The 70,698-nt window shown below is 41.3% G+C and overlaps 5 protein-coding genes across 5 annotated transcripts; 1 reads left to right on the forward strand and 4 right to left on the reverse strand.

Moving 5' to 3' along the window:
• Positions 1–8,397: 8,397 nt before the first annotated feature.
• On the reverse strand, positions 8,398–9,233 carry WFDC6 (WAP four-disulfide core domain 6). The gene is made up of 2 exons (XM_045574601.1): positions 8,832–9,233; positions 8,398–8,556 (listed from the first exon to the last, which is right to left on the reverse strand). Exons 1-2 carry the CDS (start codon positions 9,042–9,044, stop codon positions 8,398–8,400), a joined length of 372 nt encoding a protein of 123 aa, XP_045430557.1. The 5' UTR covers positions 9,045–9,233.
• Positions 9,234–11,842: 2,609 nt separating this feature from the next.
• LOC118707876 (eppin-like) lies at positions 11,843–17,606 on the reverse strand. The gene is made up of 3 exons (XM_036418719.2): positions 17,419–17,606; positions 15,910–16,041; positions 11,843–12,210 (listed from the first exon to the last, which is right to left on the reverse strand). The coding sequence occupies exons 1-3, from the start codon at positions 17,507–17,509 to the stop codon at positions 12,023–12,025; spliced, it is 411 nt and encodes a 136-aa protein (XP_036274612.1). The 5' UTR covers positions 17,510–17,606; the 3' UTR covers positions 11,843–12,022.
• Positions 17,607–23,560: 5,954 nt separating this feature from the next.
• WFDC8 (WAP four-disulfide core domain 8) lies at positions 23,561–39,134 on the reverse strand. Its single transcript, XM_045574602.1, has 6 exons — positions 39,043–39,134; positions 29,485–29,587; positions 26,522–26,774; positions 25,177–25,344; positions 24,240–24,380; positions 23,561–23,697 (listed from the first exon to the last, which is right to left on the reverse strand). The coding sequence occupies exons 1-6, from the start codon at positions 39,132–39,134 to the stop codon at positions 23,561–23,563; spliced, it is 894 nt and encodes a 297-aa protein (XP_045430558.1).
• Positions 39,135–49,798: 10,664 nt separating this feature from the next.
• Positions 49,799–51,908, reverse strand: WFDC9 (WAP four-disulfide core domain 9). The gene is made up of 3 exons (XM_036418721.1): positions 51,824–51,908; positions 50,395–50,536; positions 49,799–49,850 (listed from the first exon to the last, which is right to left on the reverse strand). Exons 1-3 carry the CDS (start codon positions 51,906–51,908, stop codon positions 49,799–49,801), a joined length of 279 nt encoding a protein of 92 aa, XP_036274614.1.
• Positions 51,909–54,994: 3,086 nt separating this feature from the next.
• On the forward strand, positions 54,995–55,625 carry LOC118707483 (protein lin-7 homolog C-like). The gene is made up of 2 exons (XM_045574307.1): positions 54,995–55,160; positions 55,237–55,625. The coding sequence occupies exons 1-2, from the start codon at positions 55,005–55,007 to the stop codon at positions 55,600–55,602; spliced, it is 522 nt and encodes a 173-aa protein (XP_045430263.1). The 5' UTR covers positions 54,995–55,004; the 3' UTR covers positions 55,603–55,625.
• The last annotated feature ends 15,073 nt before the right edge of the window (positions 55,626–70,698 follow it).

Genomic DNA, 70,698 nt, shown 5'->3' on the forward strand with positions numbered 1-70,698 from the left:
CGCATGGTGCCACCCAGCCAGTGGCCCAGCCTGGGGCTGGCATTTTAGGGAGAAAGGGGACCAATGGGGAGAATTCTGGCTGCATATTCAGCTCATTTACCCCTAACTCTTGTTAATCATGAGTTTGGGCTACCTCTGGAACAGAGTGTCCAGCCAAAGCACATCTCTGACTCTGTTCTTTGACCTTATCTGATCTGTGGCCTTTATCCAAGGCCACTTTATCACACTTCAGGGTGGAAGAAGCTGTAACAATAATAAAACAATAGGTACCATTTAATGAGTAAATTTACCTTCCCAAGCACCGTATAAACTACTATTCACATATCACCTCCCTTGAACCCACACAGGATTCCTACAAGACTTAACCACCTCCCCCTCCCCACATTTTGCACATGAAGAGACATTGAAGTACATTAGCCATTGTCACATGTATAATGAGATTCAAAGCCAGGATTGGGGTTCTTGTCTGTCTAGCTCCAGTGCCCTTGTATTATCCATTCATCCATCAAACACTTATTGAGTTCCCACTGTATGCTTCCTCCCTCCCATCTGAAGTCTCCCAGGGAATTAGGAGAGCAACACTGTTGTGTAGAAGGGACCAACTTTGTCTGGTTTAGAGAATCATTTGTCTACAGACACACCTCAATTGCCAGGAACCAGCACATTCCCACCCACTTCCTTTCCCAGATCCTCTACAGATCTGATTTTTTAAAAAAAGGCAAAGCTGGCATGGTGGGATATAGTGAGTCTGGGATATTAAGTCTAAGGTGCTCTTGACCTTGGGAAAGTCATGTGATCTCTCTGAGCCTCAGTTTATCATCTATGCATTGAGATCAATGATGCTGATTTAGCATACTTCCCAGAACTGCACAAGTGTTCAATGAATATACAAATGCTTCATACATTATAAGTGCACACACAGACACATGCTATTTGCTGATGTGTATGATGAACTTCTTGGAAATGGGAGTGCAAGCTAGATTAGAACCATACTTGTTATATATACAATAGAAATGTATTGCCCATCTTTGCACATTAGTGGTAACTCTTCCTTCTTTCTCTTTAAATCCCCTGCAGCCATGATGGTACTCATTCCTTGGACATTGCTTCTCCAAACTATAGTTCATACAATAATTGGTCAATCCTCTCATGGCCTGCTCACCTTCACTGCTTTCTCTGCCTTTATTTTCTTAAAGACTCCTCTAAAGTCTGCATTTCAACATCTTGGTAATACATCTTTTTTTGCACTTCAGTGGGTCTACTAGGATTATTCCTGTCTCTTTCTTTAGCTCTCTTAGATTATCAAATCTGTTAGTCAGAAACCAAAATAATGGCAGCAGGAGGTCCCCAGGGAGCGAACAGACTGGCATTTGCCATTCGAATAGAGTGAGGGCAGGACTGCGCGTAGGTGCTCATGGATGAGAGCTCCCACAGTGCTCCTCTTCCAGAGCAGCCGACCAGGAAGAGAAAACTGACCTTTTAAAACACAATTCAGGAGAGCCATTTTCATCTGGGGAGGAGGCAGTTCTACCCCCAGGGACACGTAGCCATGTTTAGAGGCATTTTTGGTTGTCACAACTTGAGGAATGGGGTGCCTACTGGCAGAGGCCAGTGATGCTGCTAACTAACCATCCTACAATGCACAGGATCGCCCCACCACAAAGAATGATCTGCCCCCAAACGTCAATGGTGCCAAGGTTAGAAAACCTTGTAGAGGAGTTATGGGTCTAAATATTTTTAAATTATAAAAACATTTCCAATATGAGCAGTGTGATAAGGACTCCTTGCAGTGAGGGCAGTGCTTGATGAGATGTGCCTGTACTTATTTGATGTATTTTTTGTACTTACTTGGCTTAACAGACCTTGTGGGTTGTGTGGGAGGTACTGACCTTTGAAAACCACTCTGTACCTGGGTGGCCCTGGGGGATCTTTGGCTTCAACTCAGTGACTTGGCTCTTCCTCTGGTGACTTGGGTGGTAAGGTTCCTAACGTTCCAGAATATGGAGAACAGGTGTAAGGTTTATTAAAAGCACATTTGAGAAAATAGCAAGAAGCTCTTGTTAGTTGTCTTGCAGTTGTACTCATCATAGGAGTCTTACCCTATATCAACCATCTATGTGTGAAAAGAATGAAATTACTTTTGATTGAGACCCATTGATTTGGGTGGTGTAGATCCATTGATGTGGGTGGTGTAGAGATGGGGGAGTAAATGTGGGTGGGATTAGGAAAGAACAAAGTTTCTTCAGTCAGATTCTAAACTCCACAAAACCTTTATCTTTTCTAGAAGGAAACGGACATCACTTCAACACCAACAATCTGTCAGAGGAGTTTCTGCCTTGTCTCATTACACTCGTCTAAAAAAGTCCTTGGAATAGATATTATTATCATCTTCATCTCACAGGATAGGGGAACAGGGATTTAGAGAGAAGACTTGCTTAAACATGTAACAAATATATTTATTATAAGCATACATATGCCAAGAAAGTTTATTTCTCTATTCTTACCTTATTTATATTCAAAAATAAACGTGTAGGGGACAAAATAAGGTTGATTACTTTAAGAGTAGAGTTAATTTATATCTTTAGAAATCCAAGTAGAACTTTTAGCAGAAGGTAATTATTAGCACTCTATCCCCAATAGCTTGGATATAAATAGAGGAGGGAGAAAGGGTTTATGAGCCCAGGAGCCTAGAGCTTTATTCATTGGACATAAACACTGTTCACTGTAGGAAGCTCCAGGAAACTGGAGTTTCCCTCAGTGAACCGTTTATTTTAAAACTATGTATGTTCTAATAATAATAATCTTTATTGTTTATGGAACATTAACATCCAAGACATTATGGTATGCACGCTTTACATAACTCATCTTGTGTGCTTATCAAAAACCTTGACACTGGTTTTATAGTTTTGCATATTTCACAGAGAGCTCCTGATTATTAAAAAAAAAGAGAGACCTGCTGAACATGAAAACAACAAAGTGACAAGTAGCCATTTTATCCACCCTGATTTCCAATGAGGCTGAGGGATCTGGCAGCACCTGTTACACTCAAACCTGGATTTTAGCTCCAGTTTTGCTATTGATTTGCTGTGTGATCTTGGATGTCTATTTCCTGCTAGAAGCTTCCATTTGTACATGTGTTTAAAAAAATAAGGAGGATTAGCCTATGAAACTAGAAACACGAATCACAAAGGATGTATGCACCCATATGTTCATAGCAGCACAATTTACTGTAGCTAAGATTTGGAATCAGCCTAAGTGCCCATCAGCAGATGAGTGAATTAAAAAACTGGTACATCTATACAATGAAATACTATGCTGCTGTTAAAAAAAGGAGTTCTTACCATTTGCAACAGCATGGATGGAACTGGAGAGAATTATGCTAAGTGAAATAAGCCAGTCAGAGAAAGACAAATACCACATGATCTCATTCATTTGTGGAACACAATAAACAACATAAACTGATGGACAGGGACAGATCCAGAGGCAGAGAAGCATCGATCAGACTGCCAGACCTCAGAGGGAAGTTAGGGAAGGGTGGGTGAAAGGAGGAGAGATCATCCAAAGGACTTGCATGCATGAATATAAGCCTAACCAATGGACATGAACACCAGGGGGGTGAGGGCATGAGTGGTTGGGGGTTAATGGAGGGATGAGGATACATATGTAATACTTTAATCAATAAAGAAATTTAACAAACATAAGAAGGGTTATTTGGGCTGGTGGAGCTCTCTAATATCCTCAGCTTGGACATTTCCTGAATTCTCAAACCATCCACAGCTTCCTGTGGGCATTTCTGGCTCTGTAGGAAGCTTTGAGGTGAGAATAAAAAGGAGAGGAAGATGAAGGGGATCTCGGGTCTGCATGGCACCATGAACAACACCAAAAGATTCCACTCGAGCTGTTCCCTAGGTTCTAATGGGCAGAGAAGTGAACAAACAGTTGACAACAGAGAGAAGCAGCATCTCACTGAGGTTTCTTTAAGGCACGGGGCTCCCTTTGCTCATCACAAGGGCTCTGGGCTCATTCTGAGCAAATGAGCAGATGCCCTCAGCTCCAGGGCACACTCTGGCTATTCCCAAGGACCTCTCTGGTTCATGAGCCCCTAGGATGGATGATTCTGTTGCAGCCACTCATGTACTTCAACCCCAAGCAAGCATTGAGAAGCACCAATAGATTGGAAAAGCCCCAGGTGCTTATCAGATTGGGCAGGGCCTTATCTTCTCAAATTTAGAAGTACTCTTTGACACTAGGCCACCACCTTCAACTCATGGTTGGAAAACTGAGGTCCTGAGGGGAGCATTCCTGTACCCTTCCCGGTCCCAACTAGGTTTTCTTTTTCTTTTTCTTTTTTTAAAATATATTTTATTGATTTTTTTACAGAGAGGAAGAGAGAGAGATGGAGAGTTAGAAACATCAATGAGAGAGAATCATCCATCAGCTGCTTTCCGCACCCCCCACTGGGGATGTGCCCGCAACCAAGGTACATGCCCTTAACTGGAATCGAACCTGGGACCTTTTAGTTTGCAGGCCGACGCTCTATCCACTGAGCCAAACTGGTTTCAGCCCAACTAGGTTTTCTTGATAGAATCGTGTAAAAGAGAATTTATTTAAATTCCTGTGTTTTTAGCACACAAATATCAAGTATGGCTGTGCATTCATGCTTCTATTGTATGCATCCCAACCACAACCAAAATGAAAATATAATAATTTTTGTTCAACCATGTTCAACAAAAGACTGAATTATCTTTCCACAGAAATTGAGTTTTGTAGAATTGCTGCCATATATGTAAACACTTAATAATTAATCTATATGAATCTTTTGCAACATGTGGTATTAGTTAGCTTTTAAATTTTGCAACTGGTTGATATTTTCTTTCTCATTTGAAGAATATTCACTTTTTAATTTAACATATTTGTTTATGAAATGAACCCCCTAACTTTATAAGCTTTAGACTAGGGGTGTCGAACTCAATCAGAGAAGGGGCCAAAATCTAAAATCCAGCCTAAATCGCGGGCCGAATGGTTTACTGAACAGTCATAAACTGTCATTGTGATGGAAACGCAGCGGAGTGCAGTGATGACAGCGCGGTGCGGGCCACATTGCAAGGCCTGGCGGGACGGATTTGGCCCGCGGGCCTTGTGTTTGACACATGTGCTTTAGACCATACAAAACATGGATTGTCTCTGGTTCCATTCTTAAGCATCTTATGACAATTTTACTAGGCAACGGTGTCACTAGAGTTCTCGATTTGCAGGATTCTCTCACTCCTCTCTCCCTCTTTTGATGTCACTAGGACCAAAGACTTCTTTTCCAAAAACTGCACTCAAGGTGCATATGTGAATTATTTAGCCTCAGAGATAGCAGACCTCACAAAGCACTTTATTAGGGAAAACTGGAGGCTTCCAAGGGATAAATGGGGACCCAAGAGTTGAAAATACAGTGTCAAAGGGCGATGGGCATTATATTTGAAGAAAAGCTGAGCCAGAGAAATAAACGAATCCTGGGGATTGGTGTTTGGAACAGCCAAGGTCTTAGCAGTGGAGATTTTGCCAGCAAAAACCAATATGGGACATCAGTCAAGCACACATGGAGAGAGCCTATATTATGAGCCAAATCCTGGAGGTTGTTTCAGCTTTGGTTATCCTACCCAAGACCATGACCCTGTGAGGTAGCAGAAAAGAAAGGGGTGAGATACTTGGACTTTAATTCCTATAGGAACTAAGCCTTGCAGTTAATGGAAAAAGGGAGATAAAGTGTGTGTGTGATTTTTAGAGTATGTTTATTAATTCTGGGGACAATGAAACAAAGGAAGGGCTTAGGGTAGAAGAAGCAACAGGAGAGAGGCTAAGTGGTGTCCTGCTTTGGCTCTATAGTAACATTATAGGAAAGAAGTGAGCCATGCAGGGCAGTGTGGACTCACTGAGAAGTAAAAGTCTGACAGAAGTGAGCCAAGGTGCAGCAGCTGTTAGCTCACTATAAAGTCAGAGAAAAGGGAGCCTTGAAGACAGGTTCAGAGGGTTAGCCTTGGATGAGCTGCCACTGCCACCTGCTCCCCTGGTTGTAAGTCTCACCAGGATCCTTAGCATTTATGAGAAATAGAGAAAAGACATACACCTGAGAAAGAGAGAAGAAAGGTGTGGGAGTGTTTGCGATAAAGATCATTTTGCATCTTTTCACAGGAAGAGAACACTGAAGTAGAGTGACTTCAGTGGCTCAGAGAGTGATCACATGTTCTGGTTTTCCATTAAAGTCCCAGTTTATGTCTGTTTTCCCAATAACATAATGGTATTTCCTTTTGCTCTCAAAAGTATCTTCATGTCATCAATGTAGCATGTGGTTGTCCTAGCTATAATCACCTTAAGAAGGAAAGGGAGGAGAATTGCTGATGAGGTTTGGTGGAAATCAATGGCCTGGAGTGACTGTCTGATTCATGGTGCCAAGCACTGGGCTTATGTTCTGGGCCTTCTTCTGACTTGGTCTCAGACACTTCACCACTTCAGCTTTCTATGTACCCTCTAGTCATCTCATTCCTGCCAACTTTGACTACTGCTTCCCTTCCCTCCCTCTTTTTCTGCTACTTACCCCTTCAAAGGTGCATTCTTACTTTCTGATTGAATTGATTATATCAGCCCCAAACCTGCCAAGTTCCTAGAACAGACCAGCCAGCACCCGACCTCCCAGGGTAGCCCAGGTGATTGTGGGAAATGGGACCCGTGAAACTTACTTTTTTTTTTTTTTTTTTTTTTTTTTTTTTTTTCCAGATGGTCTTGCAGATAGATTCAGATTGGAAGTTGTATTGTTCCCTAGGCAACCACCATAGATGAATTTGGAGCATACCTGAGCTTCCTTATCATACCACCAGAGTGGAAAGAGGCCAGGCAGGGGTCAACTACCTTTGGCAAACTGCATATATCTGCAAGGAGACTGCAGAGTAGAGCAGTTTGGGTGCCTGCCTCCTTAGAGAACATTTCAGACATGTGCAAAGTCGTGGAGGAGTGGCCGCTCACACCCCTCCATGCCTTTGCACCTGCCTGGAATGCCCACCTCTCTCTTGCTCACTAGATACAATCCTTTTCATTATTCAAACACTCCTCAGATATCAAACACTTCTATGCTTCCTTTTCTGGCTCCATGCTTCACTCCTTGCTTTTCTATATTGCTTCTCAATCTTACACACACATTTATCGCTTCTATATGATTATTTGTTTGTATTTTCTGACTCCTCCATGAGAATGTAAGATTTGAGCCTTATGTCATCTTGGTACACCAGTTCCTTGCAGATAATTTGGCACTGAGTGGATGCGTCAGGAATATTCACAGTAAAACACACAGACACACACACACACTCTCTCTCTAAACAAACAAACAAACAAACAAATAAAATCACTGATGTGGTTGGGCATTGTCCTGTGCACTGAAAGGTCACTGGTTCAATTCCTGGTCAGGACACATTCTGGGATGCAAGCTAATTCCCAATAGGGGGCATACAGGGCACAGCCAATCCATGTTTCACTCTCATATCAATATGTTGTTGTTTTTTCTCTCTCTCTCCCTTCCTCTTTCTAAAAAATAAAAAATATTTTTTAAAATTGAATGTATCCTGAATCTCAAAAAGCATTTTTAGAGCAAATATCTTGTACATACTACTAAGAGGAATAAAGAGAGGTTTTGTTGTTGTTTTGTTTTTCAGAATCATATAGTTTAAGATTTCGCAGGTCTTAAATTGTGGATCTTTTTACCCTGAAAAACTTTACTGAGTTCCCTGGCTACACTGAGCAAATGGAGCCTATCATTGATGTCAGAGAAACCAGTAAGTATTTGTAAAATGAATGAATGAATAAATACTCCTCAATGGTCTTCTTTAGAGCTCAATTATATGAGCAGAGAGGAAAGAGTGAAGGAGGTCAACAGTGGTTAGAGAAAACATTTTAAATTTATATAGACAAAGAGGCCTAGAAAAAGCACAACCAGGAAATAAAAATTGTATATCTGTGCCTTATAGCTATTCTACCCCCTAGCTCTCTGTTGGCATTTGAAGGGACTTCACTGGCTATTTGGCATCTCAGAGGATCCCAGAAAAGCAGCCAAGAGACAAAGTGATCTAATGCCCACTCCCCCGCTCCCATCTTTCTTACAGGTGGGAAACTAAGACCCATAAAGGAAAGAAATCCGTTACCCACATCACATCCCTAACTATGAACAGAAAAGAAATAAAACCATGACTCTCAACACCCCCTCCTTCCAAGTCCAGGATTTGTATTAATTAAAAGATGCACCCGGACTGTTGATTAGACGCCAGCCATCAGTGAACCCCGGATGTGGTCTAATAATGTCAGTGTAGGTGACAATGTCAGTGGTCTAGTAATGTCAGAGCAGAAAGTGGGGCATTGGATAGTTCAGGGGATTTCTGAGTTACATTGTTGGAGGTTTAAACATTTCCTTGCACAGTTAAAGTCGCAACACTTCATCTTCTCTGGGCACTGCCTGTTCTTTAGACATTCATTTGTTTCTTTCTTATCACAATGTACTTTGATTTTGGGACACATGTCTTTGTGCTTTGAAGCCGGAGAGAATGTTAGGTCTAACAGGGAGGGAAGAAAGGACTTTGAAGGGGCCAGAACACCATCCCCAGGTATAGGGCACCACTGCAGACTTAGGGAAGTTTGTTTTCACTTCATTGTCCACAGAAAGCAGTGATCTTCAGAGGGCTTGTGATTGGCACATTGCTGCCCCCATCTCCACCCCATAACAATTGCCACAGACAGTTTCCTGCATTCCCGAAGGCATCTTATCTGAAAAGAAGAATCCAAAAATCTCCCCTCTTTCCCACCCAGGATCCCAGGCTGAGGTGGGGGTGAGGGGTGGGGGAAGCATTTCTCAGGGTTAGAATCATTTGTTCTTTCCTCCCATCTGAGTTCCTTTCTCTACTGAGAGGACTGAGTCCCCAATACTTACATAAGAACCCCTCAACCAGCCCATGTTCCTGGACACCACTCAGGAGGATGAACAGTACCAGTATTGACAGAAGTCCTGAGAGCCCCATTTTAGGAGGGGCTTGTCTGGCTGGTGGCACCCAGACTAAGAACGAGTGCTATAGCAGCAGCGTCAGAGCTTTTGGCTGCCCTGGCACAGCTTACCACTCCGAGAGGCATAAGTCACTGGAGACCAGCCTGTTACTCTCCCTCCTCCAAGGAACACCAAGTCCCCAAGGCCATCGGTGCTGCTAGCTGACACCCACAGCACTAATCCTGAGGGAAGGGGCTCTTGATAGACAGCACTTAGTCCTCAAGTGAGCTGAGGCTCTCTGGCTGTCTGGTCAACCAGAGAGAGAGAAGGGACAACGTTTATCTGGGGCTTCTAAACTCCTTTAGCAGAGGGAATGTTCGATTCCAAGGTCTTTCATTTTTCAGGGAGAGTTTGGAGGTCAAGAGTATCTTAGGTCTTCTCTTTTTTTTCAACCTTACTCTTCTCCTGGCATGTTTAGTTTTCTGTCTGCTTGTTTTTCCTCACACTGTTTATTTTCTTCTCTCTGTGCCTCCTTTTACTCTGTCCCTGCCTTTCTCCCTCCCTCTCTCTCTCTCTCTCTCTCTCTCTCTCTCTCTCTCTCTCTCTCTCTCTCTCTCTCTCTCTTTTTTTCTGTGAGTCTCTCACAGGCTGGGTCTCTTTCTCCCTGCCCTTCTATTTCCCTCGGGTCCTTTTCCTCTTTCTTCTCTTTGTGCCACCCCTTTTCTTTAGCCATTGTCAGACAGTAAAGCTATTGCCATGAATAGCATGGAAGGGAGGAGACAGTTGATTCCAGATTGAACCAAATCTTCAGAGTGCCTATCAAGATCATGGTGCTTTGAAAGCCGGAGAGAATGCTAGGTCTAACGGAGAGCTTCTATAATATCATCGGGTTCAGTTTGGAATAGGTAATGCAGGAGGGAAATAGTAAATAAATGACAGTTATGACCCCAGAACCAGCTGAATCAATGGGAGGGGCCAGAAAATTATTCCATTGAACTTTCAAATTTAAGACTTGAAGCATCAGTAAGACATACTCCCAGCTCACCTGCAGCTGCAATTCTAATGTCTTTTTATTTCTAATCCATTTTTTATAATTGAGATGGAATTCACAATTTTATATTTAATATTTTTATTAAATATTATATATTTAATATATTTTAAATATATATTTTATTGATTTTTTTTACAGAGAGGAAGAGAGAGGGATAGAGAGTTAGAAACATCGATGAGAGAGAAACATCCATCAGCTGCCTCTTGCACACCCCCTACCGGACATGTGCCCGCAACCAAGGTACATGCCCTTTACCAGAATCGAACGCGGGACCTTTCAGTTCATAGGCCGACTCTCTATCCACTGAGCCAAACCGGTTTCGGCAATTAATCATTTTAAGTGAACAGTTAAGTGGCTTTTTAGTACCTTCATGATGTTGTGTAACCATCACCTTTATTAGTTCCAAAACATTTTCATCACAAGAGAAAACTCCACATGCATTAGCAGTCACTCTCTATTTCCCCCCAGCCTTACTCCACTAATCTATTTTCTACCTCTATGAGCTTGCTTATTCTGGATATTTTATATGAATGGAATCATAGAGTGTATGGCCTTTTGTAACTAGCTTCTTTCACTTAGCGTAATATTTTTGAGGTTCACCCACAATGAAGCACGTATTCATGCTTCCTTCCTTCTTGTGGCTGAATAATATCAAATGCATATTAATAGCTTTCCATTTCAAGCACCAGAGTCTCTACTTCCCTGCTGAGAGCTTTCCCTGGCTCTTGGGAGCTTGCTCAGATTCCATACAGAACAGCCTGGAAGAATGAGGGCTTTCATGCCCCCCAGACACCCGGGAGAACATGGAACTCAGTGGACACACACCTCAGCTTCCCCATAACTGAAGATGGAGACATGTTTTACATGGTCTTGTGGAAAGTCTCCAGTAGAATTAAGCTACAGTTTGCACAGAGGTAGCCAGCTCATTATTTAACTCATTGCTTTCCTATATCACTTATCCACTCCTCAAATTTATCTCCCAAATAAACTACTTTTACCCATGCCCTTGTCCTAGGATCAATTACTGGAGTATCCAAGCTAAGGAGCCCTTGTTATAAAAGGGTCTTGCAATTTTTTTTTTTTAAGAAAAAGAGGATAATAACAATATCCCTGGGGTATCAGTTTTCAAGGTTCTGATTTTCTTCACTCCCTTTAATGGTGTCTTCAGAAGCCCCAGTAAGCTTTTACTCTCCACAAACCATAATGTGCCAACAGATGTGAGTCATTCAGTCTTAGAGGCACAGGATCAAATAGAGTACTTTATTGGGAAAAATTGGGAACTACACAGGTATAAAGAGGGGTTGCTAGAAGTTGGACAGTAGAAATGGGATCAAAACATGATATTTTATATGAAAAGAGGTTAAAATGGAAGAGGGGGGAAGCAGATTCAGGGGTTCCATCTTGGGAAGGCTAAGGCCTTGGAATGCGGGGAGTGGAACAGAGGAAGCCAACTTGGAGTGCCGATCAGGCACACAGACAGAGCCTTGAATCATGAGCCCAATCCTGGTGGTGTTTCGGTTAATTCGTATGCATTCAGGATTAGAAGCCTGTTGAGAATGCAGACCAAGACCAGCTGAGCATCTTGGGCTTGCCTTCAGAACTAGTCTTGAAGTTGTGTTTGAACATTTCCACAGGACATTAAACAGAAGTGAGTTTACTTTGGGATGCTATACATGTCCTTAAAGGAAAAATGGATGTAGATGGGAGTGGATTACTAGCAAGGCATTGTGGTTGGCCAACATGCACCCTCCTTCCACTCCTCACGCTTCCCAACTTCCATTCATGACCACGTTTTTCCCCAGTCTCGGTTCTCAGGAAGCCCCTGTCCAGCCCTCTGTGAGATTGATTCTTACCTCCTGATTGGAGCTTATTGTGTCAGCAGCTAGTCTGCCAAGGTTGCAGCCCTCCTAGAATGGACTAGCCAACACCCAGACCTCCCACGTGGCCCTGGTGAGGTTGGGATATCAAGGCCCCTGGAACTCACGTTTTTTGGAGCAAAAATTCTGACACAAGTCTTTGGTTTGGAAGTTGTTTCTGTTTCCTTGGCAGCCACCATAGATGAAGATGGAACAGGTATCATTTTCCTTATTATACCACCAGCGACGAAAATAGGCCAGGCAGATACCAGGATCTTGCGGCAGACTGCATATATCTGCAGGGAGATCCCAGAGTTGAGAACTTGGAGTGCCCACCCTGAAAAAATACCACTTGTTATTGTCCCTTTGACAACCCCCATAGGATGAACCTGAGCAGGCTCTTTTCACCTATCACACGGTGGGGCCAGCTCCATTGATGTATTGTGCACATTTGCAGGGAGACCCTAAAGTGGAGCTGTTTGGGCATCTGCCTCTCTGGAAAACATCGGTATCTCCCTCCCCTTCTGGTCACTGGCCTCATTGTCTCCCCTGAGAGTGAGGAGACTCCGGTTTCAAGATTTTTTTCCTAATTCAGTGTCTGCGCATCCATCTCCCACATTACCTATCTTGTTCTCGACTTCCATTTCTGTAAAACGGAAATGCACAGTCTCACCCTGCTTGTTGCACAGGGCTGTCCTGCGGACAAGTGAGACCACCCTCACGGCCCTCTAAGTTGCGAGCCCTTTGACTGTATCTGAATGTGCAGCTTTGAGCACAGTGCTTGGCCGAGAGTAGCTGATCAATAAACATGCCCTGAATAAATAAAAGATATGTAAATTAGAAATTATAAGCCATTCACTCTGCCTTCCAAAGCATGCCAAGAAGAGATTATGTGATCATGAGTCAAGTGCGAGTCCCTTGCAGGGAAGGTGAGAGTAGTTTTTCAGATGGTCAAGGCCCCTTTCTTCCTGTGGTTAGTTTCATTCCTGATATGGAATGAATTGCATGCTCCCCCTTCCCTACCCCCCAACTCATTTATATGCTAAAGTCCTAATCCTCAGTACCTCAGAATGTGACCCTATTTGGAAACTGGAATAGGGTGCATCTCTGATCCAGTATGACCAATGTTCTTAAAAAAAGGAGAAGTTTGTTCACAGGCACACACAGGGAGAACACCATGTGAAGTTGAAGACAGAAGTCTACAAGCCAGGGAATGCCAACCATTCCCAGCATACCCCCGGGAATTAAGCGAGAGGCACGCAGCAGATTCTCACACATAACGGAGAAAGAACCCACCCTGCTGGCACTTGACCTTGGACTTCCAGCCTGTAGAACAGTGAGACAATAGATTGCTGTTGCTAACGCTGCCCATTCTGTGGTACTTTGTTTCTGCAGCCCTAGCAAACCAAAACAGGTTTGAACTAAACTGCTAGTTCAGCTGAACAGTTAAGGCCTGTTGATTTTCACTTCCTCTCAGCTGACCTCTCTGCCACCCTTTTTCTTAAATTTTCATTTATTTATTTTTCAATTACAGTTGACATTCAATATTATATTAGTTTCAGCATAGTGGTTAGATATTTTTATAACTTATGAAGTGGTTTCCATAAGTCTAGTATCCATGTGACACCTTACAGAGTTAATACAATATTTAAAAAAATTTTTTCAATTACAGTTGACATTCAATATTATTTTGTCTTAGTTTCAGGTGTACAGCATAGGAGTTAGACAATCATGCTTTACCAAGTGTTTCCCCTAATATTCCCAGTATCCAACTAGCACTATACATAGTTATTACAATATTATTGGCTATATACATCCCTGGGATTCTTTTGTAACTGCCAATGTGTACTTCTTAGTGCCTTTATCTTTTTCACTCAATCCTGGATCCTCCTCCCATGTGGCAACCATTAATTTGTTCTCTGTTTCTGTTTTGTTTTTTAGTTTCCACATATAAGTATTGGTCTTTTTTGTCTGACTTATTTCATGAGGCTGTAGCATAATACCCTCTAGGTTGATCCACATTGTCGCAAATGGGAAGATTTCATTCTTATGGCCGAATAATATTCCATGCATGTATGCACCACATCTAACACTCTCTTTAAGTCTCAGTGTCTCAAGCCTGGGCTGTTGAAATGACCTCAAATTGATCTTCCTGCCTCCATTCCTGACCCCTCCAATCTACCCCTAATGCTGCTCACCAGAGAGAAGGTCCTGGTGGATCTGAAACACATCCTGATCATATCATTACACACTAAGACCTTGACTTGACTTTGTGACAAAGTCTCCTCATGACCCACAGGCCCTTCACGAACTGCCTCCTGTTTTTGACTCTGGCCCTTCCCCTATCACAGTACCCTTCTGAGCTACACACTCCTGCAACCATCAACACACCATGCTATCCCACACTTTCACACCTCTCACTCCATATTTTCTCTTCCCACCCCACTGTTGTTCATTAGTGACACTCCTATTCCCTCTTCAAAATCTTTCTCACATATCAACTCCTTTATGGTGTCTTTGAATCCATCCTGCATTTCACACCCCCAAGATGCTAAATTGGACCTGCATTTTTCTGTGGTGCTTCTGAGTTGTATGTGCATGTTTGTCATTTGTTTATGTCTTTGGTCTCACCTGTGAGGTTGTAAATTTCAAATGAGCAGGCTTGTGTTTGATTTCATCTTGGAACCCCATTCTTAGCAGGAAGTCTGAATTTGGCAGAATGTTGAGGGTAAAACAATGAATAAGTAAAGAATCCTTGCCCTAGCTGGTTGGCTCAGTAGATAGAGGGTCAGCCAATGAACTAGCAGGCGTCTTCAAACTACGGCCCGCGGGCCACATGTGGCCTGCAGAGGAGTCTGATCCGGCCCGCCAGGTTTTTTGGGCAGTGAGCACAGCCGAGGTGTTACAGTAGGAATTAGTAGTTCATATAGTCCGGCCCTCCAGCTCTCTGAGGGACCGTGATCTGGCCCCCACTTTAAAAAGTTTGAGGACCCCTGAACTAAAGGGACCAGGGTCCAATTCTGGTCAAGGGCATGGACCTCACCGCAGTCAGAGAGTGTGCAGGATGCAACCAATTGATGTGTCTTTCTCACATCGATGTTTCTCTCTCTGCCTCTTACCCTCCCTTCCATTATCTCTAAAAAATCAATGGGAAAAATACCCTTGAGTGGGGATTAACAATAAATAAATAAATAAATAAATAAATAATCTTTGACCTGGACTGAATAAGTTATTCATTGAGCACATATCATGTGCTAGATACTTTAAGAGACAAAGAAAAGGCATGGCCTCTGTTATTTATGAGCATTCTCTCTCTCTCTCTCTCTCTCTCTCTCTCTCTCTCTCTCTCTCTCTCTCTCTCGCTCTCCCTCGCTCTCGCTCTCTCTTCTCCTCCACCTTCCCTCTGTTACACTCTCTCAGAAAAGCAATGGAAAAATTATCCTCGGGTGAGGATTAATAAAATCACAGAGGAAACAAACAAACAAACAAAGAATCTTTGTTAGTCTTTCAGGAAACCAGGCAAATGGGGATGGAGTGAAGGCTGTAGCAGCAAAGGAAACACTCTCTGGTCTGAAGTGGTCAGGGGAGATTTCCTGGTGCTGATAGACTTACCAGGTTAGGCAAAGAGGCGGCACTCTGGAGCAAGAAGCTAGATGATACCGTTCGCAGCAACAAAGTTGGTATATGGTGGGCCAACAGTAGCCCCTGGGGACTCAAAGAGTAAGCATGGAAACTAGCCAAGAGACTATCTGATTCAATCACACCCTTGCACCCCTTTGCCAGGGAAAGCAAAGCCCAGACAAAATGAAGACATTGCCTGATGTCAGACATCATATTAGGGGCGGGGACGAATGTAGATCCCAGGTTTCCCAAGTCCAGCAGTGTTGCTCAGACACCTACCCTTAGCACACCAGGGACAAAGCCAGCTCAAGTGGGCAGAAGGAGAGGGTTTGGGTAGAAGGATTGGTTGGTTATTCAGGGGCTCTGAATAATACCTTGTTGGAGGTCTAAACATTTTTTCCCACAGCTGAAGACACAGCACTTCTTCTTGTCCGGACAGGTTTTGTTCTTCGAGCACTCATCCCTTTCTTTGAATTGGCATCCCTCTCGGATTCTGGGGCATCTCCCTGTGGAAGAGACAGTTTCACAACCATGAGTCATGGAGGGCACAGAACCCATCTTCTCCAGACCCGAGGCAGCTGTGGGCAGTCAGGGAAGTTTGCTTTTACTTTGCTCTTCCCAGGAGTCCTTTTCCTCAGGGTGTTTTTTCCCAGCACTTCCTGCACTACCCTCCTTCCTGTCCATCCCTCACTCTCTACCTTCTTATCCCATCCCTAGTCCCACCACCAGCCCAGCCAGTCTAAGGGAGGATTTCTCATCCTTGATACTAGTCACATTCAGTTGGATAATTATTTGTTGGGAGAGAAGATCTATCCTGCTCATCGTAGGATGTTTAGCAGCATCCCTCCTCTACCCACTAGATGCCAATAGCACACTCAGTTGTAACCAAAAAGACTTTGCAAATGTCCCCTGGAAGGCAAAATCACCCTATTAAAAGCCACTGGTCTAAGCAAATCTGTTCATTTGGCCCGGTCAGGGAGTCAGTGTTCAGGAATTTCCTTCTTGAGGGGGAGTACTGTATTGCACAGTGATTAATGCCACTCGCCCTGGCGTCAGACAGGTTTTTAAATTCTTAACTCTTGGTTTACCACTTACTCTCTCTGAGCCTTGGTTTCTTCATTTGTAAGATCGTTTTAGCCTCACAGAGTTATGAGGAAGAAATGAGACAACACGTATAAAGCTATAATTACAGTAACTGATGCACAGTTATGTTAACTCTCATTTAATCACCATAATAATATTAATATCCCCATTTGGCAGATAAGGAAACTGAAGAAGGTGGAGTTTAAGTAACTTGCCCAAGATTACATGGCCACTAAGTGGTGGAACCAGAATTTGGACCCACCAAGTCTGACTCCAGATCCCTTCCTTTAAATTCCTACTTTCTGAGTGTTCTGTAAATGGTAGCAATTAACATCATTACTATATAGTCATGGAATATTACTGTCTTAAGTTCAGAGGAACTTCTGGATACTGTCCTTTTTCCAAAAGCCAATGAACCTTTGGAGATGCAGAGCTACTTAATAGGGCTGTATTTGAAATAATCAGGAATCGATAGGGATGATGTCCCAAGAAAGGGAGCTATTTTTGTGTGGGGTAAGAGGAAGGTCCCTTAAGCCCCGAGGGTTCCTATAGACCATCCCACAAATGTTATATCCTATGACTCTTCCCAGGCCCTCCCCACCTCCCCCCAAGAAAGACCTCTACTTCAAAGGGGCAGTAAGGGTTGCCTTGGGTCTGGATTCTTGCATTCATAAAAGGGAATCTTCCACAGAGAGGGAAATAAGGAAGAAATATTCCAAATATCTCTCTCCTTTCCCAACCCAGGACCAAGGCTAAGAGAGTGAAAAGTAACTCTAGTTACTTGAGACCCCATTACTTACTTGGAGAGAGCAATTCAGCCAGACTAAACCCTTGGACATTCTCTAGAAGGATGGATATCACCAGGATCCTCAAAAGTCCAGAAGACACCATTGTGAAGAAGAGCTAGCCTGTCTGTCTGGTGGTTCAAGAACATAAAAATGTCTGGCTGCCTTTGTCCAGCCTATTTTTTTAGTAGTCAGTATCTTGGATATGAAATCTGGAGTCAAGCCAGCCACCCTCTTTTTTTCCCCTGGGAACACCATGTTTCTGAGATTATCAGTGTGGCTAGCTGGCAGCTGTAACCCACAGCCTGGGGAACGGTCTCTTATTGGATGGTTCCTGGTTCTAGTTCTTAGCCCCCTATGCTGGGCTGAGTCCTCTGGTCAACCATGGGGTGGTGGTGAGAGGGGTGGGCAAAGCTTATCTCACTTTCCAGGCTACCTTAGAAATGAATGGGGTCTTCTTGATAACTCTGAGAGTTGTGGAATGTCCTCGTTCTTTACTAATTTTCCATTTTATCTGCACACTAACTGGCATGCCCCTTTTGTTTCTGACAATGTGTCCTTTTGATCTCTTACTATCTCTTTGCTTCTCTGTGTCTCTGTAGGTTTTTGTCTGTCTTTTTCTTTTTCCCATAATCTCTGTGTCTCTTTCTCCCTTCCCCACACTCTCCTCCCATCTCTCTCCCTTTTCTCTTTAGGTCACTTATCTTGTTTTACAAAGGCCAATGAATAAAGTTGTTTCCCCAGAGCACAGTGTGGGGAAGGAGGCAGCTGATAGCAGCGTTTGCAAAGTTTGTCAAGGTTGTGTTGCTATGAGAACAGGAGAGAATGTCAGAGCTTATAGACAGCTTCTGGTGCAAACTCCCTGTTGTCTAAGAAAGAACTATCAAATGAAGAAATCTGCCTGAGAGACCACAATACAATAAAGGTCAATAAAGCAGCAGAGTTGTTGGATTCTAACTGGAATAGTTGGAGGGGCCATTGGAAAGATAGTGCTTGACTACTTGGAAGCTTTATCTTTTTTTCCTATTTTTTCTTAAATTAAATTAAGGTATTATATGTGTACATATCTTACCATTGCCCCCACCCCCACCCCAATCCCATACATGCCCTCACCCCCCAGTGTTTTGTGTCCATTGGTTATGCTTATATGCATGCATACAAGTCCTTCGGTTGATCTCTTATCTCCCCCAACCTTTCCACTGTAATTTGACAGTCTGTTTGATGCTTTACTGCCTCTGTATCTATCTTTTTGTTCATCAGTTTATAATGTTCTTTATTATCCACAAATGAATGAGATCATGTGGTATTTTTTTTTCCATCAACTGGCTTATTTCACTTAGCATAATGTTCTCCAGTTCCATCCAGGTTGCTGCAAATGGTAAGAATTCCCTTTTTAAATTTTTTTTTATGGCAGCATAGTATCCCATGTGTAGATGTACCATAGTTTTCTGATCCAGTCATTTACTGATGGGCACCTAGGCTGTTTCCAAATGTTAGCTATTGTAAATTGTGTTGCTATGAACATAGGGGTGCATATATCCTTTCTGATTGGTGTTTCTAGTTTCTTGGGATATATTCCTAGGAGTGAGATTATTGGGTCAAATGGGAGTTTCATTTTTAGTTTTTTGATGAAACTCCATACTATTCTCCATAGTGGCTGCACCAGTTTGCATTCCCATCAGCAGTGCACGAGGGTTCCTTTTTCTCCACATCTTCACCAGCACTTGTCATTTATTGATTTGTTGATGATAGCCATTCTGACAGGTGTGAGGTGGTACCGCATTGTCGTTTTTATTTGCATCTCCTGGATAATTAGTGACTTTAAGGATGTTTTCATGTGTCTCTTGGTCTTCCTTCTGTCTTCTTTCGAAAAGATTCTATTAATTGGATCATTTATCTTCCTTTTATTAAGTTGTATAAGTTGCCTATAGAGGTTGGAGAGATTAAACCTTTATCAGTGATAACATTTGCAAATATGTTCTCCCATACAGTGGGCTTTCTTGTTGTGGAAGCTTTTTTATAGCCACAGAATCCAAAACATGAGCCAGTCAACCAGTCTTCATAGAGGGAGGCACTCTTCAGAGAGTCAATGTCATCTCTAAGGTTCCTATTCCCTTTCCTAACTAGGTATTGCACCTTTGGGCCAAGCTTTGTTCTCTCATTGTCCTACCTGATGGACAGAAGCCATCAGTGAGTGACTCTCCAGTCACAAAATTTAGGATCATTCCTAGGCAAGGACATCACTATCTATAGGCTCTGTGGATAGTGATGTCTTTGCCTAGGAATGCCTGAGGTGCTCGGGCAGCTACATTCACTTATGTAGTGAGCCCCACAGATGCTCCCCCTGCCACCGCCAGGACCAATGTGGTGCTTGGACCAGCCCTGTGGTTCTTATGATTGCAGGACTCACCACTACAAAACCACCAGGGAACTTAGAAGAACAACATTTATTACTCGCAGGTCCCAAAGGGTACATGGCAGGCTGGAGGACCACACAGCAAAGCTGAGGGCAGGAAGCATGAACCTGGGCTCTGTCTTTATTAATACCCAAGTCTGGGGTTCCATAATTCATTCTCTTAGATAATTTAAAGCATAAAAGTGGAAATTAGAACATGGGAAGGTAGAAGCAGGACCACTCACGTGTCAGTTATCTAGGTTACTCATGGCTTTCTAAAAGGCAGCCTGGTTCTTGACCTAGTTATTTTGCTCATGGCTATGTCTTACAGCTGGCAATATGTTTCCTAGAGGTGGGTGTCTTTGATGTGAATATAATATTTTACTATGGAGTTAAAGGTAGAGAGGAATAGAGGGTTCAAAGAGAATGAAGGTTATATCCTTAGAGAGGGCAGTGTCTAAAGACCCACGGAGTCTTAAGTGTCCAACTACTTTCCAGGGCCCCCAATCATGGTGAAATTGTCTCTAAATTTTCTTGAAAGTAAATGAAAATTCAGAATTTTTTTTTTTCTTAGCAGAAATTTTTTTTTATTTCTATCAAATTAAAAAGTTTGAATAATCCTCAAGCAAGATAATCAAAGTAATCAGCAATGCCATGAACAGTTAGAAGAGCATTTACAGATTAGGTTTAGATACTTTGAATTAAGCACATACACCCAAGTCAAGAGGGCGATGGTTTTCACACTGACTAGGCACAAGCACGTGACTCCTGGGAAAGTGGAGCTGACATTTCCCAGGACAGTAAACCAGGAACAAGTTGTCATGGGGTTAGAGAACTGAGTTGAGCTTGAGAGGGATCACGGTGAAATGCCATTGGAACTCAACAGTTTCCCCCATAGATCTGTTCATCTCCAAACCAAAAGTCTATAAAAATAAGCAGTACAAATTCTCCTGAAACCAGAAAAGCCCTCAAGCCCTGGCACCCTGGAGCTTACATAACAACTGAGGTTTGTTTTTTTTCCCCCTTTACTCTTCTCCAAGTTAAATACAAACCAGTTCGTTCCTATTTAGTACATTTCTGTCTTTACAGCCAAAGTTTAAAACAAAGAAAAGAAAGATTTAATGAAATGGAGTTAGACACGTACTAACGCCGGGGAGAATCTCCTGGGTGCACTGCTCCTTTGAAAAGTTTTACACAGAGAACCTTTTATTTCAAGAATGATGCCTCCTGGAACAGCCTAATTATCACTAAGGAAGAAAGGACTATCTATGCCACACAAAAACTTTCTCCCTTTTGGAAATGCTTTATTATCTCTACCTCTTTCTCACTCTTTTCACACACACACACACACACACACACACACACACACACACACACACTAACTACGTTGGGGAATTTGCAGAAGCATACAGATAACAGCGCTTGTTTTGGCCAGAAGTGTGCGATTTGTTAAGGAAAGATACGGGATGGTATTTATAAATAATCATCATTCTAACACATCGCAGCAGATGCAGGAAGCAGGTCTTTCTTTGTAGTTGAAATAGGGCTTCCTGGTTTCCCAACACCTGGGTCTTGCACTCTTTCCCTTTGTAAACCCAACTGGCTGGGTTATGTACAGAAAAGGGAGGAGAACTTATGACCAGACCACGTTTCTGTTCCAATAGAAGTCTCCGTCACTGGGTTCTTCTTTTGAGAAACCAAATCAATAAGGAAGTTCCTAAAAATGGAGCGGAAGAGAAAGAAAGCAATTCATACTGTGAAAATGACTCATTTGCTGGCAAAATTAACTGCAGCAAGAAAAGATGCTGTCTCTTAAATAAAAGGTAAAACATGAAATCCATCAGGTAGATGCAGATGCCTCCTTGGATCCTGTAATGTGGCAGTGTTGAGACACGTGCCCTCTGCATGCACAGGGTGCAACTAACACCAGGAAACCCATTTCCTGTCTCGGCACCAAGAGCGTCAAAAGCAAAAATCCCAGGAGCCAGCAAATAACTGTTTCATCTATTAATAAGAATGGAGAGCCCTAACTGGTTTGGCTCTGTGGGTAGAGTGTCGGCCTGCAGACTGAAGGGTCCCAGGTTCGATTCCGTCAAGGTCATGTACCTTGGTTGCAGGCACATCTCCAGTAGGGGGTGCACAGGAAGCAGCTGGTGATGCTTCTCTCTCATCGATGTTTCTAACTCTCTCTCCCTCTCCCTTTCTCTCTTTAAAAAAAAAAAAAATCAATAAAATATATATTTTTTAAAAGAATGGAGAGCTCAAACTAAAGAAAGGTACCAAACAGTCCCTTTTGAATTTCCTGATTAATCCCTGTAGGTACTTGAAAACACAAATTCACATAAACAAGATTATTTCAGCTCTGGCCAGTTTAGCTCAGTGGTTTGAGTGTCGGTCTGTAGATCGAAGGATCTAGGGTTTGATTCCCAATTAAGGCTGTGTGCCTCAGCTATGGACTCAATCCAAGTCAGGTACATTGGGAGGCAACCAATCAACGTGTCTCTCTCACATCAATGCTTCTCTCCCTCTCCTCCTTCCCCACACTCTCTCTTAAAAAAAAAAAAAAAAAAAAAAAAAAAAAAAAAAAAAGAGAGAGAGAGAGAGACCACCACCATCATGGCCACTATGGCAACAGCATGACTGTCAGATCCACTAGGGCTGGGTTACACACGTTTGAAATGCAGCTGGTATTTACTTCCTTGTGAATGGCTTGACACATGTGCAGAGATATCTTCAACATGTGTAAGTGACCCTTCTTTTGAAAGGCAGTTAAGAGCCTCCTCATTAACTCTTCTTACTAGTTTTCATATCAGTTCACCATTTATACTAGAAGACACTGCAAGCCAGATCAGCTAGTTTCTAACTGGGACACGACACCAAAACTACACATACAATAGAAAGAACAACCACATCTTTCTAGTTATTCCGTTGGGCAGGCTCAATATGCTTCTTTGGACTGTATAGGTGTGATCTTGTTCAAGAAAAGCATGTAAACACAGGGCCAGATTTTGTTGGTCTCCATTCCAGAAAATTGGTAGAACACGCCTGGGATCTTGTATAGTTTAATGACTGGCTTTGCCACATCCTTATACTTTCTTAGCCTGGCAGCAACTGCTTCAGGTGTATCATCCTCCTGCTAGATCAATGGTTCACCAGTGATGTCCTCAATCCCATGTACCAGTTCCTAGAGCATGAAATGATTGAACATTGTCCTCTAACGCTCAGCTTTTAGAAGGGAATTCCAGAGGGAGAAGAGCAATAGTATCTGTATTAATAGCCTACGAAGGGGGAAAACAGATGTAAAAAAAATTATAATAAAAAATTTATAATGGGAGTAGTTAGGCGGTGATCAAGCTGGCAGCAGAAGTAGTTAGGGGCAATCAGGAAGGCAGGCAGGCAGCAGTCCTGGATTGTGAGAGGGATGTCCAACTGCCCGTTTAACATCCCTCGAGGTGTCCCAGATTGGAGAGGGTGCTGGCTGAGCTGAGGGACACCCCCCCCCCCCACGCACGAATTTCATGCACCGGGCCTCTAGTTTATAATAAAAATAGTAGCAGCCAAATTCTTTCATTCCAAGATGTCTGAAAAAAAGAAATTCTACGAAGCATGGGGTCAGGGCACATATAAGAATCATGTACAACTTAGTGAAACAACAAACTGATATTTTGCTTTCTCTCTCTCTCTCTCTCTCTCTCTCTCTCTCTCTCTCTCTCAAAATCAATAAATACATTTGTAAAAAGGAAAATATTTTTTACTTACTACCTAGACGAAAGGTTCCAGGCACTTCAGTCCACAACGTGAGCAGCACTTCTCTCCTAACTGGCAATCCTCATCTTTCTGGCACTGGGGTTTATCAATCCTCAAACATGTGGGTTTTTGTGGGCAGAAGCCTGTTTTGACTTTATGGGATACAATAGATACTTAACCTTTAAATACTTCATGATAAAAAAAAAATACCACAGCTTTTTAAAAAATGTAAATGGAAAATTTTAAAAATATTTTTTAATTTTTATTTTTTTATTGATTAAGGCATTACATATGGGTCCTTTTCCTCCCATTGCCCACCCCACCCCACTCCCTCTCCCCCCTGGTGTCTCTGTTCATTGGTTAGGCTTATATGCATGCATACAAGTCCTTTGGTTGATCTCTCCCTCTTACTCCCACCCTCTTCTATCTTCCCTCTGAGGTTTGAGCATCTGATCAATGCTTCTCTGTTTCTGGGTCTGTTTTTGTTCATCAGTTTATTATGTTGTTCATTATAATCCACAAATGAGGGAGATCATGTGAAAAATATCACAGCTTTTATCTTTCAGGAAGGCAACATGAGAGCATGGTTTGGGCATTACAGGGGGAAAGATTCTCAAGAGAACTATAAGGTTAATTTCAGACCCAGCATGGCACCCTAAGCCCCTATACTTTGGGAGACATACCCAGTGCTCACCTATCCAGGCGACGGAACAAACAAAGCCACACATGGATTCACAACATTTTTCATTTTCAGAGCAATCATGGTCACTGTTACACGAAGCTGAGCATTGCATACGGTCCTTGGAAGGAAAGAGTGGGCACTGTCCTGTCTTGACTAAAAAAGAGCAAATATGAGCTCCTTAAAACCCCACCCCATTGCCCCACCCTCAAGCAGCTTTTTCCTTCTCTTCAAAACTAGTATCTCTGTGACTTGGCTCATTCTGCCTACGTCTAATGGGCTGGGGAGGAAATGCCTCACACTTTATGGGATGCAGTAAAAAAAGAGTTAGGATTGGTGTTTAAAGCCCCAAGGTAAAGCCCCAGTCCTGCCACTTAATGAGTGACTTCAGTTTCTCCTATACCAGTAAAATAGAAGTAGTTATGTGAGATCTACACAAATCAATGTAAGCCATTTTCGGGGACTTGGTTTTACTTTGAATGAGGAGTGACAGGATCTGATTCCCATTTTGAAAGGATCGTTGTGGCTATTGTGTTGATAATAGATTGTAAAAGGGGAGGGATAAAAGCATGGAGACTGGGAGTAGGCTGAAGCCATATCCAGGTGAGAAAAGGACACCTCCTACCAGGGTAACAGCTGTGGAGGAAGGAAGAAGCAGTCAGATCCTGGATCTATTTTCCCAACTCAAGGGATGTTGATTGAGAAAGTAAGAAGATATCATGGGTGATTTAGGTGTTTGGTGGTGGTGTTTTGTTTTGTTTTACAACTAAGATGGGGAGATCTATGGATATAGCAGGTTTGAGATGGGAGAATTAAGGTATTCAATTTTAGACAAGTTAAATGTGAGGCATTTGTGAGCTTCAGGTAACCTCAAAGTCTGAGCCTATAGCAGCGTGGGTTCTTTGTTTCTAGTTACAGTAGGCCCTCAGATTGCCAAGGATATGAGTCTTACCAGTTAATGAGCAAGCCTTCATGCAGTCTTTTTTGCTGAGGAAGTTGTTGCTATTCCCATCACAGCCTCCATACTTAAAAGGTTTGCAGACATAATGTTTAATATCATAATACCAGCGCTTATTGAAATTCTTACAGTTTCCTGAATCTAATGATAGCATGCAGGGTTCTGAGGGCAAGAAGCAAAGAGGGAAGAACATAAAAGATAGCAAAAGCAGGAAGGGGTTAAGCCTTCAGCATTTTTATAGTTCATGGTGTTACCATTCAAGTCATAGAAAGAGCCATGGTCAACCAAAGTTCTAGTCTTCGTTCTGTACGAATGCTCTGCAGTGAATAGCATCTCTGAGCATCATTCTGCCTTGCAAAGGGTGTCACGAAGAGTACATGGGAATGCTTTGGAGCTGATCTTTCTACTTCTCTGAGCTTTGGGAGGGTAAGATTCATTCAACAACTATCCAAATATATCCAGAGTACCCAAGACAGTGCCTGACACATAGGGGCATTAAAATACTGAGAAAGGAAAAAAAGCACCCCCTCGTGACTGAAAACTTACCTGCGGCTCACAGCTAAGTCATGTTGTTTCTCTGTAGGACATAAAGAATCTCACAGAATATCCACATCAATCAAGGCCCCTCTGAGACCAGTGTAAATTGAACCAAAAAATAAAAATCACTGTGAAATCCACAAAATAACAAGCACCTTTGAGTGATTTATGTTTTTCCACTGACTATACTCTATCCTCATTCTAGCCTGTCCTCTCTGTAGATAAGATTCACCGAGAATTGCCACTCTTTCCGATAGGATCCAATCTAGAGCCAACCCCCACTGCCTTAGACTATTCCTGAAATCACCCTATCAAAACCTCAATCCTACAGTAGATTCTTTCTAACAGCTTCTTAGTGAGATGCCTCAGGCTGTGTATGGTGAACATTCTCCCTGGCTACACTGAGTAATAAACCCAACTTGTTCAATTATAGGTGTGTCCTGGTGGACTTTGGCCAAAAGACATGGACAATAGATATCTGTTGAGTGGATTTACATAAAATGCAGAGCTCCCTATTATTAGATGCTTAATAGCTTGAGTTACCAGAAAGCTTCCTCGGGGGCCAAAAGTCCAATAACAACACCAGCGTCTAAGCTGACCAAGGCTTATATCTGGGACTGTGCAAACAATAGTCTCTAGACACACAGTGAGCATGCACTTGGAAGGTGGGAGTCTAATTCGAGAAGATGCAAAACCCTGGCCTCTTTATTCTGCCATCCTAGGGAATGTTCAGCCAGTTCTGGACCAGTCAGAAGTAAAGCACCTCCAATGGCACCTCTGCCTTCAGTGTGGAAGCCACTACCTTCGTATGGATCCATGCACCTCTTCTCACAGGCAAATTGGCAGCACTTAAAGTGTTGTTCACAGCCATAATCCCCTTCACACACGTTTCGAGGTTCAGTGGTACAGTTGAGTCTCTCTCTGGGGCACTTGCCTTGTTTCTCTGCAAGAAAGGTAGGTCTGAATTCACAAACAACCCATGAGAGATTCAGCTCTTCTGCCATAGCAAAGGGAAGAGTGAAACCCAGTCCTCTGCTTTTCATCTTCAGCCCTTGCTGGGTATATTTAGGGATGGGGTCTGCCTCTCACCACTCTCAGCCCATGTAGATAGATATGAGATAGAAATGTGTGCTCATATAGAACTAAAGGGGAAGCTTCTTGGATTTCAGGGCAGAGCGTTTAATGGGAACCAAGATCTTTGCCCTCCATTCAGGAGCTCTCTCCTCTCAAACCTTAATATTTTAATGCCCAATTCCTGTCTCTAGTATCTTAGTTGACACGGGGAATTAATTCATGGGGAGTAGTAGAAATATGGAAATAGGAGTCAGGAGGTCTGATTTTAGCCCCTAATTCTCTGTAAGTTCAAGACCAACCTGAGTTCCACTATACGATTCACAGTTTCCTATAAGAGGGAAGGAAATGTTGGGAGTGGACGAAGTACTATAAACAAGACAGATCTGGCTTGGGAGTTTGACTCAACACAACCACTTAAATAATCTTGGAGAAAATGTCTTCCTTTGTTTGTGTTACAATGTCCCCATCTGTAAAATGAGAATTACAATATTTGCCTTGTAGGCTGCTTAAAAAAATGAAGTGGGATGGTGTCTATAATATACTTATCACAGTGCCTGGCACAGAGTAAGCGCTTGGCACATATGACTTTACTTCCTTACTATTTAGAGCAAGCTATGGCTTCCTTATCTCAGCTCTTGTATGAGGCAGAATTCCAAAGTTACACTCACAGGATTCGGATCCTCTAGTTATTGGATCCGATACTCATTTAGACACTGCTGTGAAGGGAATTAAAGTCTCAAGTCAGTTGACCTTAAGATACATCGATTATTTAAGTGGGCCTGATTCAATTTCTGGAGTCCTTAAAAAGAAGACCCCCCACCCCCCATAATTTGTAGAGAAAAAGAGACCAGAACGATCTAAACTATAACACAAATCCATTATGCCATTCGTAGCTTTGAAGCTGGAGGAGGCTAAGTGCCAAGGGATGAGAGCGGACTCTAAGATGACAGCCAGTACGAAAACCTCAGTTCTGCAATTGCAAGAAAACGATTCTGCTAACACCCAGCAAGCTTGGGAAAGTCCCAGAAGACAACAGCAGCCTTGGCTGACACCTTGATGTCAGCCTGGTCAGAACCTGAGCAGAGGGCCCTCATTCTTCCTACAGGTAATTGGTTACGCAGCAACAATGCTTAATTTTGCTTCATGCTCGGCGCTTCTCCAGTGGAACCTGACCGGAGAGGCATGATTCTTTTGTAAACAATTCTGGGTCTTGGAACTATAGACGTTGAGAAGTACAAGCACTGTAATAACCATTAGCATCAACTTCCTAATTTCATAGGCTTAAAAACAGTAAGGGGAGAATACAGGTATATAACAGTGAATTAGAGGGGGGTCTGGGACTTCTAATCCATGGCTCACTGCAGAGGTTCCCACATCTCCCATGAGGACTGGCCACGCAGACTTATAATATTTTCCAACAATATTTCTTACCCCTCATTCCACCCTTAATATCCCTCCAAGGATAGCCTGAAGCTAAGAAGAGCATATTGTTCCCAACCTGCAGTGCACATCAAACTCATCTGTGCATCACTTAGCAAATATAGACCATGAACTGAATCACAATGTCTAGAAAGTGAGGCCCAGGGACTCAGATTTTTTCAAGTTCCCAGGTGATCCCGAAGCAGCCAGCGGGTCACCATGATGTAGGCTACTGATTGGGAACCAGGGCTCTAGGTTTGGGCACAGAACTAAGCAAATCGCACAGAACACCTCCAAAGCGGTAAAGATGCATAAAAACCTCGGGATTATGAAAACAAACTCCCCCTCTCACTAGTGCTGACTCCAGCCAGTTCTTCCTGCTCCCTGTTTTGGGGGCCATTTAAACCTTTTTTGGGGTTTCAGTCATGGTAGCCCTTTACCTCACTTTCAGCTTGAACTCTCACTTACAATCCTCCTTCCTTCCTGTCAGCCCTTCTCAGCCACTTACCTGTGTGTACGGTTTCCTTTGTGATACACCCCCCAGAGGAGCTATTTTTGGGAATGGTCCCCAAAGTTCTGGTCTCAGCCCTCTCCTGTCATTACTTTCCTGATGACACATCCATTCCCGTGACAATCCCAACTTCAATTCCCTTCTCTCCCCCATCCTCTCCTCTCTTCCAGGCTAAGACTCTTATATCCAACTGCCTGGGGACAATGACCTTTGAGCATCTCATAAGGACCTCCGGTGCAAGATGTTTAAAAACAGCCGGTGTCTCCCAGTGCCAAACAGTGCTTCTGTCTGTTCCCATTTTGACATTTGGCAGCAATGGTCCCCATGAAATAAGCTCCTCCCTTTCCATCAGCCTCGAATCCTGTCAATCATGGACTTGGGCAGATTCAATCTCCTGACTCTTCAACACCCTCCCTTCTCCCTCTTTACTACAACTTCTTCTGATCTTTCTTAACTATTCCAGCAGCCTCCTCACTGGTCCTCTGGCCTCAGGCTCCAGTGTAGTGACTGATTAATTTTTTAAAATTAAACTTGGAAAAAAAAAAAAAAACACATATCAGGAAAAGCTAGGGAAATAATTTTTAGGGAGCAGGTGAGGGAAGGACCTGAAGGGCCCAGAGTGGGCGAGGAGGGCTTGTTCTCTGAAACCACAGGGGAAGTGGCTTCATCCAACACAAGTCCTGGCCTCGCGTCTAACCCTCAGACCCTCAGAATGTCCCCTAAGGATGAGCGGCGACCGCTTTTCTGAACCCACCTCTGACTCTATGGTGCAGTGACGCAAATATCAACTCCAGCGAGAGGGAGAGGAGCAGCAGGAGGGCTCTGCTCCTCCCGGAGACTGAGGCGGTGTGCCGAGGAACAGGCCTGTGTGGATGAGAAGAGGGGCAGGGTTAGGCACGAGCCAGAGAGAGACACACAAAGCACATGCGGATGAACCTTAGAAATAATCCACCAATTCCCTTCATTTACAGGCTACATGGCAAGTAGGACAGGACCTTCAGTCCCAGGGCTCTCCCCACAGTCCCACACTGTCCCATGTTCTGTATGTGATCTACTCAGACAGTCGTCGGCCATTGTCTCACTCTGAGTGAGAGGCCACATGTGAATGATTCCAGCGGGTCATCTGGAGCAGCTGCAAGGCTAGTTTGCCCACAGTCACTCCCGGGGTGATCCCAGGCACGAGGGAGCACTTTTCTTTGTCCCACTCATGACAAGAAATGGAGATTTTCAGGAGAGCCTGGGCGTATGGCACTCAGTCTGAGGAGGACAATGATCCAGGTGACCTGGGGGTAACAAAAGGATCTCTTTTGTTCCTTCTGGTGTTATCCCAGCCTGGGAACTTGTGATCCAGACAAGCACATAAACAGATGATCTTTCCTACTCACTCACACCACCATTTTCTAGGTCTCTTCCTGGCCATTAGTATTTTTAAATTTTTATGATGGGAAGAACTGCTAATGCCTTACTGTATTAGCTCTCTTAGAGTAAACGTATTTCAAAAACAGCAAGAGAGAGACAAAGGGAGGGAGGAAGAAGGAAGGGAAGGGGAGAGAGAGAGAGAGAGAATGAAAAAGAGAGAGAGAGAGAGAGAGAGAGAGAGAGAGAGAGAGAGGAGAATGAATATGTCTTTATGCCATATATGCATCTGTATTATTGGTAGAACTTCAGACATTAAGAGAGGGATGGAACCTTTGCCAGATATCCTAAGTGGCTGCCTAAGAATCAAGACCTGTGACAATGTTTTTGTGGTTATTGTTTTTCAGAATTAGAATCTTGTATCCTTCCAAAATTTTACAACAGTGCCTGGACTGCTCAGTAATGGGAATATGGCCCAAGACACAGTTGGTCCTGGCTTGGTCATTTATAGCTGTAGCTGTACCTTGGGTCCTCAGTTTCCTCATCTAGAAAATGGCAGTAATACCACCTGCCTAGCAGCTCTGTTGTCGATGAGAGGAGTGGGTGAGATAGTGTGAAGAGTATTCATGAAGGGGTATGGAATGGCAAAACTTAGTGTTTGGACTTGGACCTGAGTTCATATCCTGAACCCCCCTCTTACCAGCTATGTGGTCTCAGCTCGGTCACTTATCCTCGCGGAGCCTCGTTTTTCACAAAGGGAATAGTAATAGTATTCACGTCATAGACATAGACATGTAAAGCATGGTGTGGCTCAGTGGTCTCAGTTCGATTCCTGGTCAGGGCACAAGCCCAGGTTTTAGTGGGCAGTCAATCCGTGATTCTCTCTCATCACTGATGTCTCTCTCTCTCTCCCTCTCCCTGAAATCAATAAAAATATTAAAAAAAAGAAAATCACTTGTGATTTGTGATCAGTATTCTAACTATTAGGAAAAAATTCTTTTTTAAGTATAAAGTTTTCCATTGTATGCCTTTATAAAAATTAGAAGAGACATTAATCGAATTGATTAATATTTAAATTAGATATTTAAAATATTTTTATTATAGAAATTATGAGACTTTTTGTAACTTACTAAAAGTTAAAAAAAAACCAAGTGACATACCAATAATAAAATTTTACTCCCATGAACTTACATATCATTGAGCTATGCATCAGTTACCTACAGAATTTTGTTTATCAATAACATTTTATATATTTATTAATAGTTTCAATGTATTTATTTATATATTCATTATTATTATGGTATTTAAATAACAAATGGAACAAAAAATAAAACCATAAGAAAAAAATTATTCCTAGAGTCTTATTATCCCAGTAGATGTAAACATTTAAGTGTAACTTATATGCATGTTTTTCTTGCATAAAAGTATGCAAAGTCATGAATAAAAAAGTTTTAAGATTATATTCCATTAGAATCACAGGTTGAGAACCACCTAAGACCATTGGAAAACACAGATATTTACATTATGATTCATTAACAGTAGCAAAATTACATTTATGAAGTAGCAACGAAAATAATTTTATTGTTGGGAGTCACCACAACATGAGGAACTGTATTAATGGGTCGCAGCATTAGGAAGGTTGAGAAACACTGCATTAGATGAAAGGTCTAAGCAAGAGGAATGGAAATAGGAGTTCAAGAAGAAGAAAACGTGTTTTAAAATGTCCAGCTATGAAGGTGGTTTTTATCTATATGTATTTACTGTTTATCAGTGCAGCTGTCACTCATCATGCCACGAACTCCAGCCACGCAGGCTCCTTCCCACTGGTTCTCACAAACTGTGCTTGTCTGAGTGGAGCCAGCTGGTGCTTCAGCTGAACGTAGGTATCTTTCTCTTTGGCTTCCTTTTTTCCCCCTGATAATTTTTCTTCACACTCTATCTTTCCCCAGGTGTCAGAGGTTGTTCTTTGCAATAAATCGAGGACCGTTTTGCAACTGACGGATCTACAGATGTCAAGGAGCTGGGGGAACAGTGTGAATGTCCAGGTTAACAATCTTTGAAAACTACAGGTAAGGCCCCATCATGATCCCCTCTTGCTCCCCCACTGGGAACACACCCTGCCTCAAAGTCTTGTTTTGTTTCCATGCATGAAAGCTCCTTGTTCACATCTTCCTCATCCCAATATCATGGTGGGCTCTGCTGCATGGCTACTCGACCGCGAACATGCTTTTAGCCTCAGCCACTAGGCAGGAGACCTTGAAGAGGATAATTAGCTCTGGGTGTCTCTTTACCAGACTTTGCCTTAAACTCAGACAGAGTAGGTAGCTGCCTCCCCCAAAGACATAACCTTCTAAATTACTCCTACTCAGTAACCTACATTCTGATGCTGAGGAGGGGCAGTCTCTCAGTGCAGAGCATGGTGTATCTCCATTGTGTGTAGCTTAAATGTCTTAAATCTCTCTAATTTTTGTTCTCTTTGACTAATCAACAATTGAGAAAAGTGTATTGAGGGCTCTTCACACAGCCATGGATCTTTCAGTTTATGCCTGTAATTCCATTGATGTTTGCTTATGATATCGTGATTCTATTGATTTAGGTAAATATGAATGAATTCCTGGTGGGTTGAATTTTTTTTTTTTTATCAGTATATAGTGATCAAATATACCAAGCACTGAGACAGCTAACAACGAAGGAAGGAGGAGGTGTCCTCTTACAGGAGGCACTGCTCTGTAAGATTGGAAAAAGCACAGAATTGAGGCTTTTTCTCTGGGAAGGAAGGAAGAAATGAAAGGGGTCTAGCCCCTAGTTCTATCATGTACTTCCTGCAGAGTTGGACCCTATGTTGCTTTAGATCAAGTACTACTGACCAGTAAAAGTCTCTCTCAGTCAAAACCATAAAGTTCATAAAGGCTGGGAGAGGCAGCCACTTCTTCAAATGTGCAGAAAAGAAGATAAACTTACAGGAACATGAAAAATCAAGAAAACATGACACATCCAAAGGAAGAAAACAAAATTTCAGTAACCAACTTAAAAAAAAAAATGGAGGTCTTAAAATTGGCTAACAAAAATGCCAAAATAATTATTTTTAAAAACTTAGTTATAACACAGATTCACAACCAAATGAAAATGTTCTTAAATGACATATGAACAAAATGATAATATCATCAAAAAAAAATAGAAATGATTAAAAAAGAACAAAACAAAAATACTGCAGATGAAGAATACAATAAATAAGCTGAAATATTCACTAGAGGGGATTCAAAAACAGACTTGGTCAAGCAGAAGAAAGATTGCTAGACTTAAAGACAGGTCATTTTAATTATCTGTTAAAAACTGAATTTACCCTAGCCAGTTTGACTCAGTGGAGAGAGTGTCAGCCTGCAGACTGAAGGGTCCTGGGTTTGATTCCAGTCAAGGGCACATGCCTGAAGTTGTGGGCTCGGTCCCCAGTAGAGGGCCTGCAGGAGGAAGCCGATCAACGATTCTCTTATCATTGATGTTTCTATCCGGGACCCCTTGGGGATGTTGGACTACCAATTTTGGCCCGATCTGCACAAGCCAGGCCGAGGAACCCCACCAGTGCATGAATCCATGCATCAGGCCTCTAGTATATATAGAAAAACCCAAAATTCAGTTAAGTTGCAAAATACAAAATCAACCAACAAAAAATCAATTCTGTTTTTATACACTATCAATAAACTATCAAAAAAGGAAATTGAAAAAACAAAATTATTTCTAATAGGATCAAAATCAATAAAATACTTAGAAATAAATTTAAGCAAGGAATGAAAGAGCTGTACACTGAAAACTACAAAACAGTGATGAGAGAAATGAGAGAAGACACACAAAATAGAATGATACCACACATTCATATGTTAGAAGAATTAATATTGTTTAAATATCTATGCTACCCAACATGATATAGATTCAATGAAATCCCTTTCAAAATTCCAAAGACATTTCTCACAGAAATAGAAAAAACATACACGTAAAATTCATGTAGAACCACATAAGACCCTAAATAGACAAAGCAATTTTCAGCAAAAATAATAAACTAGAAGAACCATACTTCCTGATTTCAAAATATATTACAAAGCTATAGTAATCAAAACAGTATGGTTTTTTTTTAAAAAAACATAGTATGGCATTGACAAACACAAAATGCACACACATATAAACCAATGGAACACAATATAAAGCCCCAAATTAAATCCACACATTTATAGTAAATGATTTTTGACAAGGGTGCCACGAACACAGAAAGTGGAAAGTATAATCTCTTCAGTAAATGGCATTAGGAAAACTAGATATCCATGTTTAGAAAAATGAAATTGGGCCATAATAAATGCAAAAATTAACTCAACGTCCCCTAAAGCCTTAAATGCAATACCTGAAACTTTAAAATTACTAGAAAATATATAGGCAAATGCTTCTTGGCCAGTAGTCGGCAAACTCATTAGTCAGTTGAGCCACATATCAACAGCACAATAATTGAAATTTCTTTTGAGAGCCAAATTTTTTAAACTTCAACTTTTTCTAATGCCACTTCTTTAAAATAGACTTGCCCAGGCCATTGTATTTTGTGGAAGAGCCACATTCTTTGGGGCCAAAGAGCCGCATGTGGCTCGCGAGCCGCAGTTTGCCGACCATGGGTCTAGGCAATTATTTTTTTGGATGACCCAAAAGCAGGCAACAAAAGCAAAAATAGACAGTATTGCAAACGAAAAACCTTCTGCACAGCAAAGGAAACAAACAACAAGAGACAACCTACAGCCGGGACCGGTTTGGCTCAATGGATAGAGCGTTGGCTTGGGGACTGAAGGGCCCCTGGTTCGATTCCGGTCAAGGGCATGTACCTTGGTTGCAGGCATATCCCCAGTAGTGGGTGTGCAAGAGGCAGCTGATCAATGACTCTCTCTCATTGATGTTTTAAACTCTCTATCTCTCTCCCTTCCACTCTGTACAAAAATAATAAAATATATTAAAAAAAAGAGAGACAACCTACAGAATGAGATAAAATACTTATGAATTGCATATCCAATAAGGTGTTAATATCCAAAATATATAAGGAATTCAAATTCAATAGTAAGAAAACAAACTAATTAATAAATGGGAAAAGCACTTAAATAGACACTTCTCAAAAGAAGAATTAGAGCCCTAGCCAGATGGCTAAGTTGGTTGCAGCAGCATTCCATACACCAAAAGGTTGCAGGTTTGATTTTGGTCAGGGCACATACTTAGCTTTCAGGTTTGATCCCCAGTGGAGGCATGTATGGGAGGCAGCCAATCAATGCTTCTCTCACATCAATGTTCCTCTCTCTCTATCACTCTCAACATATCCTCAGATGAGGGTTTGAAAAAAAGAAGATGACATAAAATGGCCAACAGGTTCATGAAAAGGTGTTTAATATCACTAATCAAATACAAATCAAAACCACAATGACCTATTATTTCATACCTGTTTGAATGACTATTATCCAAAAGACTAGAGGACCAGTGCATGAAATTTGTGCACTGGGGGTGGGGCATCCCTCAGCCTGGCCTGTGCCTGTTTGGAAGCCCTTGGGGGATGTCCAATTGACAGCTTAGGCCCACTCCCTGAGCTGCTGCGGAGGCAGGAGAGGCTCCTGCCACTGACGCTGTGCTTGCCAGCCATGAGCCTGGCTTCTGGCTGAGCCGTGCTCCCCCTGTGAGAGTGCAGTGACCACCAGGGGGCAGCTTCTGCATTGACCACCAGGTCTGTCCCCTGGTGGTCAATGTGCATCATAGTGACTGGTTGTTCTGCCATTTAATCGATTTGCATATTAGCCTTTTATTATATAGGATAAAAAATGACAAGTGTTGGCAAGGAAACTCTTTTTTTAAAAAAAAATATATACTTAGTTGATTTTTTACAGAGAGAAAGGGAGAGGGATAGAGAGTTGAAAACATCAATGAGAGAGAAACATCGATCATCTGCCTCCTGCACACCCACTACTGGGGATGTTTCTGCAACCAAAGTACATGCCCTTGACTGGAATCAAACCTGGGACCTTTCAGTCTGCAGGTCGATGCTCTATCCACTAAGCCAAACCTGTTTTGATGGCAATGAAACTCTTGTACACTGTTAGTGGGGATATAAATTGGTACAGCCTGTTTTTCGAAAACAGTCTGGAATTCCCTCAAAAATTTTAAAATAGGACTACCATTTGATCTGGCAATCTCACTTCTGGGTACATAGGGGAAAAAATAAAATCAGTGTTTTGAAAAGATATCTTTACTCCTATTCATTGTAGCATTACTCACAATAGCCAAGATAAGGAAACAACCTAAGTGTCCATCAATAGATGAATGGATAAAGAAAACGTGATATAGATCACATTTATATATATCACATATATATGAAATCTTAAAAAGTGGAAGCTGATACCAGAATGGTGCTTGCCAGAGACTGGGGGATGGGAGAAATGTGGAGATGCTGGTCAAAGTGTACACCCTTCAGTTATAAGATAAGTTCTAGGGTCTAATTACAGCATGGTGACTGTGGTTAGCAATACTTTATATACTGGAAGATTTTACAAGAGAGTAAAACTCAAATGTTCTCACACAAAAGAAAGAGGTGACTATAGGAGGTTATGGAAATGTTAATTAATTTGATTGCTGTGACCATGTCACAATATATGCCATATAAAATCACTATGATGTAGGCCCTAAATATATGCAATTTTTATTTATCAATAACATCTCATTAAAGCTAGGAAAATTTGTTGATTTTTTTAAAGTTTCACTGGGTATTCAGAACTAGACTAACAGTTATTTTCTATCAGAACTTTGAAAATACATTTCTACTGTCTTTAGGCTTCTGTTGCTACTCTAGTCAAATTATTCTTTTTCTTTCTTTTCTTTTTATTTAATTTTTAAATTTTTAAATCTTTATTGTTCAGATTATTACAGTTGTTCCTCTCCTTCCCTCCTCATAGCTCCCCTCCATTCAGATCCCACCCCACCCCATGCTTTACCTCCCCCCCTCCCCCTGCACTGTCCTCATCCATAGGTGTATGATTTTTGTCTAGTCTCTTCCCGCACCCTCCACACCCCTTTCCCCTCCAAGGATTGTCAGTCTTTTTTGTTCTTTTTAAATTTATCTTATTTTTTTACATGCAGTAAACATTAATATTTTCTTTAAAATATAATATTACATGCAATAAACATTAACGTTTCAAGAAAAAATATTTTAAATTTAATAACATTACCAAAACTGTATTGACATAGTATAATATCATACAAGTTGTAGGAAATATTAAAAAAAAAATCTGAAAATAACAGGATTACTTCTATTGTAGTCTAAAATATTTTTTTCCTCTGGCTCTAAATGATTCTTTTTATTTGTTTTTTACTTCAGTTACATATTTCATTTCTATTATACACTTTTCAACATTCTGGTCATTTTTATATTCTCTTTAACTTTAGTCATGCTGTAATTGCCATCTTTTAACTCCTTTCCTTTCCATTTATCTCCTAGGCATTCTAATTTTGTGTTCTGTATGCAATAATACCAATATATGAAGTCTTTGGGGGTCTATACGGTTTCTCTTGACTTTTCTTGTTTTGTTAAACTGAGTGTGAATTTTTTTTCTGTGAGCCCTTTTATTTAATAGAAGCTTATCTTTTTTTATTAATTGATATTGAGAGAGAGAGAGAGAGAGAGAGAGAGAGAGAGAGAGAGAGAGAGAGAGAGAGAAAAGCATCAATCATTTGGCTGCCTCCTGCATTCACCCTGACCAGAGATCAAACTACAACCTAGGTATGTGCGCTGACCAAGAATAGAACCCACCACCCTTCAGTGTATGGGAAGATGCTCCAACCAACTGAGCCACATCAGCCAGAGATTTGGAAACTTAACTTCAATGGCACTTTATCTGTGGAATTTCTTGGCATCCTGTATTTAAGAAAGCATTTTCAAAACCAGTTTGTTAAAACCAGTAACACAAAAACCTACCACCCTATGCTCTCTGTTTTTATACCATTCCACTTACATGAGGTTCCTAGAGAAGTCACATTCATAGAAACAGAAAATAGAACAGCGGATTCTAGGGCCGAGGAGAGGGAGCTGGAGAGTTACTGATTAATGGCGCGGAGTTTCAGTTTGAAGATGAAAAGAGTTCTGCAAATGGATGGTGGTGAGGGTTGCACAACAATATGAATGTACGTAACACCACTGAACTGTGCACTTAAGAATAGTTAGGATAATTAACTTAACGTTGTGTGCCTTTTACCACAATTAAAAATAATTAAGAAGAAAATGGAGTTTTTGTTTCTGCTCACAGGAGTAGAGAGCTGAATAAAGTCCCAAACTTACATGGACAAAAAGCTGGAAAGCTTTTCTTGAGTTCACCAGAGTGCTGAGGTCAAGGGCGACCAACCCGGCCAGCATCTAGGGGAAGAGAGGCACCTGCAAGGAGAGAGAAGCGTGAGCCTTGAGGACCAGCCAGGCACCAGTAAGTAGAGTCCAGTCAGGATGACTGGCAAATAGCTGGAGCAAAAGAAAGGGCTGCAACTACGGGCAGAGTCATACCCTCTTTTAGACTTCTTCCCCAGGAATCCCACTGAGCACTTAGAGAGAAGATACTTAGAGATCGGAAAGTCTCCCGTGTGATGCAGAACTGGAGAGGGGAGAGTGGGCAGCAGCCACTCCGGATGAGGCAAATAATTCCAACTGGAAGCTTTCCTTTCTTTCCTACTGACAAAGTTTTAATCTTGGGAGAGAGGAGCAACACGGTTGAGAGCAGAAGAGAAATCTTAATGCAGCTGGGGGGAGGGCAGAAAACACTAACCAGATTTGGAACTTTGTCCTGGGCATCTAAGGAAAGGCAGGATCACTAAGACACCATCCCTGTAACTCAGGGATGGTGTCTTCCTAAGACCCAGACTTAATCAAAACAACAGAGAATGGCCCCCCAACCACCACCACCCCACTAACCCACCAGACCAGGAACATGTAGCGAGTAACCTGTGAGAGCCAGTCATTCACAGAGAACACAGCTGAGACTGGAGCAGTCATCTGGAAAAGGATCATCTGGTGAACCCAGCTCCACCCTAAACACCGGTACTTGTGTTTTGAAGATGGAATTGGAAGTCTCTAGCGCACTCTCAGATAACCACAGCGACAATAAACCAATAAACCACCAGCTCAGCTCTGAATGAGGTGAACACGAATTTCCACACTAAAGGCCTATTAGAAGGAAAGGCAAACCCATTTCCAGAGATAAAAAACCCAAGACTATTTCCTGGCCGAAACCGGGTTGGCTCTGCGGACTGAAAGGTCGGTTCCAGCCAAGGGCATGTACCTTAGTTGCGGGCACATCCCCAGTAGGGGGTGTGCAAGAGGCAGCTGGTCGATGTTTCTCTCATTGACATTTCTAGCTCTCTGTCTCTCTCTCTTCCTCTCTGTAAAAAATCAATAAAAAAATCAATCTATCAATAAATAAAACTATTTCCTGGTTCTGATTTTTTTCCTCCCTGCCACTATAAAAAACTGGAAAGTAAGTAGTAGCAGGCAGATTGGGAAAGAAGACTAGAATTCAAGCACATTGATGGTGATGAGTTTACTGGGATATTTATTTTTCATCTGGAGACCCCTGGCTAACCTAGAAATAAGCACTAGAATGCAGATAGAGAGAGGTTCAGGAAAAAACATTATAATTTTGGTTTGATGCATGGAGAGGGAAACTTAAGATGCTCAGAAGAAGTGCAGAAATCTCCTAGTTTCCTCCCTCCCTCCCCCCCTCCCTTCCTCCTTCTCTCCTTCCTCTCCCTCTCTTCCTTCCTCCTTTCCTTCCTCCCTTCCTTCCTCCCTTCCTTCCTTCCTTCCTTCCTTCCTTCCTTCCTTCCTTCCTTCCTTCCTTCCTCCCTTTCTTCCTTCCTTCCTTTCTTCCTTTCTTCTTTCCTTTCCCTTGAGAAATTTGATGGCAGTGATGGCACCAGGTGGTATGGGGTTGGAAGGAGCCAAAATTCCGAAGAAGGAGAAATCTTACTCTGTTGGATGTGTCTGTAATTCTAAAAGGGTGACTGGATCCCCACTGCTGTTGGATAAAGTATTCTGTATGTGTCTGTTAGGTCTGGTTGGTCTAAAGTGTGGTTCAAGTCCAATGTTTCTTTGTTGATTTTCTTCATGGATGATCTATCCATTGTTGAAAGTGGAATTTTAAAGCCCTCTCTTCTTACCATATTATTGTTTATTTCTCCCCTTCAGATGTTAGTATTTTCTTAATGTATTTAAGTGCTCAGATGTTGGAGATTTTATATATATATATATATATATATATATATATATATATTTTTATGACTGCTGAGACTGGAGCATTGAATTAGGTGCCCACAACCAATTTACAAGCCCTTTGATTGGAATCGAACCTGAGACCCTTCAGTCTGTAGGCCGATGCTGTATTTACTGAGCCAGACCAGTCAGGGCCTCACATCTGTTTTAAAGGCAAACATAAGCACAAAATGAGGGGATGAAAAAGCTATTCTAAGCAAATGGAAATCAAAAGGTGATTGTTTTCACCTAAAAACATTGATTTTTAAAAGCAACCGTTACGGCAGAATGACCGGTCACTATGATGCCCACATGCCCACTTTCAGCATTGCTTATAAGGCAGAGGCTCAGCACAGGAGCTGCCCCCTGGTGGTCAGCCAGAAGCCTGGCTCAGGCTGAACAGTGCAGCAGCTGTAGCAAGAGCCTCTCCTGCCTCCACAGCAACACTAAGAAGCAGCGAGCAGGCGGGTGGTAAGGAGCGAGGGATCCCAGACTGCAAGAGGGATGTTTGATTACCAGCTTAGGTCTGATCCCTGGTGGGAATAAGCGTAAGCCAGCAGGTGGACATCCCCCAAGGGGTCCCAGACTGTGAGAGGGTGCGGGCTGGAGGGACACCCCACCACCAAGTGCACAAATTTCATGCACCGGGTCTCTAGTATATTTAAATAGTTATACGTTCTTGATGAATGGACCCCTTTATCATTATATTAGTGCCTGGATTGTAATTGTTACTGTTTGGGGCTTAATCTGTTTTGGCTAAGTATAGCTACACCTGTTCTCTTTTTATTTCCATTTGCTTAGAATAGCTTTTTCATCCCCTCATTTTGTGCTTATGTTTGCCTTTAAAACAGATGTGAGGCCCTGACTGGTTTGGCTAAGTAAATACAGCATCGGCCTACAGACTGAAGGGTCTCAGGTTCGATTCCAATCAAAGGGCTTGTAAATTGGTTGTGGGCAAATCCCCAGTAGGAGATGTGCATGAGGCAGCTGATTGATGTTTCTCTCTCATTGGTGTTTCTAACTATCCCTCTCCCTTCCTCTCTGTAAAAAAAAAATCAATAATATATATAAACTGATGTGAGTCTTTTGTAGGAAACATATAATTAGTTCCTGTTTTTTTTTTTTTAACCCACATATTACTAATGCCATTCTATTCATTATTTTCTATTTTATACTTCCTGTGCTCCTTCCTTCCACTCCTGATGACTTCCTTTGTGAATTGATAATTTTAGGTAGTGGTATGTTTTAATTACCTTCTGTTTATCTTGTGTGAATTTTGGAAGTTTTTGCCATAAAGCTTACAGAAAACATAAGGATGAGCCTATTTTCTTTATGCTGATAACAATTTAACTTTAATCTCATATAAATAGCCTTTTAAATTCCCCCCTTTTAAAATTTTGGATGTCATAATTTACATCTTCTTATATTATGTATTCCTAAACAAATTATTGTAGCTATAGATTTTATTTTTCCTTTAACCTTTGTGCTAAAGTTGAGTGGTTAACACACCACTCTATTACTACTGTGTTACAGTGTTCTGAATCTGATTATATACCTATGCCAGTGTGTTATATATTTTCATATGTTTTCATGTTACCAATGAGTGGTTATTTCAGGTTGAAGAATTACTTTCAGCATTTCTTACAAGGCAATTCTAGTTCGATGAATTCCATCATTTATTTATTTATTTACTTATTTACTTATTTATTTGTTTGTTTTTTTAGGGAAAGTCTTTATCTTGCCTTCATTTCTGAAGGACAACTTGGCTGGTTAAACTACTCCTTGCTAGTGGTGTCTTTCAGCATTTTGAATATAGCACCCTATCCCCTCCTGGCCTGCAGGGAGTCTGCTGGGAAACTCACTGATGGCCTTATGAGGATTCCCTTGTATGAGAAACACGTTATTCTCTTGCTCTTCTAAAATATTTCTTCCTTGGTTTATTCAATGTTGAAGAAAATCAATTCGGATTGAAATTTGTGGGTGGCTTATTAGCTTTATGAACTTAGCTGTCCAAATATCTACCTAAGTTTGTGCACTTCTCAGCCAACATCTCTTTCCTAGTAAATAAGCTTTTTATCCCTTTCTCAGTCTCTTTTTCCTCTGGGACTCTATTGATGTGTAGATTATCTCTTTTAATGATGTCCCATAAATCCTGTACACTTTATTTCTTTTTCTTTTTTTTCCTTTTTAAAAAAATATATTTTATTGATTTTTTTTACAGAGAGGAAGGGAGAGGGAGAGAGAGTTAGAAACGTCGATGAGAGAGAAGCATTGACCAGCTGCCTCTTGCACACCCCCTACTGGGGATGTGCCCGCAACCAATGGACATGCCCTTGACCAGAATCGAACCTGGGACCTTTCAGTTCATAGACCAACGCTCTACCACTAAGCCAAACCAGTTTCGGCATATTTCTTTTTCTTTTTGCTCCTCTGACTGGATCATGTCAATTGATCTGTGTTCTAGCTAACCTTTGCTTGGCCAAGTGTGTTTTTGAAACTCTCTATTGAATTCTTCAACTCCAAAACTTCTGTTTGGTGCTTTTTTTTTTTTTTTTTCTTTTTTCTTTTTTCTTTATCCTCTCTAGCCTTTGTTGAACTTCTCATTTTGTTCTTGTATTGTTTTTCCGATATTGTTAAATTGTTTATCTGTGCTCTCTTCTAGCCCTCAGGCATCTTCAGAGCAAATTGTTGAATTCTTTGTTGGGCAGTGCCTGTATCTCCAGTTCTTTGGGGCCACTTACCGGAGGTTTGCTGTATTCCTTCGGTGGAGTCCTGGTTCCCTGAGTCTTCACGCTGTCTGTAGCCCTGCTTAGGTGTGTGAGCATTTGAAGAAGCGGTCACCGCTTCCAGGCTTTACTGACTGACTCCAGTAAGGGGAGACTTTCGCCTGCAGGTGGGGTCAGGTGGAGCATGCTGTGACCCTGCGTCTAGTGGTGCAGGGTCCCCGAGGACATGTGATGATGGCACCGAGTCCAGAGGGTGTGATGTTGCTCTGGCTCAGGCTGCAGTGGCTACAAAGGCTACTGGGGTCCTCAGCAGCACCTCCAGGTCCAAGGGAGGCAGTGGTGGTGGCCAGAGCTGGGTGTGCTTACACGTAACTGTGGGTACCAGTGTAGTAGGCGGGGCCAGTGGCAAACACACGCAGGGGTGGGGTCCAGAGCACGGAGCAAGGGCCAGAGCCAACTGTGGGCTGATTGGCAGCTGCAGGGGCCCTGGCAACTGGGTCTCACCACGGGCTCGTGGCAGTGGCAGCCGTGATGGGAACTGGACCAGGACTGTGCTGTTGTGCAGCTGGAGGGCCATCTGTCCGTGAATGCAGGGACACTGGCCATCACGTGTAGGCAGAGCCAGATCCAGGTCGACAAGCAACTGCAGGAGCCTGACTGTCAGCGTTCTCTTCCATGATGGCACCCCCTGAGCATGGGTACTGCAGTGGTGGCCGGTGACAGGTGTTAGACTGGCAGCATACAAGGGCACAGCCGAAGGGTCCCTCCTCCCCATGCACACTGCCCTGGGCATCAGCTGCAGGGGTCTAGATTGGCATCTTTCAGTCATGCAGCTTCACAGGCCTGGACTCCAGCAAAGGGGGGTAGGGAGGAGCAAGGGACTCAGATGCTGGTGTCGGCGACTGGTAACGGGAAATGCCTGTGGGGCAAATGCTAGGATGTCTGCGGCGGCTGGGCTGCGCTGCTGGCTATGAGTTTCCCCGGTGGTGAAATCTGCAGAGCAGGCCGCTGTTTTCTGCTGTCACTCCCACCGGGTGCTGCCGCCCATGGCCCCTGCTGTTCTCCCCGTGGCCAGCTGTCTGCATGGGTCTCCGCTTTGCCAGTCTGGGTGGGGTGAAACCGAAGCCAGACCTCTGTGTGGCTCCTGGAAAGGCTGGGGAAGGTGGCCTCTCACCCCGCTCTTCAGGAAGAGGGGAACTCTTCCCAGCGGGCTTTCCTCCTGACACTGAGCAGTGCCAGCGTGGGGAACGGGATAATGCCGGCCACACGGCAAAACACAGCTGCCTTCCTTCTCTTCTCAGGAGGTTTTCTCAGTGTTTTCATCCCACTGTGTTGCTGAAGCTTCCTTTTTTAAACTTTGTTGTTGAGAGTATTACAGGTGTCCCCTGTTTGCTGACGCTGTTTAAGCGGACTCCAGGGCTCTCCTGGAGCTCCGTGTTCACAGATAACCGTCTAACTAACTGTTGACCTCTGTTGGGAGGACGGAGGCTGGGGTCTCCTATGTCATCATTTTGTTGGTATCATGCTGCATCCATATTTTTTTGACATGTCATATTTTCATTTTTCAGTGCAAAATATTTTCTATTTCCTATCATGATTTCATTTTGACCCATGGTTCCTTAGAATTGCTTGGCTTAATATTTAATCAGATGGAAATTTCTTCTACTTTACTTTATTAGTTTGATTTTACTTTATTGACATTTGTTGAGACATTTATTTTAAAACATATATATATTTCACAGTAATCCTGAATTATTTCTTATGTAAATTGATTTTATGGAGTCACTTTTTCATTTGTAATTCGAATCTTCTGTGTTCTGCCCAGACTCAGTGGCTCAGTGGTTGAGGATCGACCTATGAACAAGGAGGTCATGGTTCAATTCCAGGTCAGGGCACATGCCTGGGGTTATAAGCTGGATCCCCAATGTGGGGCATGCAGGAGGCAGCCAATCAATAATTCTCTCTCATCGTTGATGTTTCTACTTCCCTCTCCCTTTCTCTCTGAAATTAATGAAAATATATTTTAAAACATCTTCCATATTCTTACTGATATCTTTCTTCTTCTTATTCTATCAGTTACTGAGAGAGGACTGTTAAATTGTCTGCTGGCAATTGCAGGCCAATTTACTTGGGACATATCCTTCCATTAAAGCTCAAATGAGATCCCCTGAAGGACTCCAAGCCCACATCTTTGCATGCCAACCACCTCCTACTTCTGCAGCTTCCAGAGTGGGTCAACTGCAGGCTTTGAAACAACACAATCAAGTGCAAAGGCTCTTGATGTTCTTTAGGGCACCGGGGGCTTAATGAGAATATTCTATCAACCGGATGGCCACAGAGGTTTTTCTCACTGCTTCTTTTTTCTAACTACTCAGCAGGAAACAGTTCACTGATTGTGTCCTAAGGCAATCACCCCTGCTCGTCCAGGAGAACACTAGGATCTGTCCTCTTTCACCCCTCTCCATGAACACTCTTTCTGCCCAGTGCCCTTCCCCAACCTTATTCCCCATGGACCCCCGTATTTTAAGCACATCTCTGGCTGCTGGCACAGATATATTTTAGAAAACTCAAGCCCAGAGGCATTCGAGAATGAGATCTGTATATCTATTTGCAATCAACTCACTGAATGTACTTGGATAGATTCAGCCACTCATCTATGCCTGTTTGTTCTCCTTTGCTGAATTTGTCAAACAATACTTGTTCTCTGCAGCTTTTGTGGGTATGATAACAGGGATCAAAAAGGAAAACTTGACAAATTAGGACATTTTAAGGTCATAGAGCTTACTACCAAATTCATGATTGAACCTTGTTCACAACTTCTATATTTGATCTGTCAAGGAGGAAAAATAACTTTTCCTTTTAGGTATCTCAATTTTTCATCATCCCTCAAGATAGGACCAAGCATCCCTTCTTCCAGGAAGTCTGATCCCATGGCCCATATTAACTCCTCTGCCTTCTACACCTTAAAGCACTGACCACATATCCCATTCATCCTTCTTAGCATGCCCCATCCTGGTTTCTACTTATTTGCATCATAAGACTTCACCCTTCCTTGGGTTATATATGCCAACAGATAGAGTTAGTGACACCTCCACTCACATGGAGTAGCCCTTGTCACAAGCTTGGGCACACGGTAGGCTTTCTATAATCCTCTGAAGGTTGCTTACTCTTTCTAGGAGCATTTACATTTGAAAATGTCCCAGTTGTATCCCAAGTGATTGAATAAACAATGGTAACCAACTAGACGTTGACTAAGAAGAGAATTTGGGGAGGCCAATGGCATTTTCTTTCCAAAGGTGCCGCCACCTTTAAGTAAGGTTGCACTTCCAATCTGCTAGGGTCATAGCCTGACACAAGAGGAGAACGGCTGCACCAAGGGACCTCCAAGGGACAATGCTTTCTACAGCCGTAAGAACATCTACATAGAAGCAGTTTCCCCCAGGATTTTTGTCAATACACAAAAAGAGATGGAGGCCAGGAATCTTGGCTAAGGAGATCAAGCCTCGAAAGGCAAGAAGACAAAGAGATCTGTAGTGGGAGGCAGGGGTTATCCTCTCAGGTGGGGATAGGGGGCAGCATTCAGTTCCAGAGCTATCAAGGGAGAACCGGAAGTTCTGGGTTACTGTCACAGCTTATTTGCCAAGGAATTGAGCCTGACAGTATAACCACTCAGGGAAGAGGTTTGGTAAGTAGAAGAAACATTGCCTGGGTCCATCCCCTCATCCGCAGCTGGGGCAAGAAGACAATCCTGCTAGAGGTCACACAACAGTCTTCCAAGGCCTCCCATGCATCCTCCAACTCTCACTGAAGGTTTAAGGGTTTAACAGTGGGCACCATTTTGCTGATTTTATTGCCCGGACTGCTGCTCTCTGAAAGTTTCTCCACAAGTTGCCACAATGTGGAGAAACACGTTTCTTTAATTATAACGGATTCTCCCAAACCTGGGGGTAGGGATGTTTTATATGGTTTAGGAGATGCCCACACAAAGCTTCTCTCCTGGTGTTTTAAGTCCAGGAAGTAAAGAGACATAAATGTCAGACCTGGGGTTTGGATCAATGAGGTAGGCTTGCAAGTGGAGAGTGGGAACCCTGGGGCTAGCATGAAGAGTCAGGGGTCAACAGGTTGGATCGGATACTGGGACTGGGGAGGCATAGTCTCCTGCCATCCGTGTCCCCAAAGTTTGGGAGTCCACAGTCTTTGAGAACCTCGTGGTGAGGGAAAGATGCTTCCTAGAATCTACCAATTTCTTGGAGACACATGCAGAATCTCCACAGATGGCATTGCAATGATGACCGTGCTGGAAAACAAATCAATTTCACTAAAAAAGAGATGTTGAAGGAAGCCAGGAAGGCTGGTCAACAACCTTAATTGCTCTAACCTTTAGTTGAGATATTGTTAGCTGAAGCAGCCTCCACCTTGTTTGTCCCATGTAAGTTTCTGTTATTTCCTGCCTAAGGGCTACATGTAAATTTCTGTGTATGTTGCCTAAGATGTTTTCCCCAAATCCTCAATAAAAGGGGATGGCAGGGCCAGAGCAAGAGTAGTTCTCCCACTAGAAACACCAATCAGAAAGGATATATGCACCCCTGTGTTCAAAGCGGCACAATCTACAATAGCTAGAATCTGGAAACAGCCTAGGTGCCCGTCAGCAGATGATTGGATCAAAAAACTATGGTACATCTACACAATGGAATGCTATGCTGCCATAAAAAAGAAGGAATTCTCATCATTTGCAGCAACCTGGATAGAATTAGAGAACATCAACATCATGCTGAGTGAAATAAGCCAGTCAATGAAAGAGAAATACCACATGACATCACTCATTTATGGATATTAAAGAACATTATAAACTAATGAACCAAAAGACAGATATAAAAACAGTAAAGCAACAAGCAGACTGTCAAATTAAAGCGGGGAGGGTAGAGAGATCTGGGGGGAGATAAGAGATCAACCCAAGGACTTGTATACATGCATATAAGTACAACCAATGGACACAAAACTCTGGGGAGGGAGGGTATGTATGGTAGGGGGAGACAATGTTAAAATATGTACACAGATAATAATTTAATAAAAAAAGATTTTGATGAATGAATAAATGATAAGGTAAAGTAAAAAAAAAAAAAAAAAAAAAGTAGTTCTCCCACTAGAGTTGGACTACCACCTGGCCCCCCATATCGCCAAGTTGAATTTCTTCAAAATCTCAAGTCTCTTCATTTGTGTGTGGCCCTTCTCCAGAACCTGAACCCTAAATAGGAACTCTTTCCACACGGGTCGTGAAAGAGATTCCTACAGACCAATTGGACATTCCAACTATAACTGGCATTTAGTTGCACATTCCTCCACCGTGGGAACTTTGTGCAGTGTTTCAATATCAACTTTGATAAAACTGAGAAAAAAATACATGAGCAGCATCTCCCAGAAGGAAAGGTTTGTGGAGTGTGTGTGTGTTTTTTTGTGGGTTTTTTTTTTTGTGTGTGTGTGTGTTTTGTTTTATTTTGTTTGTTTTTGTCACTGTTATTGGGACCTTCAGGCCCCAGGACCCACTCCATTGATTTCTCTTCCTCTCCCTGCCCAGCAAACTGAGTGACTCTTTGGTTCCTTGAGAAAAGATCCAGCTCCCACCCCCTAACAAACCAGTCACCATAAAGTCTCCCTCATAGAATTTGAGCTCAGAAAACACGAGTCCTGAAACCCAGTTCCCAGAACAAAGAGTCACAGTCTGGAGAAACACATGGGCAGGAAGGCCTGCCTTGCATTCCCTGAAATCTCAAGGGTGATGTTACCCAGGTAAAACTGCCCAGGAAAGCAGAACTGACTGGCAAGAATCGTAGGGTACTGCAGACTCTGGAAGCTCAGGGTCCCCACTCTGAGGGCAGAAACACTCTCTCTAATGACAGATGCCAACTTCTCACCTAGGGAGGGAGAGGTGTTTGTTCAGTTGGACAGAGTGATGCAGAGGCCAGGGTATGAGATCTTGGTTGAGGGGACTGGCTTTGCATAAGTAGTCTGCTCAGAGACTGCCATGGGCTCCCCAAATTCTCCTTTCTGTTGTTCTTGGGCATATAGGTAGCAATATTTCTCAGTCTCCTTTGCAAATAAGTGGGACCATCTGACTATATTATGGCCAACAGAATATGGAAGGAAATAATGAACTCCACGTGTAGACCTGGCCCTTAAAAACTTTCTCTTTGCGCCTCCATTGCTGCCTTTCTTCTCCCATCTGCTGGCAGGGTACAGAGGAGACCCTGGGAGAGGAGGTGGAGCTATAGATAGATGGAGCCAGTATCCTTGAATAATGGTACACATGGCTGTTTACTGATCATCCTCAGTGAAATGTATTGTGAATGAGATCAACACTTACTGTTAACCCCATGAGATTTTTATAAATGTATTTTTGCTAAAGCCATAGGCTTACTTGTCTAATATCTATGTCTAACTGAAGGTAGAGTTGGCTGCCCATGCCCATGATGGGATGGAACAACTGTTGGGACCATTGGGATTATAATAAGAGAAATGGAGTTACATGGATAGAGTACAAAAAAAAAAAAAAAAAAGCAGAGCCCTTGGGTTGGCATAACGGTTTATTTGGCCAAGACTTGAGCCTTCTCAGGAGAGAGAGGTCAAGGAGAGAACAGAGAGCAACCCGTGGGTATTGCAACAGGGAGCCAGGCTGCACTCTTCCCAAACCTGGGGGCATTGTCATGGTGAGCCAGCCCCTTTCGGTTTCTTTAGCAGTGTTTTAAAGGGTTCTCTGGAAGAGAAAAGTTAAGTGGTAAAAAGTCATGGAACCTCAGTGGACATTCATTCCCAACCTTAATAACATCCTTGGTCCCAGTTAATGGGAACTGACATTGTTTCTGTAAGATCAGGAGTTACCCGCTTTTAAGCAAATTCAAGCAAGAGGCTTGTCAGTTGAGTGCAGAACGGGAGACCCAGGTCTCTTTGGGCCAGGCTGAGATAAGGGGCCTGGCTGAGATAGGGGGCCATTGAAAAGCCAGACTAAGGCAGCAATAACCGGGGTCTGGGACAAAGGCAGGATAAACATACTGATGGGTGATGTTTCTGGGGAACTTAATGAAAGTGGGGGGGAGGGGGAAAGAGTAGAGGCCCCCATGTTGGTGTTTGGTTTGCTTTGCAGTGAGTGGCAGCCTAGGTGTGGAGATCTGAGGGAATTGTCTCTGCCCGCCTCTTTGACCAAGGATTTGGGTGACTGCAGTCTTCTGTTCCAGGTCACAGCTTCTGAATGGGAGTGAGGAAGCATACTCAGGCCCAACATTCCCTCCCAACCAACTCACTCATTGTCCAAGCAGATGTTTCCACAGTAGGTCCAGCAGCAGGTATACTTTGTTTCAAAACATCGGTTTTCCCTAGAGCACCTTAGGCTGCAAAACTTCAGTGGAGGCTGTACCCAGCACTGCTTAATTTCTTTTATTTCAGCTGAAACCAAGATGATAGGAATTGGCAGGGTCTATCCAGTCACAATCAGGTGAAGAAACCCTTCTCTAAAGTCTGGAACCTGAGCTCCAAGCCATAAAGTATTTCTCTGCCTTTCAAGAAAATCCTTTCCTTGAGTGCTAGCCAGTGTCTGTTTAGAAAAGATTATCTTTCATGATGTGACTTCCATCTTTCCACACGCCCCCAGAGCATTGCAGGCCTTCAAGCCCTCTCTAAGCTCCCTAACAATAGGATCTTGGATACCCTCACCATGTCTGACACAACCTCACCAAATCTATTCTCATATACCCTTAGGTTTTAAGACTTGTAATATCCTCTGGCTCCAATTTCCACACCCAATTTGCAGAATGGAAAACTGAGCTGGGGGAGACTAGGAACCTGCCTTGCCCCCTTTCTGTTCTCTCTTCTTGTTTACTTTTATTTTTCACTATATTCCCTTTGCTGTACTTTATATCCCTATGACTATTCTGTAAATACCAATTTGCACTTCTTAATCTCTTTATCTTTTTTTACCCAACCCTCCTCCCATCTGGAAATATTTACATCAAAATATTCTCTGTATCTGAGTCTGTTTCTGGTCTGCTTGTTGGTTCCTTTGTTTTTTAGAGTCCACATATAAGTGAAATCATATGGCATTTGTCTTTCTCTGCCTGACCTATTTCACTGAACACAATATGCTCTAGGTACATCCTGCTGATACCACCTAAACATTAAGCCTCTCCCCAAATTTCATATCTTTTACTGGTCCACAACCTTCCCTCTCAGTCCCTTCATTATTCCACCCCCCTTTTTTTTTTATCAAAGATTCCAAGCTTTGACTCACTAAGGACTTCTTATTTGTCTTGTCTAATTTTTCTTGCTCTAAAAGATTTTCCCCCTCAAACTGAACGAAAGTGTTAAAATATTACTCTTTTGGTGTTCACCAAAGGCTCACTCAGATCAGGCACAGAGATTCTAAAAATAGGGGCACAGAGAGAAGCTCTGTGCTGGTGTTTCCGCTGCCCAAGGTGGCCTGGCATTGGAAAATATCATTTCCTGTGAGCTAATGAAATGTAGACAAAAACTACATTGCCTTTCCATCTACCCAACATTATTCTCAGATCTGGGAGAGGGAGCTTGAAGGGGTGCCAGATTGGGAATTCCAGATTGGATGTCTCTGCTTTAAGAAGGGTTCTGATTCTTTGAAGGGTGAAACTGGAAATTGGACCCTGAATCAGTTATGCCGACTTCCCAAGCCTGGGCAGAACACCTTTCTCCCTCACCACACACCGGAGTTCCTGATGCCTCCCAGTGCAGGCAGAAGCATCACAATCCCACAGATGGATATTTTGAGTAGGACAACCCAGAGCTTCATGGTAGTCTCTGGGTTAAGTTCTGGCACAAGACAGATCTTCTCCAAATGCTGCTAGAGGTAGAAAAGGAACCAAGGAGAATAGGGTAGGAAAGAGAGAGATAGTGCTTGTGAATATTGTGTAATTGTTTCTCCTACTTTTCCTTTTCACCCTCTGGCACCTAACAATGTATCAAACTAGCCGTTAGCTTCCCCTGACTACTTTCCCATTACATATAGCTTCCTTTCCAAGTTATTTTTAAATGCATTGCTATTTTTCCCATTAAAAAGCAATAAATCTTCAAATTGTATAATTTCTAAGACAAAAAAATACAAAGAGAAAATAAATAAGCATTAGGAATTCTACTATCCAGAGATAACCAGTATATGTGTATCCTTTAATCTTGTAGTCATTATTTTTATGAAAGTGGAATAATACAATAGAACACATTGAGTATACTGATTTTTAAAGAACATACGTAACCAGATGATATAATTTAGTCAAGACCCTAAAATAAATGTTACCAAAGGGATTCCAGGGTGTGTGATGAGGTGGATTACTCAGGAGGACTTGAGAAAAGACAATGGCCAACAACTGGTTGAGGGACTCTTAAATATTTTATCTACATAGATGGTGTAAATGCCGGATTTAGGCATGTGAATCATTGACTCATTGACTTTGAAGCAAATTTGGTTTAGGTGACTTGAGGAGAGACAAGGGTAAGAAAAGAAGATCATGGAGAGAAAATTCCTCAAAATGTAAGAGATTAGTGGTTTGGGGGGCTACCACTCTGAGATGCTTATATATGACCTGCAACCTACTCCATTCAGAAACCACAACCTTGCCAACTTGCCTTGGCATAGCTTGATGATGGAAAATTATCAAGTTAAGGTGTTTAAGTTTCATTTACTACTGGGCAATATTTACATCAAAGGATATAACTTAATTGGTGAAGCTCCAGGCCAAAGAACTATCTTTGAGCATGGTAGTCTTCCAAAAATGCTATAAATCACTTGCAATTTTTTTGCGCAGGAAAGCCAGTGAGCATAGACAGTCTTTGAGTGTGGCTCAGAGTGTTCTTCTGATCCTCTGAAGGCATCGGCACAGAGCAAGACAAATGTGCAAAGCAGATAGTCTGTTAACCACTTACAGATGAGGATATAAGGTCTGAGTTAACTGGATTGGGATGGCTTCTGGATTCTGGCACCTGCCTTTTGCATAAAGAAGGAGGAAGACTGGCACACAGTACCAGAAACACAACGATTCCAAAGCTGTTGGTATTCAAAAATATCATTCTAGACTTCAGTTATCCAAAGCTTTGAAATCTGTTTTTTTAAAAGGCCTCATGCTTAGTTCAGTTTTCTGAGTTTCCTACTTGCTCTTGAAGGATTATCAGGATGTGGGGATGCCAAAAACCCTTCTTTGCACAACTCAGATGTACTAAGTAGCCCCAGAGAAGAGAAACATTCTCATGCTCAGGCTGAGTACTACTCACATACAGAGTTCTGGGTGAATTCTTTAGCCATCCTGAGATAAAGTATAGACAATGAAAAGGTCTCTTAAGTATCACAAAAACAGCTCCCCACAAAATTCAGGGTTTGGGGGCTTTCCAGATAATGTTAAAGGAGAGAAAGTGTTGAATTCGAGTCAGGAATGTTAATGTCTTGTTTCATCTCTGCCCTTTTTACCTATGGGACCTCAGGCAGGTCATATCACCTCTATTTCCATGTCTTATTTGAACAACAGAGACAATGATCCCACATCACAGGAATAATGTTGACATCGCCTGAGCAGGGAACTCATCCAAGCAAACCACAGATAAAAGTTTATGCCTCAAGACCCTTACCCCACCTACCTTTAAAGCTCTCTGAGTTGAGTGTTTGCAGTAACTGGCTGACAGTTCTTTTAGCTGGACTCTTCTCACGTGGGGAATGAAAAGAAGGTTATGTCCTGGAATAAGGGGCAGAAGAGCTGAAAAACAAAGATCAAAGGTCTGGAACTTAATGATTTGGTAATAGCAGATATGTACATTCCGCCCAGGAATTACATATTGACCATATCACCAACTATTTCCTTCAATAATCACGAATACAGAAGTAATGGATTTTCTTTGATTTGAGCAATATCTCCTACTAAACTAGAAAGAACACTGTGAACTAGGGTTGCAGCCACCCACAACAGACTGCAGTCTAGAGTCTTTATCTAATGCATATGAGTCTATCCATAGGTTGGGAATGGAAGATGATCTGTATATATCTGTTTTCCTTTGATTTGTGTAGGCAATTGAATGTCTCACTCTCTTCTGTATTGATTCTCCTTTGCTAATTAAAACATAATATCTCCTGCCACATGCAGTGTGGCTTTTATGTGGATAAAAAGAGACCAAATAGGAAGGACTTTAGAAAAGACAGATTTGGTTCACCAGATATCAAAGAGGAGCATTATATTGGGCAGATATACACATGACTTGAAGCTCACTGGAAAATAGAAGAGTCGAAGGGACAAGGTCCAGGGACTACCAAGGGCACACACCTCCTTCTCCCAAAACTTGTCACAGGTATGTTTTATACAGACAAAAGATATTCATATATAAGTGATTTCCCCCCAGGCTTTGTTGGGTGTCTTGAGAAGCAAGAAATATATGCCAGGATTCCAGAGACTTGGCTGAGCAGGGTGGACCAGTACAGACACAAAAGGCAGACTTTGGGGAACTAGGGACTGAAAATAGTGCCAAACCTAAATAATTGAATTATGGATTTGCATGTATCAGCCTCATGCTCTGTGTCTGGCCCAGGAGTTAGGGATTTTTGATGGTTTGTTTGAGGTGTACATACACTGACAAGTACCCAGGAGGCTTCTCTCAGGATTTCTGCTATTCCTGGTTCTGGATCACATATAAGGACCTGCAGAAAGCTATGCAGAATTTAGAACAATATCTTCTCATTTAAAATGCAGTGTCCTTGGGAAAAAGAGATAGAGGAAGACAAGCAAATGGAAGAACATACCGTGTTTATTGATTGGTAGAATCAACATCATTAAAATGTCAATACTGCCCAAAGCAATATATAGATTCAATGGACTCCCTATTAAAATACCAATGACAGAGGCTGAGGGAGAAGATGGTGGCGCTGGGGGAACCTGTACGGCTGGAAAGGGATATCTGTAGAGCAATTGAATTGTTGGAAAAACTACAAAGGAGTGGGGAGGTACCACCACAGAAACTTCAGGCTTTACAAAGAGTCCTGCAAAGTGAATTCTGCAATGCTGTAAGAGAGGTATATGATCGTGCCTGTGAGACTGTGGACATCAGCAGCTGTCCTGAAGTGAGTGAGAGCTAATGCTACGGCAAAGGCTACTGTTGCTGCATTTGCTGCCAGCGAAGGACATTCTCATCCTCGAATTGTTGAGCTTCCAAAAACAGAAGAGGGCCTTGGGTTCAATATCATGGGATGCAAAGAACAAAACTCTCCAATCTACATATCCCGAATAATTCCAGGAGGAATTGCTGATAGACATGGAGGCCTCAAGCGAGGAGATCAACTTCTCTCTGTTAATGGAGTGAGTGTGAAAGGAGAACATCACGAAAACGCTGTAGAACTGCTGAAAGCAGCTCAAGGAAAGGTTAAATTAGTAGTGCGATATACATCTAAGGTCTTAGAAGAAATGGAGTCACGTTTTGAAAAAATGAGATCAGCCAAACGTAGGCAGCAGACATAATGCAGTTCAGAACTTTATATTTCATTTTGTTTTTAGCTAGAGAAGTTTTACTTGTGACCTACTGATGGCTGCAATGCCAATGATTATAAAGAAAAACAAATTCACTGAAACCGGTTTGGCTCAATGGATAGAGCGTCGGCTTGGGGACTGAAAAGTCCCGGGTTCGATTCCGGTCAAGGGCATGTACCTTGGTTGCAGGCATATCCCCAGTAGGGGGTGTGCAAGAGGCAGCTGATTGATGACTCTCTCTCATTGATGTTTCTAACTCTCTATCTCTCTCCCTTCCTCTCTGTACAAAATCAATAAAATATATTTAAAAAAGAAAAAAAGAAAAACAAACTTACCGTGAAATGCTCCTTGCCATTTTATAAATGCCTTTTTTAAAATCATTTGTGGTTCCAGAGATGCATACACTTTTTTCTGACAAGAAAAAGTAAAAGGTGATGAGGGCAATTTTGTCCTGCTCTTTTTACAGGCCTTTTTCAAATGCAGATTTTGTCATAAAGTTGTTATGGATTTTTTTTTTTTTTTTTTTTTTTTTTTGCTGGCTCTTATCTGAAATGTTTAATGAAGGGGAAGCGTGTGTCATGCACATTAACCGAAAGGATGGTAATTGGGTTGAGAAAGTGAAATTTTTTTTTTTTTTTTAATTTTTAATCAATATAATATCTATTTTAGTAATAGTAGTTCCTAACAGTAACAGTTGATTGAATTGTATTAGATTAACTTTATTTGTATTTCTTTTCTTTTTTTTTTTTTTTATTGTTTCGTTTATTCATGCATTTATTGGTTGTTTCTTTTTTTTTTTAATTTATTTATTTATTTATTTACATATTTTAATGATTTTTTTTTGCCCCCCTCCCTCCCTCCCCCATATCCCCTCCCTCCCCATAGTTTTATGTCCATTGGTTGTACTTATATGCATGTATACAAGTCCTTCGGTTGATCTATTATCTCCCCCAGATCCTCCTCCCCTCCCCGCTGTAATTTGACAATCTGCTTGTTGCTTTACTGTCTCTATATCTATCTTTTGGTTCATCAGTTTATAATGCTCTTTATTATCCACAAATGAGTGAGGTCATGTGGTGTTTCTCTTTTATTGATTGGCTTATTTCACTCAGCATGATGTTCTCCAATTCCATCCAGGTTGCTGCAAATGATGAGAATTCCTTCTTCTTTATGGCAGCATAGTATTCCATTGTGTAGATGTACCATAGTTTTTGGATCCAATCATCTGCTGACGGGCACCTAGGCTGTTTCCAAATTCTGGCTATTGTAGATTGTGCTGCTATGAACATAGGGGTGCATATATCCTTTCTGATTGGTGTTTCTAGTTTCTTGGGATATATTCCTAGGAGTGGGATTACTGGGTCAAATGGGAGTTCCATTTTCAGTTTTTTGAGGAAACTCCACACTGTTCTCCACAGTGGTTGCACCAGTCTGCATTCCCACCAGCAGTGCACAAGGGTTCCTTTTTCTCCGCAACCTCGCCAACACTTGTCGTTTGTCGATTTGTTGATGTTGGCCATTCTGACAGGTGTGAGATGGTACCGCATTGTTGTTTTGATTTGCATCTCTCGTATAATTAGTGACTTTGAGCATGTTTTCATGTGCCTTTTGGCCTTCCTTCTGTCTTCTTTTGAAAATATTCTATTTAGGTCCCTTGCCCATTTCTTAATTGGATCATTCATCTTCCTTTTATTTAGTTGTATCAGCTGTCTGTAGATGTTAGAGATTAAACCTTTATCAGTGGTGTTATTTGCAAATATGTTCTCCCACACCGTGGGCTTTCTTGTTGTTTTGTTGATGGTTTCTTTTGCTGTAAAAAAGCTTTTTATTTTGATGTAGTCCCATTTGTTTATTTTCTCTTTAGCTTCCATTGCCCTAGGGGCAGTATCAGTGAAGAAGTTCTTTTGGCATACGTCTGAGATTTTGCTGCCTGAGGATGCTTCTAGTATTTTTATGGTTTCCCGTCTGATGTTTAAGTCCTGTATCCATTTTGAGTTTATTTTTGTGTATGGTGTAAGTTGGTGATCTAGTTTCATTCTTTTGCATGTGTCTACCCAATTTTCCCAACACCATTTATTGAAGAAACTGTCTTGACCCCATTGTATATTCTTTCCTCCTTTGTCAAATATTAATTGAGCATATTGATTTGGGTTGATATCTGGGTTCTCGATTCTATTCCATTGATCTATATGTCTGTTCTTGTGCCAGTACCAGGCTGTTTTGAGAACAGTGGCTTTGTAATACAGTTTGAAGTCCGGTATTGAGATCCCTCCTACTTTACCCTTCTTTCTCAGGATTGCTGTGGCTATTCGGGGTCTTTTATTGTTCCAAATGAACTGTTGGAGAGTTCTTTCTAGGTCAGTGAAATATGCCCTTGGTATTTTAATGGGGAGTGCATTGAACCTATAGATTGCTTTAGGAAGTATGGACATTTTGATGATGTTGATTCTACCAATCCATGAACATGGTATGTTCTTCCATCTCCTTACATCATCCTCTATCTCTTTTTTCAATGTCGTGTAATTTTCTGCATATAGATCCTTTACTTCCTTAGTTAAATTTATTCCTAGGTATCTTAATTTTTTTGGTGCGATGGTAAATGGAATTGCTTTTTTAGTCTCTGTTTCTGTAGTTTCACTGTTGGTGTATAGAAATGCCATGGATTTCTTGGCGTTAATTTTGTATCCTGCTACATTGCCAAATTCATTTATTAAGTCAATTAGTTTCTTAATGGAGTCTTTTGGGTTCTTTATGTACAATATCATGTCATCTGCAAATAAGGATAACTTTACTTCTTCTTTTCCAATTTGGATGCCTTTTATTTCGTCCTCTTGTCTAATTGCAATGGCTAGTACTTCCAGTACTATGTCAAACAGGAGTGGCGAAAGTGGGCATCCCTGTCTTGTTCCTGTTCTTAGAGGGAATGGTTTTAGTTTTTGCCCATTGAGTATAATGTTGGCTGTGGGTTTATCATATATAGCTTTTATTATGTTGAGGTATGATCCTTGTACTCCCACTTTGTTAAGAGTTTTTATCAGGAAAGGGTGTTGGATTTTATCGAATGCTTTTTCTGCATCAATTGATATGACTATATGATTTTTATCTTTCAATTTGTTTATGTGATGTATCACGTTTATTGATTTGCGGATATTGTACCATCCTTGCATTCCTGGAATAAATCCTACTTGGTCATGGTGTATGATCTTTGTGATGCTCTGCTGGAGCCGATTTGCTAGGATTTTGTTGAGGATTTTGGCATCTATGTTCATGAGGGATATTGGCCTGTAATTCTCTTTCATTGAGTTGTCTTTATCTGGTTTTGGTATTAGGGTGATGCTGGCTTCATAGAAGGAGTTTGGAAGTGTTCCTTCCTCTTGAATTTTTTGGAAAAGTCTGAGGAGGATAGGTTTTAGTTCTTCCTTGAATGTTTGGTAAAACTCTCCTGTGAAGCCATCTGGCCCTGGGCTTTTGTTTGCTGGAAGCTTTCTGATGACTGTTTCAATTTCTTCCCAAGTCACTGGTCTATTGAGATTTTTAGATTCTTCCTGATCGAGTTTTGGAAGTTTGTATTTTTCTAGGAATATGTCCATTTCCTCCAGGTTGTTCAGTTTGTTGGAATAGAGTTGTTCGTAGTATTTTGTAACAATCCGTTGTATTTCATTGGGGTCTGTTGTTATTTCACCTCTTTCATTTCTGATTTTGTTTATTTGGGTCCTCTCTCTTTGTTTCTTAGTTAGCCTGGCTAGAGGTTCATCTATCTTGTTTATTCTTTCAAAGAACCAGCTCTTGGTTTTGTTGATCTTATGTATTGTTTTTTTGGTCTCTATGTCGTTTATCTGTGCTCTGATTTTTGTTATTTCCTTCCTTCTGCTTACACTGGGCTTTTCTTGTTGCTCCTTTTCTAACTCTTTGAGTTGTAGAGTTAGATCATCTGTTACCCCTTTTTCTAGTTTTTTGCAATAGGCTTGTAAGGATATGAACTTCCCTCTCAAGACTGCTTTTGCTGTGTCCCATAGATTTTGGATTGTTGTGTTTTCATTGTCATTTGTTTCCAGGATGTTTTTAATTTCTTCCTTGATTTCTCTGGTAACCCAGTCCTTGTTTAATAGCGTGCTGTTTAGTCTCCATGTGTTTGATTTCTTTGGATTATTTTTATTGTAGTTAATTTCCAGTTTTATGCCATTATGGTCTGAGAAGATACTTGATATGATTTCTATCTTCTTGAATTTGAAGAGACTTTGCCTATGACCCAAAATGTGGTCTATCTTTGAGAATGTCCCATGTGCACTTGAGAAGAATGTATATTCTGTGGCTTTGGGGTGGAGTGTTCTGAAGATGTCAATTAATTCCATCTGGTCTAGTGAGTCACTTAGGATCGATATTTCTTTGCTGTTTTTTTGTTTAGATGATTTGTCGAAGGGTGACAGTGGGGTATTAAAATCTCCTACTATGATTGTATTGCTATTAATCTCTCTCTTAATGTCCTCCAGCAGTTTTTTTATGTATTTGGTTGCTCCTGTATTGGGTGCATATATATTTACCAGGGTTATTTCTTCTTGTTGGATTGTTCCCTTTAGTATTATGAAATGGCCTTCATTATCTCTTATTATGTCCTTCACTCTGAGATCTAATTTGTCAGATATAAGTATTGCTACCCCAGCTTTTTTTTCATTTCCATTTGCCTGGAAAACTTTTTTCCATCCCTTCACCCTCAGTCTGTGTGCATCTTTTTTTCTGAGGTGGGTTTCTTGTAGACAACAGATGTATGGGTCTTGTTTTCTTATCCAATCTGTTACCCTATGTCTTTTGATTGGAGCATTTAATCCATTTACATTTAAGGTTATTATTGATAGGTACACATTTGACGCCATTTTTATTCTATACCCGTGTTCCTTCTTCACTTCCTATTTCTTTATTTTTACAGTAGACCCTTTAGCATTTCTTGCATTACTGGTTTGGTGGAGATAAATTCCTTCAGTCTTTTTTTGTCTGTGAAGCTCCTGATTTCCCCTTCAATTTTGATTGATAGCCTTGCTGGGTACAGTATTCTTGGATTCAGACCCTTCCTTTGCATGACTTTGTATATTTCATCCCATTCCCTTCTGGCCTGGTAAGTTTCTGTTGAGAAATCAGTTGCTAGTCTGATGGGGGTTCCTTTGTATGTAACTTTCTGTCTCTCTCTGGCTGCTTTTAAGATTCTTACTTTGTCATTGTTGTTTGCCAATTTGATTATAATGTGCCTTGGAGTCTGTCTTCTGGGATTCATTTTGCTTGGGACTCTGCGAGCATCTTGGATTTGTGTGGGTTTTTTCTTCTCTATTTCAGGAAAGTTTTCTGTCATTATTTCTTGAAATACTTTTTCCATGTCTACCTCAGTTTCCTTTCCTTCTGGAACCCCTATTATTCGAATATTATTTTGTTTTGTAATGTCCCAAAGCTCCCGTAGGCTCTCCTCCTGCTTTTTAATCTTTTTTTCTAGAAGCTGCTCTACTTGGGTATTTTTTTCCATCTTATCTTCTAGCTCACTGATGCGGTCCTCTGCTTCCTCTAGTCTACTCTTGATGCTTTCTATTGAGTTCTTCATGGTAGCGATGTCATTTTTCATTTCTTCTTGGTTCTTCTTCAATTCCTCATGGTTCTTCCTCATTTCTTCTTGGTTATTGTCAAATTTCTCTTCCATTCTTTTTAGCCAGCCTATGATCATTATTCTGAATTCTTGCTCTGGTAGGCTGCTTACCTCAGGCTCGTTCACTTCCTTTTCTGGTGATGCCTGCTTTTCTTTCATGTGCGGACTATGTTTTTGTCTCCCCATGGCCTCTCTTCTCAGGATGTCTGGTTATGTGGTGTTCCTTCTCCTTTCCGTGGGTGACCGAAGAACTCCCCGGATTCCACGCGCCCGTGCCGATTCGGGCTTCTCAGCTGCTCGATGGACCTCCCCGCTGCGTGTTTTTCCAGGCCTCAGGGATGCTCCTCCTTTCCTGGTAAGATGGCGCTGCCTTCTCTCCGCGGGAGCTCGCTGGGAGAGCCGCCGCAGCCGCGGCAGTGCTGGCCTCTTGGTCAGGAAATCTTGTCCAGCGGACCTTTCCTTACCTTCCTAGAGAATTCCGAAGCCCCTTAGCTGCCAATCAACATTCCCTGAGCGACTCAGATGCTGTTTCTATCTGTTCTGGGACCAGAGTCAGAACAAGTCCGACTGTTCGGTCGCCATCTTCAAGCTCCGCTTGTTATGGATTTTTAATAATGCTTTTTAAATACTAAGATGTACTTTTACATTCTTAATCTTTTTTTTAGGAAAAAAAGGTTCTTCATTTGGCTGCTTATCCTATATAATAAAAGCCTAATATGCTAAGTGTATGGTTGTCTAGTCATCCGTTCAACCAATCAAAATATAATATGCTAATATGCTAAGGCCGCTCACCAACTCACTATGACATGCACTGACCACCAGGGGGTAGACGGTCAGCCAGTCGCTATGACCATAAGGGGGCAGACACTCTGACCAGTAGGTTAGCTTGCTGCTGGGGTCTGGACGATCAGGACTGAGCAAGAAGGACCGGATATGCCCTGAAGCCCTCCCATGGTTCCTCCCCGACTCCAATCATGCACCCATGGGGTCCCTTTGCCTGGCTTGCACCCTCTCGCAACCGGGACCTCTTTGGGGATGTTGGAGAGCCAGTTTTGGCCTGATTCCGCCGGCATAAAGGGGTAATATACAAATCGACTGAACAGCAGAACAACTGGTCGCTGTGATGCGCACTGAGCACCAAGGGCAAACACTCAGCGCAGGAGTTGCCCCTTAGTGGTCAGTGCACTCCCACAGGGGGAGCACTGCTCAGCCGGAAGCCCTGAGGCCGGGTCCACAGCTGGCAAGCTCAGTGGCAGTGTCGGTAGCCCCTCCTGCTCTGCAGTAGTGCTAAAGATGTCCAACCGCCAGCTTAGGCCCGCTCCCTGCGGGGGCGGAACTAAGCCGTCAGTCAGACATCCCGAGGGCTCCTGGACAGAGAGAGGGTGCAGGTCGGCTGAGGGACCCGCACCCCCCCCCCCCAAAAAAAAGTAATAGTTCTCGAATTCTTTATTTGCTTACTCTTTTTTTCAACCTGTAAAATTTCTTTATAGTTTTCACACACAAAAAAATGACAGTTTCAATTATAGCAGTTCATTACACTGTCAATGTTAGCATTGCTGCTGCATTTTGTACTTTGAACACACACATATATAATCATTGGTAAGTCACAGCACAGTGGAAGTTTTTTACTTTTATTATTTAAACATAATGTATAGTGAATCCTCATTTGTAATGCTTTATAAAAGTAAGTTTTTAAACACTGAAACAATCATTGCTAAAATATGTATTCTTTCATAGTGTTTGAGCAGCAAGGCAAGAGGATGTAATTTGTGTGTTAGCATTACTGATTAGGTCTATTTATATTCAACAGTATGTCAAATTACAAATGCAAAAACAGGTTCAGGTTTCATCTTTTGCAAATTTTTTTAAATGCTATTCATTTCTATTTAAATATGTTTTTTATATTTTGGCCCTTTCATTCCTAGAGATGAGCCATTTAGTTTGTGGTGGGAAATAGCAGAAGCAAAGATGAAAAAGTAATATTTTCATCTCATTAGTCTCAAGAGTTAACACACTTTTACCAGTTCCGTTTAAAGCATGGATTTTAAATAGGTTGGTTATTGGAGGATATATGTAATAAGATGTATAGAAATTATGAGGTGATGTGTTCATAAGAATCTGCAGATTGTCAAGACGAGTAGGAACTTATTCATATTACAATGGTTTGATTTAGAGATGGGGTCTTAGTATATAAACTAAGACCCCATCTCTAAATCAAATATGATGGGAATTGTGAGAGATGCTTTCAGTTGTCCACTGGATGTCACTATTTTACTGAAAGGCAGCTATTGGTAAAGGATTGTGACTGGACTCTTTAAAAGCTGGAATTAAAGAATTGAGGTTCATTTTCAGTGAATAACTTAGGAACATTTTTAAGTGAAAGATATTAAAAGGAAGATAGTGGTTTGAAATATATAAGGAATTTAGACCCTGTATAAGAAGTGGGCATTTTGAAACATTCCTTCAAGAAGACTATAAATGTATACTTTTTCCTGCATGTTTGTGAGCATTGTGAGTCTTAAAAGATTATTCCAGTTTTCAGTGGTTTTTTCAGAATAAAAGTCAGTTGGTGTAGTTATTTATCATTAGGTATTGAACACTGGATTGCATGGTTGGATGTGTCTTTAGTCCACTACAAAATGTGCTTGGTATTAATAGGAATGTTGTTAAATTGTATATTTTCAAAATTAATTAATGTTTTTAAAATGTTGAGACCAAAGTAGCGTAGAATAATTATGGGCTTGATTTAATTGTAAAATTATTAGAGGTATTTGTTGTAGAGTTTTATATATTAAAGAGAGGTATTGGTGCATATAAAACAGTAATGTTGTTATGCTCGTATTCTTGCATTACAAAGTAAACCCTAAAGAAACCTTATTTTAGTATAGCTACAGCTGCTGTAGCTTTTAAGGGCGTGCCAACATTCCGTTACAAATTATAGCTTCCTGGTTCAGTATCTCAGCTGTTCCAGAACTTGCAGCCAAGTTAAATCTTTTTTGGTGTTGAAACTTAATAAGTTGAGTAAGCTATTTTTTTTCTTCTCCAGTAATCCACAATCTGTTCTTTGTGTAGGTTGGCGCTTATTTATCATTCTTAAAATAAAGATAGCTTAAAGGAGCCAAATACACTAGTTTTGCTTGCTACTGTTAAGCATGAGTAGCAGTAGTTTGTTTTTGTTAAAACAGTTTTCATAGTGTATCCCAGAATTTTAAATTCTGACCATAGAAAATTCAATCATTCAGTGGCAGAGATGGACAGTAAGTAGTAGTTGGCTGTCGTGAGGAAATGAAGGAACTTTTCATTTTATAAATCAGTGTATAATTCATGAACATAACCAGGCACATAGTAAGTATGTAATAGATGTTTGATTTGTGAAATATACATATAATTATCCCTTCTCCCCAGTTCCTTTTTTTTTTTTTTTTTTTTGGCAGGGGGGAGAGGGGAGGTATTTCAAAATGGTTTGATTCTGAACCTTAGCTGCATATTAGAATATCCTGCAGACACCAGCTAAATCAGAATCTCTGGGGGTGGGACCAAATTCTTGTTTTTATAAAGCTTTTCCTGAGGTTCTGAAAGACACGTACGGCTGAGAATCACTAATTTCCCCCTTTATAAAATGCTGTAAATGCACTGGACTATGTTTGAAAGTATCAGAATAGAACAATTTACAGCTACTATTAAGAAGCAGATACGATGATTGGTTATATTTCTTAATTTCTTTAGGAATAAAAGGTACTTGGCATTCTTTATTTCGGAAATAATTATAATCTTTTTTTTAAAAAAAGTAATAAAATTTGCAAGTAATTTAAACAAAATTTTTACGTCTGCCATCTTTTTGCTCTCTTTGCCTTTTTAAATTTTATAATAATAAATGTTCATCATTTGGAAAAGCATGTTTAAAAATTGCAGATGAGAAATAAAGTCATTGATAATTATGTGTTGTCTTAACATGGACGTTTTATCTGTTAGCAATATACTAGATTATAGTGGCCTAATTCTTTGAGGTTTAATAATTGAAATGTGGGGTTTTTTTTAATTGTCTTATAAATTTTTGGAAATTATTTTGTTCAAATGCTTAGCATAGTTTGGCTCAAGTACTTTGTTTACAATTTAAATGGATATTATAGCATTTAATGGAAGAAATGGTTATGGTTTATTTGAGAAGAATGTCAGCATGATGGTGTAGACTTAAAAGAATATATGTGAATATTTTATAATGTGGAATGGTGATTGAAATATTAAGAACTCAAGTAATTGCATTCCCTAAATAAATGTATGTTTATGAATTTTCTAACTTTATTTTGTTGTCTCTTCTGGTAGCAACATTTCCAAACTTTTACTTATAGTGTTTCTTTTTCAAAGATCATTGTATTTCTGTGATAGTTAAATAGAGAAAAACACAAAACAAATTGCTTGCTCATTAATTTTCAGGAACTTCCAAACTGATATGTATCTGGACATAGTTTTAAAAAAATATTAGCAAGCAGCCTAGCTGGTGTGGCTCAGAGCTTGAACTTTAATCCAGGAACCAAAAGGTCACCAGTTCGATCCCAGGTCAGGGCACTTGCCCAAGTTGTGGGCTTAGTCCCCAATAGGGGGCGAGTAGGAGGCAGCCAGTCTATGATATGAGACTTTATAGCTTTAGGTAAAGAAATAGAATATTCAAAATGGATTTAAGACTTTTAATACATGACTTCATTTACCAATTCTGATTCTAAACCTTATTAAATTTGTATTATGTTATTTGGATTAAAAAGTTGATATAACTGTACAATAGATATGTTTCTGAAAGCTAAGTGTAAAATAACTTTTAAATGAGGTAAAAGTAAAATCTATGTGGGTTACTGGAATGAAACTTCAAATTCCTCCATTTTCCTTGGTCTTTCATAAAATATAACTACATAAAATAAAACTAAAAAATAAAAAAATACCAATGACATATTTCACAGACCTAAAACGAATTCTCCAAAAATTAATCTGTAATAAAAAAAAGACCTCAAATAGCTGCAGCAATCTTAAGAGAGAAGAACAAAGTAGGAGGGATCTCAATACAAGATATCAAGCTGTATTATAAAACCACTGGTCTCAAAACTGCCTGGTACTGGCACAAGAATAGACATATAGATCAATAGAATAGAATAGAGAACACAGAAATCAACCCAAACCACCATGCTCAATTAATATTTGACAAAGGAGGCAAGCACATATAATGGAGTCAAGACAGTCTCTTCAATAAATGTTGTTGGAAAAATTAGACAGATACATGCATAAAAATTAAACCAGTCCACCAACTTACACTATACACAAAAATAAACTCAAAGTGGATAAATGACTTAAACATAAGACAGGAAATCATAAAAATATTAGAGGAATCCACAGCCAGCAAAATCTCAGACATATGCCAAAGCAATATCTTCACCAATACAGCTCTTAGGGCAATGGAAACTAAAAAGAAAATAAACAAATGGGCCGAAACCGGTTTGGCTCAGTGGTAGAGCGTCGGTCTGCGGACTGAAAGATCCCAGGTTCGATTCCGGTCAAGGGCATGTACCTAGGTTGCGGGCACATCCCCGGTAGGGGGTGTGCAAGAGGCAGCTGGTCGATGTTTCTCTCTCATCAACATTTCTAACTCTCTCTCTCTCTCCCTTCCTATCTGTAAAAAATCAATAAAATATATTTTTTTTAAAAAGAAAAGAAACAAATGGGAATACATAAAAATGAAAAGTGTCTATACAGCAGAAGAAACCATCAACAAAACAACAAGAAAGCCCACTGCATGGGAGAACATGTTTGCCAATGTTATCACCGATAAGGATTTACTCTCCAATATTTACAGGGACTCATACAACTTAACAAAAGAAAGATAAACAACTCAATAAAAAAAATAAGCAATGGACACTTTTTAGATGCTTTTCAAAAGAAGACATAAGGAAAGCCAAGAGACATATGAAAACATGCTCAAAGTCACTAATCATCCGAGAGATGCAAATAAAAATGACAATGAGGTACTATCTCACAGCTGTCAACAAATCATCAACAAATCAACAAATGACAAGTGCTAGTGAGGATGCAGAGAAAAAGGAATCCTTGTACACTGCTGGTGGGAATACAGACTGGTGCAGCCACTGTGGAGAACAATATGGAGTTTCTTCAAAAAACTAAAAATGGAACTCCCATTTGACCCAGTGATCCCACTAATAGGAATATATCCTAAGAAACTAGAAATACCAATCGGAAAGGATATATGCACCCCTATGTTTATAGCAGCACAATTTACCATAGCTAAGATTTGGAAACAGCCTAAGTGCCCATCAGCAGATGAGTGGATTAAAAAACTGGTACATCTACACAATGGAATACCACAAAGTAATAAAATAAAATAAAAGAGGAAATTCTTACCATTGGCAACAGCATGGATGGAACTGGAGAGCATTATGCTAAGCGAAATAAGCCAGTCAGGAGAATCCAAGATGGTGGCATAGGTAACACCTAACTGCAGCCTCACACAACAATTTCAATAAAATACAACTAAAATACAAAATGGAAATTGCCCAGAACTACAGGAAAGTCGACTGACTGAAAATTCTACAATGAGAAGGAAAGAAAAAACCAGAAGAAAAATCAGAGGAGCTGTAAAAGCCTAAGGTACGGAGACACGCTGTGTGCGCTGAGAGGACAGAGCCAGAGAGGAGGGGGAGGCTGAGTGCCTGGCTGGCATTCCCTAGCGGGAAGGAGATAAAAGCTCCGGACTGTGCTGAACCCCAGATCCAACAGCACTGAACCCCAGTTCTAGTCCAGACCCTGGGGACCCAAGCTCATACAGAGGGAGCCTGGGCTGTTAGGCGGAATCTCAGGGGAGCTGTCAAAGGCAGAGCCCCCAAAGGCGTGCACATTACGAGCAGAGGATGGACTGTTGACTCTGCTGCTAGATTGCCCTAGTGCAGGGGTCTGCAACCTTTAAGACATAAAGAGCCACTTGGACCCATTTCCAAAGGATAAAAAACCTGGGAGCCGCAAAACCATTGTGACATTTAAAACAAATATAATACTGCATATATTGTTTCTTACCTTAATGCTATATACCGGATCATGCAGTTAGCTGTCAATCTGAAGAAAAAAAGGACTTTTTCACTTAACAATGTAAAATATATTTTTGCAAATTAATAGCTAATTAAATATTTAATTTACCTGGTTAATGGGATTTTTGCTCCTAAACCTCAGTGCACAGTGTCAGCACATCAGGGCTGTAAGACATTACCTTCATTTTCACACAGGCTTGCAAGTTGTCGGAGCCGAGGTGAAGCTTCAAAAGAGCCGCATGCGGCTCTGGAGCCGCAGGTTGCCGACACCTGAAGGGTAAATTTACATGTAAACAAGTTTGCTTCTCAGTTCCCAGGGAAGAAAAAACAAGGTTTAAAATTATTAGATTTTTAAAATTTATTCTTAAAAATATAAAAGTTTATTAATTAAAAAAAACAAGGAAATTAAAAAACCTGATGAACAATATTAACTATTGATTATAATAGAATCAGAGATATGGGAGGGGAGTGGACTGACAATTCTCTGGGGAAAAGGGGAGTGGTGGATGCGGGAAGAGACTGAATATAAACTGTGCACCTATGGATGAGGACAATGGGGGGTGGGGAAAGGGCAAAGGGCTGGGTAGGAACCTGGTGGAGGGGGGGGGGGAAATGAGGAACTTTTCTAATAATATGAACAATAAAGGTTTACATATAAAAAAAAGTCAATAAAATATATTTTTTTTAAAAGAAAAAGAAAAAAATAAGCCAGTCAGAGAAAGATAAATATCTCATGCTCTCACTCATTTGTGGAATATAATAAACAACATAAACTGATGAACAAAAACAGATCCAGAGATAGAGAAACATCAATCAGACCATCAAGCCTCAAAGGAAAGGTAGAGGAGGGTGGGAGTAAGGGGGAGAGATCAACCAAAGGACTTGTATGCATGCATATAAGCCTGACCAATGGACACAGACACCAGGGGGACACAGATATGAGTGGGAAGGTGGGGGAGCCATGGGGGAATAAGGACACATATGTAATATCTTAATCAATAAAGAAAAAAAAATGCAGTGTCCTTCAGAGTTTGAGGAAACTTACATTCATCCTCTGTTGAGTAAAACATGCTTATTTAAAAAACCAAAAGGATGAAATTTGCAAAAACATGGTAGATCTTGAAAGTATCATGCTAAGCAAAATAAGTCAGGTGGAAAATCACTCATATGCAAGATATAAAACAGAAAGCAACAAATGAACAAATAAAACCAACAAACAAATTCATAGATAAAGACAACAGTATGGTGGTTATCTGTGGGGAGAGGATGAAGAAAATGAAGAGGTTCATAATATATATGGTGACAAAAGGAGACTACTAGACTTTGGTAGTGAGCACACAATGAAATATACAGATGTATTACAGAATTATACACTTAAAACTTATGTAACTCTTAACTAATGTTACCCCAATAAATTTATTTTTTTAAATTAAGAATTTATGAATAAAATGCTCAACATGATATTGTCTAGATAATCAGTAATGGCTACAACACAAATGCCTGACAATAGGTATTTATTTTAAATGAGAGTTATACAATTTGGAAAACCATGTTTTGTGAAACATTTACAGGATTAAATTAGGATGAGACAAGATGGGTAACAAAGGGTGGGTGATTCTGCCCACCAGTGTGGCTCAGAGAATGAGTATCATCCTATGAACCAGGAAGTCACTGTCTGATTCTGGTCAGGGCACATGACCCGGTTGCAGGTTCAATCCCCAGAAGGGAGTGTACAGGGGGCAGCGGATCAATGATTCTCTTTAATCATTGATGTTTCTCTCTCTCTCCCTCTTCCCACCTCTCTGAAATCAATAAAAATATTTTTTTTTAACAGGTGGGTGATTCAAGATGTGAGGAAAACAGAATTGTTTATCTGGAATATGCAAACAAACTAAAAAGATAACACAGTTGACCCCTAAATAATATGAAGGTTAGGGGCGCAAACACCAAGACACTCAAAAATCCACTTACTACATTTGATTCCCCTTAGTTGGCCCTTAGCATCCACAGATTCAACCGATGGCAGATGTAAAACAGTATATTTTTTAATTATGTGTTTGAAATGCAAAAATACTGTTTTCAATCCATAGTTACTTAAAGCTGCAGATGAGAGATCCAAGGATACCCAAGGGCCAACAGTATTTATGGAAAAACCCGAGGATAAGTGGACCTGTGCAATCCAAATCCATGTTGTTCAGGATCAACTATACAATGAGACACAGGTTAATTCTACACAATGAGACTATCATCACTTTTAAGTTACATATTTTTCTGTGAATTATTTTATAATTAAAAAAAATAGATTACATCTTTCAGGGGGGAAAGTTCTGCTTACAAAAGGAGAGGGTTTAGTTATGTGACAGGAAGGGCGGTCTCTGC

The sequence above is a fragment of the Pipistrellus kuhlii genome, unplaced genomic scaffold (assembly GCF_014108245.1).
Source record: "Pipistrellus kuhlii isolate mPipKuh1 unplaced genomic scaffold, mPipKuh1.p scaffold_m20_p_6, whole genome shotgun sequence".
In the NCBI taxonomy this organism is placed as follows: domain Eukaryota; kingdom Metazoa; phylum Chordata; class Mammalia; order Chiroptera; family Vespertilionidae; genus Pipistrellus; species Pipistrellus kuhlii.

Excerpts from the sequence above, each read along its gene's own strand:
- WFDC6 (XM_045574601.1), bottom strand. The coding sequence starts at position 9,044 with ATGGGGCTCTCAGGACTTCTGTCAATACTGGTACTGTTCATCCTCCTG. Across the intron at positions 8,557-8,831 it reads ACCTCAGCCTGGGATCCTGG|CACAAAGACATGTGTCCCAA; the intron begins GTGGGAAAGAGG and ends CCGGCTTCAAAG.
- LOC118707876 (XM_036418719.2), bottom strand. The coding sequence starts at position 17,509 with ATGGTGTCTTCTGGACTTTTGAGGATCCTGGTGATATCCATCCTTCTA. Across the intron at positions 16,042-17,418 it reads GGCTGAATTGCTCTCTCCAA|GGAGATGCCCCAGAATCCGA; the intron begins GTAAGTAATGGG and ends TCTCTTCCACAG. Across the intron at positions 12,211-15,909 it reads ATGTTTAGACCTCCAACAAG|ATATATGCAGTCTGCCGCAA; the intron begins GTATTATTCAGA and ends ATCTCCCTGCAG.
- WFDC8 (XM_045574602.1), bottom strand. The coding sequence starts at position 39,134 with ATGATCCTTTTCCAGATGACTGCTCCAGTCTCAGCTGTGTTCTCTGTG. Across the intron at positions 24,381-25,176 it reads GAAGGCTTGCTCATTAACTG|TCAAGACAGGACAGTGCCCA; the intron begins GTAAGACTCATA and ends GCTCTTTTTTAG. Across the intron at positions 23,698-24,239 it reads TTGTTCCGTCGCCTGGATAG|TCAAAACAGGCTTCTGCCCA; the intron begins GTGAGCACTGGG and ends TATCCCATAAAG.
- WFDC9 (XM_036418721.1), bottom strand. The coding sequence starts at position 51,908 with ATGAAGCTCTGGGTTGTCCTACTCAAAATATCCATCTGTGGGATTGTG. Across the intron at positions 50,537-51,823 it reads GGGAGGCATCAGGAACTCCG|CTGAAATAAAAGAAATTAAG; the intron begins GTGTGTGGTGAG and ends TCTTGGTTTCAG. Across the intron at positions 49,851-50,394 it reads AACATCTGCTTGGACAATGA|AGAACCCTTTAAAACACTGC; the intron begins GTGAGTTGGTTG and ends TTTCTCTTCCAG.
- LOC118707483 (XM_045574307.1), top strand. The coding sequence starts at position 55,005 with ATGGTGGCGCTGGGGGAACCTGTACGGCTGGAAAGGGATATCTGTAGA. Across the intron at positions 55,161-55,236 it reads TCTGCAATGCTGTAAGAGAG|GCTACTGTTGCTGCATTTGC; the intron begins GTATATGATCGT and ends GCTACGGCAAAG.